Source organism: Miscanthus floridulus, unplaced genomic scaffold (assembly GCF_019320115.1).
Source record: "Miscanthus floridulus cultivar M001 unplaced genomic scaffold, ASM1932011v1 fs_871_2, whole genome shotgun sequence".
NCBI classification, from domain to species: domain Eukaryota; kingdom Viridiplantae; phylum Streptophyta; class Magnoliopsida; order Poales; family Poaceae; genus Miscanthus; species Miscanthus floridulus.
In genome coordinates, this window is record NW_027097378.1 from 52,862 (window position 1) to 120,000 (window position 67,139).

The 67,139-nt window shown below is 44.9% G+C and overlaps 1 protein-coding gene and 1 pseudogene across 1 annotated transcript; one reads left to right on the forward strand and one right to left on the reverse strand.

The window, feature by feature from the left end:
* The first annotated feature begins 965 nt into the window (after nucleotides 1–965).
* LOC136533369 (exocyst complex component SEC8-like) lies at nucleotides 966–23,860 on the forward strand. Its single transcript, XM_066525926.1, has 26 exons — nucleotides 966–1,246; nucleotides 1,329–1,541; nucleotides 1,764–1,937; nucleotides 2,997–3,101; nucleotides 3,935–4,044; nucleotides 4,321–4,491; nucleotides 10,582–10,714; nucleotides 10,809–10,915; nucleotides 11,586–11,881; nucleotides 11,968–12,131; nucleotides 12,460–12,573; nucleotides 13,584–13,653; nucleotides 13,882–13,994; nucleotides 14,075–14,124; nucleotides 16,577–16,677; nucleotides 18,782–18,894; nucleotides 18,989–19,096; nucleotides 20,579–20,770; nucleotides 21,283–21,368; nucleotides 22,334–22,526; nucleotides 22,603–22,680; nucleotides 22,765–22,866; nucleotides 22,967–23,041; nucleotides 23,189–23,284; nucleotides 23,358–23,407; nucleotides 23,495–23,860. The coding sequence occupies exons 1-26, from the start codon at nucleotides 1,184–1,186 to the stop codon at nucleotides 23,580–23,582; spliced, it is 3,165 nt and encodes a 1,054-aa protein (XP_066382023.1). The 5' UTR covers nucleotides 966–1,183; the 3' UTR covers nucleotides 23,583–23,860.
* A 610-nt stretch (nucleotides 23,861–24,470) lies between these two features.
* Nucleotides 24,471–29,568, reverse strand: LOC136533370 (sodium/hydrogen exchanger 1-like; annotated as a pseudogene).
* Between the last annotated feature and the right edge of the window lie 37,571 nt (nucleotides 29,569–67,139).

Sequence of the window (67,139 nt, forward strand, 5' to 3'; positions counted from 1 at the left end):
GAAATTGGTGTTTGCTATGACATGTGCTTAGCATGCGATGCTATCGATCATCCATCACTCTGATGGAAGCATGCACACGTTGTGTATCTTTGGCGACAGTGGTTTCAGCGATCATCAAGAACATGCCACTTATTGCTTTCTCATGGGCTACGTTAGGTATGAGAGAGAGGTGGGTGCATGCGCTATTGTTGGGTCATCTTTGCATACCGTGTGGTACCAACTAACGTGGCCCTGCTACGCAACAAGTTCTGTATGACGGTGAACAGTTAACAAAGTGTCTTGCAATATTTTTTTTCAGAAAATACAAAAATAGTTTTTATTCCAGCCCTTTTTCATCCTCCCTAATGCATTACTTTATCAGACCAATATTAGCCGGTTTAGGTTCATCATAAGTCATTTTTTTTTCTAAATTTGTTTATGACCATAAAAAAATATAGATTGACATTATTATTTCACTCCAAAAGGGCTCTTGACTCCTTTCCATTGGTGGATAATACATATTGTTGTGGCTATTGTCAGTTAAATTTATAAAAGTTTTACTTAGGACAAATGTAGATGGACTTATATTTGTGGTCAGAATTGGTATTACATACATAGTCATAACATGGAATATATAGTAAGAAAAAGCAGAAATGTACATCTAGTCTAGTTTAGCAAAAAAAAACTATGACTACCTCGCCACTCATTATTATTACATATTGTGTTTTAAATGATGGTGAGGTAAGGATATTTTCTATTGTTTCTTCACTTTCTTTTATAGCGTTCGATTTTATTTTTCCAAGAAATATAAAAATGAAAACAATTTAGGTCTCTCCTTTTTTTTTTTGAGAAAAATTTAGGTCTCTCCTGAATCCTGATCCTCTCCCACGGTCCCACCATCCTCCGAATGGGCCTACTACTACACATTTCTCACTCACTTCTCAGTTCTCGGCTACCGTGGGCCGGACACACACACACTGGGCCGAACGGCCCATCTGCTCCTCGTTGCTGACGCAGTGACGGACGCTGATGGAGTCTCTGCTTGTGGTTGTGGACCTGGGACCACCATCACCATACACACACCAGCTGTGCTGACGCGGTCGTTCAACCGTTCCCCACCGCCGGCCGGATCTCCTGCGAGGCGACGCCGCGACCGCGCGACGGCGACCTCGCTCCTCCGCTTCCGCCGGTGTCCTTCAGCACGATGAGCCGCAGCGGGCCTCGCCGCGGCATCTTCGATGGCCTCCCCATCCCGGCCGACAAATCGGTAAGTCCCCCACCGTCGTTCGCTCCTCGGAACTGTGATCGTCGGAAATGCTAATTCTCGTCGTCTCGGCGCGGGGGCACAGTACCTCAAGGAAGGCCTGTCGCGGATTGACGAGAGCTGGGCGGCCGCGCGGTTCGACTCGCTGCCGCACGTCGTGCACATCCTCACCTCCAAGGACCGCGAGGGCGAGATCCAGTTCCTCAAAGAGCAGAGCGACCTCATCGAGGACGTCGTCGATGAGGTCGTGCACGCCTACCACCACGGCTTCAACAAGGCCATCCAGAATTACTCCCAGGTTAGTCGCGGTCCGCCCACCACCCAGGGATCCCTTTTGTTTTGATTTATTTATTTCCCTGATGACGAGCCCTTCAGCCGTGTGCACCTGAAGTGAACATACCTTGTGGAGCTGTTGGTTTAATTTCCATTTTCCTCTTCATTCATGCGCCGTAGCTGAACATACCTTGTGAGCTGTTGGTTTAATTCCATTTTCGTCTTCATTCATGCGCCGTGGCGACAGATCCTGCGGTTGTTCAGTGAGTCTGCCGAGAGCATTACCGGACTCAAGGGGGAGATGGAGGAGGCCAAGAAGCTGCTTGGCAGGAAGAATAAGCACCTCGGCCAGCTGTGGTACCGCTCCCTCACACTGCACCATGTGCTCTGCCTTTTGGATCAGGTCGAGGATGTTGCCAAGGTCAGTTTGTAAGCTTCATCTCTTCCAATTATGTGCTCTTGCCGACAAGATCATGGGCATGTTTGGTTCTAGGCCCCAATTGGCCGTTGGCCGAGCCAAATTTTGGCTGGCCAAACTGTCTTGCTACAGAGCTCTGTGAATAAGCTAGTATCCAAGTGCTGACAGTAAGAAAGTATGAACCATTTTCAATCATTTATGGGAAGGAGAAGTCTAGGAGATTGTGCATGGTGCCATTATAATATTGTACGCATGCGAGTAAATTTCATGCTGAACAGCTAACCTTTCCACCTTGGACTACTTGCATTATCTAAGTAGGTGAATTTAGTAACCATGTTGTGAATATGTATCTGATACATATTCTCCAAGGGTTCTTGCAGAATCCAATGGTTTATGGATTATGGTTTGACTTCCCTTCTGTTAAATATATCCGCAGCAAAGTTTCTAAGTTGAGTGTGGTCTTTTGAAGCGCATAGTTGTTTTGATCACATCTTGAAAACATCCTAAAAACAGGCTTGAAGTCATATGAGCAAGTTTTTAATGAGACACACAAATTCTAGGGTCAAAGGCAATATGGATGACAATTGGGCGTTGAAAGTCACTTTTCAGCATGATGCATGCACTTCTTGACATAGGTCATGCCTTGCTTCAAGCCAATTCCAAGTCGACTTTTGAGCTTAGAAATGGGCCCGGCCTTGGCTCAGCCAAAGGTTGTGATGTTCGAGCTTGGCGCAAGAAAGCTAAAAAACTGCACATTTGTAAAATCTTATATAAAAGCATGACTGGAGCTTGAGCTCATCCTCATATAAGGCCTCATCTTTTTTTCCTTCTCGAATGCACATGCCTCATATTAATTATAATGCCTCATACAAAAGTTGGCCAATAGGCTCAGCTTGAAAAATTCGGAGGTAAACATCTGGTGAAAAAAATCTAGAACAAGTAGAATTAGCTTTAATCATACAATTTGTTCTTGAGCTATTTACACCATTCTATCTACTTTCAACCTTAATTGTGTCTTAAACTTTAGGTAGTTATTCTCTGCTAACATGGTGAGTATCACAGGTTCCTGTTCGAATTGAAAACTTAATGGCAGAGAAGCAGCTGTATGCTGCAGTGCAATTGCACGTCCAGTCAGTGCTGATACTAGAACGAGAAGGCCTTCAAGCGGTTAGTCGCTACACCAATCAAATTTATTTCATGCTTTACCTTTCTGAAAATTTGAGCGAGGGTTATCTTGTGTTTACCTTGCATGTACCTTTCAGTTAAGGTTTTCACATATTGTATGCTTCGCTTTAATCCAACAAAATGCTAAATTGCACTTGTGCTGTCGTTGCATTGTTAATAGCTATGGTTCAGTACATGAACTCAATAGGTTCCGGAGTATTTATGTTGAAATGTCAGTTTAATCATCATCTGCGTATGCAAAATTTGTACTTGGACATTCAACTCAGCAAATGTCCAGGATCCAAATTTGCTGTTAGGCTGTGTTTCTCATTTGTGACTGAGGAGCCCCTTTTGCAGTGCCCCTTCTGATGAATGGGTAAATGAATGTGCTGGGTACCTATCTAGTCTTAGTAGTTAGACCTGATGAAAATGATGAGTATTGCAAAATGCAAATATTGAAGTTAGTAAGAATTCTATCGATTTTCTCTGACAACTGGATAAAGGTTTGCCAAAATCTCACACGGATTGGTAGTTATTATTACCCATGGTTTAATTTGATGGACATATATTGATGACTTTGTTAAAACTTTTGATCAGCAGCATTTGTGGTTATTAAATAGATTTAAGCACTTGCGCATTTAGTTCCCAGAGTGATGACAGAACATATTTTATAGGTTTTGTTAGTTATTATGTCATTATTCTATGTCGTTTGGGTTGGCTGTCCATCCTTATATGGCATGTGGCTCAAGACAACTGTGTAGCCTATCATGAGCTAGCAAATATTCTTCTAATCTTCTTCCAACATAGTAATGTCACAAGCTAACAAAAATTTAAAGGTAGGTGCTCTTCAAGATGTTCGTTCTGATCTAACAAAGCTGCGAGGAGTACTATTTTACAAAATTTTGGAAGAGTTGCATGGCCATTTGTACAACAATGGCAAATATAGGTATGCTTTTATTTCTTCTGGCCTTCTTTGATGATCTCAGATTCTCAGTTGTTTCTGTAGCCACTTCCTTTTTATATTACATGCTTTCTACAGCATATCACATATTTACTTAAGTATAATGATGTTGGCACTGGTGACTGTGTTCTGCACTGAAAATCTCGTTTTGATGTGATTTCTTGGTAACTCCTTTGGTAGTGGTAATATGCGTCATGTAATTGACTGCTGTGATTCCATCGTTGATCAACAATTGTTCACTTTCCAAGATTTTCTTTGCAGCTCTGCGACTTTAAGTATGGTTGACAGTGAGGAAGTACCGACTTCTACAGCTGCTGGGCGCTTGGTAAATAGCATGCAACCTCTTTCAAGGAGAACTAGATCAATTAAAGGTGACAATCACATTGGTGGGCCAGTAGATGGGTTTCCAAAAGTTAGTTCCGTTGATGGAGGGTATGTTCAACTTCCTACTCTTTCTAGCATTTGATGCATATGCCTTTTGGTGACTTGATCCTGTGCCCAAGGGTCTGAATGCATTTCACTCTGGTGACTTCCAGGCAAAACATTTTAAAGGTGATAAATGACCAAAAAACTGCAATTTGTCATGAATATCAAATGTATAGATTAGACATACAGTATTGCAATTTTCTTAAGTTATTACTATAAAAAATTCATGGTAAAAGTTTTCTTTTGGAGATTTTATCAAATGCCCAAAAGTATATGGCAACTTTGTTAGCATGTAGAGGTATTGTTATGGTAGGCACCACATATGGGCGCAGGGAAAGGCGGCAAACTGGCTCAACCAGCCAGGCGCCGGTCTAGTTGAGTCATAGAAGATTTAGGAAAGAGTTAACTGATTATTATGGTCCTATTTGTTAGTTTCCTATTTGTTAGCACAAGTTGTTAGAGTCCTCAATGTATAAGTATTAAACTTGGAGAGGAATAAAGACTAGCCTGGGATTGTGTCATCCTTGACACCCTTGGGCGCCTGGCCCCATCTTCTCCCTCTTCCCGCATAAACCCTAGCCGCCCACCACGGCTTCAGCTCGTCGCAAGCTCCAGGGATCTCTCGCTCCTCATTCCCCTCCATACGATCTGAGAAGCAAGGGCCGGCGTCATACCAACCTGGTATCAGAGACCTTGCCGATCATGGAACCCACAACCAACGCCCCGACACCACTGATCCCATCCACCGCCGCTCCCGTTGCGACGACGGGCGTCTTGGTGAACCTCACCGGCGCTCCAGCCAACACGACCCCACCCTCCGGGCCACCCACGCTCGCCTCGATCGCGGAGATCCTCGCTAGCATGCAGCTTCAGATGTCCGCCATCAATACCCATCTGGCTGATCAAGGGGCTCGCTTGGCCGCCATTGATGGCCGCCCGCCTTTTCCACAATTCGGGTTGGCCGGCTATGGTGGCGTGCCGCACTCCCATCCCGTGATCACGGAGCTCACGCCGGGGGACTCGTCCGCCTCGGTCTCGCAGGCCCTGCAGATGACCGCCCCAGCGCCGCAGGAACAACGGCCGGTGCCATCGCAGCCCATGGGAGTGCCGATCCAGCAGATCAACTTCCCGCGCTCGCCCTCGCCGATTCCGGGGTTCCCATCGTCCGGGATGCCGGTCTACTCCGCGCCGACCTCGCACATGTCAACGACCGCACCCCATGCCAGGGCGCCGCATGCCGGTCCGGCCTACGAGGGCGCACCGCCGGAGTTCGAGGGTTTTGCTGTACCCAAATACCACAAGCTCACCTTCAACATCTTCGACGGCAAGGACGATCCTCTCGGCTGGCTCAACAAGTGTGAGCAGTTCTTCCGCGGGCAGATGACTCGGGAAGTTGACAAGGTATGGCTGGCCTCTTATCATCTGACCGGGGTCGCCTTGCAGTGGTACATCGTCCTGGAAGCGGACATGGGGCGGCCCACATGGCCGGATTTCCGTCGGCTGTGCCAGCAGCGGTTCGGTCCCGCCCTCGGCACGAACCACCTCGCCGACCTCGCGCGCCTGCCGTTCGGCGCCTCGGTGGACGCGTACATGGAGGCGTTCCAGGCCCGAGCCGCCCACGCCGGCGAACTCTCCACACTCCAGAAGGCACGCTTGTTCACCGGCGGGCTGCCGGATTATATACGCGTGGACGTCGAACTCCAGGACCCTCAGGACCTCCAGCACGCCATGCGGCTGGCCCGCGCGTACGAGCGGCGCAATGCACCCCAATGGCCCGCCCTGGCCGCTCCACGTCCGCCGCGCCGTACTGCGGCCGCTCCTGCCGCGCTGACCGCACCGCCAGGGCACGGATCCGCTTCGACACCGCCTACGACCCCGGCGCGCACCTTCAAGAAGCTGACGCCTGAGGAGATGGCGGAGCGGCGCAAGCTCGGCTTATGCTTCAACTGCGACGAGCCGTTCCAGCGCGGCCACAAGTGCGCGCGACTCTTCTACTTGGAGGCGCCCGACTACATCGTCGAGGAGCCCGAGGACTTGGGCGATACGCCGCCGGCCAACACGTTCGACCCCGACGCCCCCATGATTTCGCTGTCCGCCATCACGGGCATCCGGGTACCCGACACCATGAAGTTACGCGTGCACATCGGCGCACACGCGTTCACAGCCCTCCTGGACTCGGGATCAACACATAACTTCGTCAGCACGTCGGCGGCTCGGCGAGCGTCCATTCCGTTCCAGGACAGTGGCGGCGCCCACGTGATCGTGGCAAACGGCGACCGCGTCCAATGCCAAGGCATCGCTCGCAACGTCGGCATCCGCATCGACAACGAGGCCTTCGAGGTGGACTGCTACTCCATCCCCCTCGAGTGCTACGACATGGTCCTTGGGATCACTTGGCTGCGCTCCCTGGGACCCATTCTCTGGGACTTCGACACGCTCCGGCTGGCGATCACCATCCGCGGCCGCCGCGTGGTCTGGTCGGGCGTAGGAGGCACGGCTGTGCCCAGGACGCCCACGGACCACTTCCTGGCGAGTCACATCTACACCGACAAGGGGGCCGAGCCAACCCTCCTAGAGCGCCTCCTGGAGTCTTACGACGACGTGTTCGCACCGCCCACGGGTATGCCCCCGGCACGGGACTGCGACCACCATATCCACCTCAAGCCCGACACCGAGCCGGTCGCCGTGCGCCCATATCGCTACCCCCAGCTCCAGAAGGATGAGCTGGAGCGGCAGTGCGAAGACATGCTCCAGCAAGGAATCATCAGGCCCAGCACCTCACCGTTTTCAGCGCCGGTGCTGCTGGTCCGGAAGCAAGACACCTCCTGGCGCTTCTGCGTCGATTATAGGGCTCTCAATGCGGCAACCGTCAAGGACAAGTTTCCGATCCCCGTCGTTGAAGAGCTCCTGGACGAGTTGCACGGGGCCAAACTCTTCTCCAAATTGGACCTCCGTTCGGGCTATCATCAAGTCCGCGTCGTTGCTGAAGATGTGCACAAGACGGCATTCCGCACGCACCATGGGCATTTCGAGTTCCTCGTCATGCCTTTCGGCTTGTCCAACGCTCCTTCGACGTTCCAGGCGCTCATGAACCTCGTCCTCAAGCCGTTCCTCCGCCGCTGCGTCCTCGTCTTTTTTGACGACATCTTGATCTACAGCGCATCGTGGACGGAGCACCTGCAACATCTGCGCGCCGTCCTCGATGTCCTCCGGGCGCACCAGCTACACCTCAAGCGGACCAAGTGTTCCTTCGCCGCCCGGTCCGTCCAGTATCTGGGCCACGTCATCACAGCGGAAGGCGTCGCCATGGACACCTCAAAGGTGGAGGCCGTCCAGTCTTGGCCCCAGCCGCGAAACGCGCGTGGCCTCCGCGGCTTCCTCGGCTTGGCCGGCTACTACCGGCGCTTCATCCAAGACTATGGCATCATGGCTGCCCCCCTGACGCAGCTCCTCAGGAAAGAGGGATTCAAGTGGTCGGACGACGCCGAAGCGGCGTTTACGGCCCTCAAGCAGGCGCTCTCCGCCGCGCCGGTCCTACATCTCCCGGACTTCACCAAGCCGTTCATGGTGGACTGCGACGCGTCGGGTTCAGGGTTTGGTGCCGTCCTACATCAAGACGGCGCACCGATCGCATTCTTCAGCCGCCCGTTCGCCGCACGACACCTCAAGGTCGCGGCCTACGAGCGCGAGCTCATTGGCCTCGTCCGAGCGGTGCGCCATTGGCGCCCATACATTTGGGGCCGCGCCTTCGTCGTCAGGACCGACCACTACGCCCTCAAATATATGCTGGATCAACGCCTCTCCACCATCCCGCAACATCACTGGATTAGCAAGCTTTTTGGCTATGATTTCAGGGTGGAGTTTCGTGCCGGCAAGTCGAACGTCGTCGCCGACGCCCTGTCACGCCGAGAGGGCGAGTCCCCGCTTCTGGCGCCACTCGTCGACTCCGGAACAGCGACCCTCTCGGCGATCTCGGTCCCCAGCTTTCGGCTCTTCGACGACATTCGCCGCGAGCTGGAGGCCGACCCTGAGCTGCGCGCGCGCCGGGACGCGGTTGCCGCAGGCGCCCACGGCGCGGCCTGGACCGTGCGCGACGGCCTGCTTCTCCATGATGGCCGGGTGTTCGTTCCCGACGGTTCCGCGATACTTGAGGAGGTCCTCCACCTCGCCCACACCGGCGGCCACGAGGGGATTCAGAAAACACTACAGCGCCTGCGCACGGAGTTCTTCGTCGAGCATGACAGGCGGGTCGTGACTGACTTTGTCCGCTCCTGCGCGACTTGTCAGCGGAACAAAACCGAGACCCTCCACCCGGCCGGCCTCCTCCAGCCATTGCCGGTTCCGTCACGCGTCTGGGCGGACATCTCCATCGACTTCATCGAAGCCCTGCCCAAGGTACACGGCAAAAGTGTGTTGCTAACAGTGGTGGACAGGTTCTCCAAGTACGCGCATTTTATTCCTCTGGGTCACCCCTACACGGCCTCGTCCGTCGCCCGCGCCTTCTTCCAAGAGATCGTTCGCCTCCATGGATTTCCGGAGTCCATTGTTAGTGATCGCGACCCAGTGTTCACTGGGCACGTTTGGCGGGACCTCTTCCGCCATGCCGGTGTGAAACTCTGCATGAGCACCGCTTTCCATCCCCAATCGGATGGTCAGTCCGAGGTGGTGAACAAGACGATCGCCATGTACCTGAGATGCCTGACTGGAGATCGCCCCCGGGACTGGCTCGACTGGTTACCGTGGGCCGAATTCTGCTACAACACCTCCTACCACTCCGCACTCCAGACGTCGCCGTTCCAGGTGGTCTACGGCCGCGCCCCTCCCGATCTTCTACCCTATGTACCTGGTCAGGCACGCACGGAGGCAGTCGACGTCCTGCTGGCCAACCGCGACGAGTTCTTGACTGAGGTCCGCGCCCGTCTTCTTCAAGCCCAGGAACATGCTCGGCGTTTCTACGATGCCAACCACCGCGCTCTGGAGTTCGAGGTTGGGGACTGGGTGCTACTGCGCATGCTTCACCGACACACGCAGTCCCTGGTTCCTGGCGCCCGCGGCAAGCTTCGTCCCAAGTACGCCGGGCCCTTCGAGGTGCTTGAACGCATCGGCACGGTCGCCTACCGCCTGCGTCTACCAGACGGCGCCCGCATCCACGACGTCTTCCATGTCGGCGTCCTCAAGCCGTTCCGGGGTCCTCCGCCGACATCTGTCCCGGCCTTGCCTCCGATTCACCATGGACGTCCTCTCCAACAACCTGAGCGGGTGCTGCGCTCCGAGCTTCGCCGCGGGGTGTGGCATGTCCTCGTCGAGTGGTCCGGTATGCCAGCTTCGGAGGCCACCTGGGAGCCTGTTCCGGCGTTCCGGGAAGCCCACCCCTCATTCCAGCTCGCGGACGAGCTGTTTCCCGAGGGGGGGAGAGATGTTATGGTAGGCACCACATATGGGCGCAGGGAAAGGCGGCAAACTGGCTCAACCAGCCAGGCGCCGGTCTAGTTGAGTCATAGAAGATTTAGGAAAGAGTTAACTGATTATTATGGTCCTATTTGTTAGTTTCCTATTTGTTAGCACAAGTTGTTAGAGTCCTCAATGTATAAGTATTAAACTTGGAGAGGAATAAAGACTAGCCTGGGATTGTGTCATCCTTGACACCCTTGGGCGCCTGGCCCCATCTTCTCCCTCTTCCCGCATAAACCCTAGCCGCCCACCACGGCTTCAGCTCGTCGCAAGCTCCAGGGATCTCTCGCTCCTCATTCCCCTCCATACGATCTGAGAAGCAAGGGCCGGCGTCATACCAGGTATCTATGACGAATATGTGCCTGATGTGAAGTTGTGAACATTATATGCTTCATAGTAATACTTATTCCGGGTGATTGATCATCAAAACACTTCAGCTTACATCTAGTTAATCTCAGCACAATATCATGCCTATAAACAGATGCATATAGTTATTGTAGACATAAGCTATTGCGTGATCTTTGCTTCCATGAATTATGTTAAGAATTTGTGGCATTTATACCACACTACTGTAATTCAGTAATTACGGTCCTTTCTTGAATGAATGGAATACATTAGCAACTTGTGTCTCTGCTTTTTTTTCAGCTCTTCATTTGATGGCCCAGATGATAATAGCTTAGACATGAGTGAAAGTGATGGACTCACTCGGAAGGATTCAAAAAGTTTTTCTCGTGAAATCCCAATTTTTCTTTCCTGTGCTACACCAGATGAGTTTCTTGTATGTCTTTGTTTCTAAATCCATGGTGGTGTAATGATTTCCTTTCAAGTTTCCTCACTTATATTTATTTGTTTTGATTTGAATGCTTCTTTAGGAATCAATGATAAAGGCAGATGCCCCCCTTAATGTGAAGTACCTGAGAACATTGGTACAATGCTTATCCATGCTTGGAAAGGTTGCAGCTGCAGGAGCTGTGATATGGTATTTCTCATCCTATCTGTTTTTCATTTTTCTTACAGAAGAACAAGCTCTGTGTTTATCTGTTATGGGTTTAGATTGATTGGAGAGGGAAAGGGAGAGGAAGAGGGCAGCGGCAGCTAGGAAGGGCTGCAGTACTGTGCACAGAACTGTTGGTGCGACAGTGTCTGTGATGAACAGTAATGCTGGAGGGAGTGGGAAAAATCCCTTCTATCGTCCTCTATTTATAGAGACTCAACTTGGCACTCAAGCCACCCTATAGATGGGATTTTATAAACATAATCCTCTACTTCCTAACTTATCAAACCACTTGCCTAACAAATAGTTCTGGGCCTTAACATTGTCATGAGCGGTTATAATAGAAATTTCTTCCAGAGAACTAGATCATCCTTATTTATTACTTAATACATGGAAATATGTACAAAGATCATCCTTACTTATTACTTAGTACCGCTGTACCAGAACAAGCTCCCTTCCCTCCCTTCTAGATACAACTAGAACTACCTGATACGTTAGTATTTTAACCCATGACAAGAACATGTTGTTTACTCATGTTACAAAGATTTCTTTAGAACTCCATTTTGTGGTTTATAGGAAGATAATCTTGCATGTGCTATTTTGATTTTCACTTTAACTTTTGGGCTGTTTTTAATTAGTAGCATTTTCATGACAGCCAACGAGTACGCCCTACAATCCATGATGTTATCACTTCAAAGATTAAAGCATATTCTGAAGAGGCTTCAAAATCCAGTGTCGACAAAGCTGCAAAAACGTCTGATGTGTTGCATTCAAATGGACCCATTCCCTGGTTCCAAATGCTCAAACAGAAAACAAAGAGTGGTGCATCTGTAATGGTAGCACAACTAGTTGTCAGTCCCATTTCGCCAGCTATGGCACCCACAGGAGATGCTCAGCGTGCAGCTACTCAACTTCTTAACTCAATATTTGAATGTCTTGTAGAGATACTTGGTAGGTGCTAAGTATCAGTTAGTTTGGTTTCATACAAACCTGTATGTTATTGATTTGCAAACATTAAAATTTATTTTACTTGTCAGAGAACCATATTATTGTTGGAGAGCTTCTTGAACAAAAATCGACTGAGGTTGACAACGTAAACACACCTCATATTGCAAATGGGGATGCAAGCTGGAATCCAGACTCTGAATCTTCCCAAGCTACTGGTGGTTTTAGTGTTGCATTCTCTCTATCAGTCGTGCAGGTATCCTTTTATACTATCTCCCTATCATTTTTACTGTGATCTGCTTTTTTTAATATCCAATCCATACATTTTGTATTCTCTTAATGAAATGACAACACGCAGCTCTCCTGCATCGTCCGAGAAAAAAAAGCACATGCATCCATTCATGTTTTGGAATTTGGTATCATGCTTTTTTATTTGGAAAGGTTTGCTGTAATGAGCCTGTTAATCAGAAGTGTGGGTTATAATCATGTTCTGCCTTGTGCGATGAAATGTATAGTCCCGCCATTGTAGTGTTCTCTTTGAATTCTTATGCCTTCCTTTCTAATCTGTGTTTCCTTTTGGTTAGAGTGAGTGCCAGCAACTTCTGTGTGAAATTTTGCGGGCAACTCCAGAAGCTGCTACTGCTGATGCAGCTGTCCAGACAGCTAGGCTTGCAAATAAGGATCCAGTGAAGGAAAAGAGGAAAGTATTCACCTATGAGTGGCCTTCTACATGGATCACTATAGTTTACTTGCATATTCACAATATTGTAATCGAGTAAATTGTTATGTAATGTCCTTAGCAATGAATGGTGATTTGTTTACTTATTATAATGTGCGGTTTGCATGCAGCTGTCCTTTTTCATACTGAAGTGCTATTTTTTTAAGTTTAAATTGCATACGAATCTCATGCATATAGGGTTCAATATTGATAGTATTTTTGCAGGCTCATATGTTGGTTCATAAGCAAAGACACATATGTTCTTTTCTTTTTCGAAAACTAGACACATATGTTCTTGGTTATATGATCTGTAATGCTTGAAACTGGGGAGCACTTCATATCGTTATTGGTTGCTTTGAATGACTTCAAATTTTCACTTATCCGGCATCTTTTCATTGCTCCTGCTAAATTTTCTATTAGGGTGGAACTTTTTTTTTCCTCAAACACTCTAGGTGTAGAACTTAGAAGCCTGACTACATTTACTAATTTAAAGAGTAAGAGGACTGAACTTGTGAAGAAACAATTAGCTGATTACATTTATTTCTTCTCATCAAAAACTTGCTTCTGTTTGCTTCACTTTTGTTTGTTTGAGGTGAGTGTGGAGAAAATAGATTATGAGAAAAAAAAACTCACTTTAGTGTTGAATACAATTGTCATTTCATAGGACTATTTGTATCCACAATGCTTGACTCTAGCATGTGGCACAAGCCATCTTGTTGCAGGTTACAATACTGTCGCTTGCTCAGTGAGAGCTTGTGTGGCTATTCATTTACTTCATGCCTAGTGCTTTATTTTGGAGAATATCCAACTTTGAATCAAATCTATCGGTTCTTCTAGATTGATGGCTTAGATAATTTCAATTTGCCTGTTGTTAAGAAAATAATTTTAAACACGTAAACTATTATTTTCTTTAGTAATACAAATATATCTCTAGCTTTTGTGTTTCCTTCTCTTTTTTAACATCACTGTATTACGAAACATTCTTCCTGCAGGGATGGATCAGAAGGCCTTTCTTTCGCTTTCCGCATTACTGATGCAGCAACCCCAGTGCCAAATGAAGGTATGTACTGATGACCACCTTATTATGCATCATTTGGACAAAATCTTGTTTCTCGTCAAGCTTTTGTTGGATGTCTGTTGGTAATATGTTGTGACTAGTACTATTTTTTTTTCTGCTTGCTTTTGTTTTTCATTTGGACATGAGTCACGCATCTTGGCTGATTATTGTTTTTACTTGGTTTTGTGTACTGTATTTATGCCATGTATGTTCAATTTTAATCTACCACAGGTCAAGGATGGCGCAGAAATTCCAATGTGCCTCAAGAAGGGTATGGAACATCAAGTGTCATAGCTGACCAAGGAATTTTCCTAGCCGCGTCTGTTTACCGTCCTGTCTTTGAGGTGACCTGTCTTGTAGTTGTCTGTTTTATGTGTCTCACACTATCATTATTATGTTGTTCATGAGGGTTTTTTTTTTGCAGTTTATGAATAAAATAGGGCTGATGTTGCCTCAGAAGTACTCGCAACTTGGGTATTGTGCCAGATCTCCTAACTTTAATTTACATTGACTTTGAAATCTAAAATTACTTTTGCCTTTCATAAATCTACAACTAGTTGTGATAAATCCATGCTGCCTTGTTCGAGGGTTTGTGTTATTGTTATTCTATCGGTGTGCCTCTGGCTTAATTTTTCAATTTGAATGAGAGCCTTCTAGCTATATTGAAATTTGTAAGGAATGACAAGGTACAAGAGAGTAGTAAGATTGGTCAAAACCTAAGAGAGTTGTCTTTGGAGGATCAAGAGCTTGGATTTAAAGCTGCCATTGGCTAAGGTCTAGAAAAGCTGTTTCTGGACTTCTTCAATAAGCATAAGGTTCATTTGTGCAGCTAATTTGGAGCCACCTTCGAATATTTTGTAGGGCATTGTACCAAGCACAATCACAGGAGGCTTTTTGTTTGTTTTATTTACCTACATAGCAATCGGAACATTGGTATGTCATCTCAGTATTCAACTATGGCTCATTACCACAAATCTCCTCCCCCACCGGCGACCTCCGCCCGACGTGCCTTCCTCCCCCACCGCAGCCCAACGTCTGTGTCGCCCGCACGCATCCCTGCCTTAGGTGGATCTGCGTGCATACCGCTGTCGACAGGCTGGCGCCGCCTAGGGTACCGCCTACCCCCCTAGGCAAGGCGGTACCCCTCCGCCCAGTGCAGAGGCGAGCGAGGAAGAGTGCCTTGTTGAACACTGTTCTTAAAGTCCATATAGCATATAGAATGTGCAGAACACACCTGTTCTTTTTTTGTTAACCAAAACTAGAGGAGCTTATTACTTGTAAAGAAGAAGAAAGTTTGGTGGAACTTATTTCCTTGGAAGCTTATTTATTAATTAATGTTTTTCGAATCTGGGAATAATTTGGTCACAAGTGCTGGGCATGGTTTTTAAGTCATAAAGTTGAATCAAGTTGCTAGTGGACCGGCTAGTTGTGATTATGACTGGCTTGTCTGCCATACCGTGTTACTGCTGCTAAGCTGCACATAACAGAGAACGACAGAACAAATTTAGAGGAGGATCTGTGATTTTACTTGGATTTGATCTTGAGGACATCAGGGCAGCAACCATGGGCAAACCGGGTGATGGGCTCTACAGCCACTGACATCAGTGAAGCAGGGACGGCAGTGGGCGGATGCAGCGTCCAGGGGTTCTTATTCTTTACCTCATGTTGCATGGTGTGCTTGTGGGCTGTGGTGGGAGTACTAAGGTGTAATGTGAACATTATGGCTGATTGGCCTGCTGGTGGCTGACCGCCTGACCTGCAGGCCATTGACAGCAAGGTGAACTAGCAGCATATGTGCATCACATAGGTTAGCTCAGATTTGATATATAACGTTAGCTCAGATTAGCTCAAGATTTGTTAGAAGCTCTTTTGACAAGAACATCTTAGTTAGCTCATGTTTTCTAGTGGTGACACTGATCGTAAGAGGAGGCTGCTATTTTGTCTTTGGTTTAGGTTTATGCAGAAAATAAACATGCAAGTCTCTTCTCCTTGTACCCTGCTTTCGCCTCTTCCCTGACTGACTCTGTATGTCTATTCCTCCTAGAACCAGTGCCCTCCTTCACCTGGTGCCATTCTACTTGAATCATTGCCATCTAACCTCATTCCTACAGATGTTTTGATGTACTAACATACATACATCACATCTAGGGTTAACTCTCCAAGAGCCCGTGTCTTTTTGTATGATGAATAGTCATATGATTAGTCACAACTAATCACCTGGCCTGCTGGCCATGCAACTAGGCCCTCAAGACAAGTCATATTCTCCAGTCGGTGCTTAGTTACTGTCTGGGTAGCTGATAAACAATTCATTGACTTGATAACATTTGTGGCAGCTAGTGTATTTGCATCTGACCTTGTTCATGGTCGTCTGTTGCTTATAGTAGTAGATTGACCTGTGTAATATTTGATGGTTCAAGACCTATTTAGAACATATGCAAAATACCAGGTAGCCATCATGCCATCAGTTACTGCTACTTAAACAATAAGAAGAATAACGCTAAAACCGTTTAGTCCTCAAATAAGTTGGGTAGGCTAGAGATGAAACTCAATAAGAATTACCAACAAAGATGATATAAGTGAAAAAAGGTACTAATCTGCCATATCTGCCATTGAACCGTTGAATAAAATTTGTTCTTCAGATAATATCAGCACTCCTTACTTCCAAGTAGTAGGATATAACTTTATGAGGCACTGTTGCCCGTGTATCTGTGGCAGTAAGTTACGACAGTCGTAATGTAACTAATTCTCAATAGGGATTGACTTTGTTCCAAAACAAAGTCATTTTTTCTACATAATAGCAAATATGCATGATTTGGAGGAATGAAGCATGTTAAGCCCTACATCTTTTTCCTGAAAATTGATTCTCTCTGTTGGAAGATTTATAACTAGACCATGTTTATTTACTATTGCTTTTTAACATGTGCAGGAGTGATGGCTTATTGGCTTTTGTGAATAACTTTTTGAAGGAGCACTTCTTGCCAGCAATATTTGTAGATTACCGAAAATGTGTTCAGCAGGCCATATCCAGTAAGTCAACACGGGAACTTTGTGCCTGTGGCCTGTGCACAGAACTTCAATTTTCTGGGTTCCTAGGGCGCAAACAGTCCTAATACTGTGAAACTGATCCAAGAAGTCGAAAGTTGATTTTTTCCCTATAGTTAGGTGTGAATAGTTGTATTGTGAAATCTTTTTCCTCCGGCCTGGTGCAGTGGTGAGAGCTGTCTCACTGAGTCACCAGGTCGTGGGTTCGAAGCAGCCTCTCCGCAGATTTTGCGGGGGAAAGGCTTGTCTCGGTTTATCCCTTCCCCAGACCCCACTCATGTGGGAGCCTCCGGCACTGGGTCTACCCCACATAGTGCCTATGGTATGTGTGACTGGTCAAGATAGCTAGGGTTCATGGACTGGGGTAACTGTTAACCAAATGATCCAAGCATTAATACCACATTGGTTTTGGCCCAGACTCATGTTTGCTCATGCATCCTATGTAGTGCCCTTGGCATCTATTATTAACTTTGTCTAATGTTCTAGTTCTGGAACCAATACAATGCTGAGCTTGTTGTAGCCATAATAACCTGGTACCTTAACTAATATATGTGCCTCAAAGTATGGGATGGGTTGACCCATTTTGAAACCTTGAATCATCAATTGGTTACTGGATATTAAGAAGTCCAAAAGCAATTTGTTGCCCACGGATATATAAAAAGGGCGTACCCAGTGCAGAGAGCTCCCGCTCTATGCGGGGTCTAGGGAAGGGTGTTAGTGGCAAGCCTTACCCTCGCCTGTGCAATGTGAAGAGACCGCGACTCGAACCCGGGACCTTCCGGTCACAGGCGGTAAGACTCTACCGCTTGCCCACAGATATATCTATAGATTTTTTTGGCGTTCGTAATACTTGATATGTTAGTCAATTTATTTTAATAAACATATCGATGCATGTAATAATATGGTATTAGTTTTAAGGAAAGTGATAAAAAGGGCGTACCCAGAGCTCCCGCTCTGTGCGCGGGGTCTGGGGAAGGGTGTCAGTGGCAAGCCTTACCCTCGCCTGTGCAATGTGAGGAGACCGTGACTTGAACCCGGGACCTTCCGGTCACAGACGGTAAGACTCTACCGGTTGCACCAGGCCCGCCCTTCTTTTAAGGAAAGTGATACGTAATTAAAACAACAAAAAAGGGCAAAGTACCAGGATTGGAAGAGAGATTGAGAGGAATCAAGAATCCAAAATCTTTTCAAATTAGCGTGCCATTTATTTGTTATTACAAGGTTAGTCTGGCTCTGCCACTGAACTTATCAGTCCTTACATGTGCATTTTTTTAAAAAAAAACACATGTTTCTTAAAACTACACGAATGTGACTTCTTTTCCTATCCTTTTTGGAGCCCTCGTCGGAAATTGCTTACTCTTCCAAATAACATGTTTCTTAAAGGCAAGTTTTATAGGACGGCGATTAGACCTGCTATGTTGTATGGTGCAGAATGTTGGCCTACGAAAAGACGACATGTTCAACAGCTAAGTGTCGTGGAAATGCGTATGTTGCGTTGGATTTGCGGTCATACAAGAAGGGATCGAGTTCGGAACGATGATATACGTGAGAGATTAGGGGTAGCGCCAATTGAAGAAAAGCTTGTCCAACACCGGTTGAGATGGTTTGGACATGTGCAACGGAGACCTCCAGATGCACCGGTGCGTAGTGGAATCCTAAGTCAGGATAGTTACGTGAAGAGAGGCAGAGGAAGACCGAAGTTGACTTGGGTAGAGGCAATAAAAGGAGACTTGAAAGGATGGAATATACCCAAAGACTTAGCCTTAGATAGGAGTGCTTGGAAGACAGCTATTCACGTGCCTGAACCTTGATTGCTTCTGATGGGTTTCAACTCTAGCCTACCCCAACTTGTTTGGGACTTAAAGGCTTTGTTGTTGTTGTTGTTGTTGTTGTGTTATGTGCATACAATTGTTGCTGAACCATTAAACAGTGAATGTGCTGTTACTGTATTGTTCTGACCCTACCCATCTGTGAAGAAATGGACAATTGAGTTCAAAGACTTTGTTAACATTTAGTAATGACTGCAAAAATATTATTGCATGCTTTCTCACATATTTGTACAACATTATTACCTTGCATCTTTTGATAGGCCCAGCAGCATTTAGACCACGTGTACATGCAACCTCAGCGTATAGTTCATCGGTGGAACTTGGACGCCCTGTGCTTCAAGGGCTTCTTGCCGTTGATATAATAGCCAAAGAGGTAGTTTCCCTGCCCACCCGCCCAAAAAAATCTTGTCTTTTCCTTCTAATTTTGATTATATTTATTTGTTGCAATTCCTTATTTTTCTTCCTAGGTTCTTGGATGGGTTCAATTGATGCCAAACTATGCGACTGAGCTTGTGGAGTATGTACGCACATTTTTAGAACGTGCTCATGAGAGATGTCGTGCATCATATATGGAGGTATTGAATGCACTTAAATGAATTTTATTGCATCCATGATCAGAGAATTAAATATATATATTTTAGAAAGATATGTAATTGGGATCAAGATCATAGGAGATAGGTAGAGACATATGGCCTTGAGACCTTGTGGCCAGGCACATTGATGTTGGATGAAGCAAAAAGCAGTGAACTGTAGAACATAAATTTCTAGTGACAGATGGTCAATAGGCACATGGGTAAGGAGAGAGAAATATAAGGGGATGGCAACAGATACATAGGGAAATATATAAAAAGACGCCAAACTTTCAAGATATGTAATATACTAGCAGGGAGACCTAAAAATGCAGAAGGCCAAAATTAACAAAACTGAACGCAGTGTTTTCTAGACACCACATGCTAGATAGTCGATCACCCCAAAATCTAGCATCGTTTAGACTGTTTAAAACTTTTATACTGTAGCGGTATATAAATAGATACTTAAATAGCTTTATATTTTCTGTAGTTGCATTCTATGCTTTTCAAGAAAAATCTAAGCCACAGCTTCTAGAGGTAGAATGTTAACTTTACTCTTCCATTCTGTCCACAAATTAATTTGTTAAATGATATTCATCAACCAATATTATTGAATAACGTATCAGATATCGCCCTACTGCTGATCATTCCTCATTTTGCTTGCCATTGCCTAGATGACCATTTGGATGAGCGCATATATACAACATCTACACTGCTTTTTATATAATGTGTAATTGTGATGTTTATGTCATGCATAATTGTGATGTTTACGCTGCTTTTTGACGATCATTGACTGCTTAAACTATCTAGCGTTTTATTCATGATTTTAGGTCCTAAACTACATAACAACTTGTTTGGTATCGTCCAGCATTTACTGTTCATGACATTTTGACTACTTAATACATACACCCATTAACTACCCCAGCAAGGCCAGCAGCCACAAATACTTTCTCCAAACGTGAAAATCATATGATTTGTCTTGAAAAATACTTTCATAGTCTCATAAATTTGTTGGCTTCTATAAATGTATTATAGTAGAAAATAATCTTCGATATTCTGGTGTTGTCCCTTTTAGCGACATAGATATATTTACCCAAATGTAAATGTGAGATACATTTAGGGATGTAGATATATTTGCCAAATGTAAATGTGAGATATATTATGCAATCGGACCGCCATGCACCTTTTTAAAACAATGACACGCAGCTCTCCTGCCCGTTCAAGGAAAACAAAGTGATACATTATGCTAACTGAGCTAGCAGACTCTGCCTTGAGTCTGCATATTTCAACTCTGCCAGTTCCGCTTCTGATGTTTCTGATAGTTCTATTTCTGGCATTATCTTTTTATTTCAATTTTGAGAAAAAAAATCTGAAAGTGGTTTGAGGCACAGATAGACTCCAATTGTTATCATCCCTACACATTAGTACACTGTTTTCTTGTGTCTCTTGCAGAGCTCTTGATTATTGTATTGTATGTGAAAATTGCAGGCTGTCCTAGAAAAGCAAAGTTATATTCTCCTTTCAAGGAATGATGTTGAGAGTTTAATTCGCTTGGAACCAGCAAACATTTCTTTGCAAAATTCTACTAGTGAACATGATAACAATGTAACAGATGCAGAGGCAGTCGAAGTAGAGATTGAACTAAGTGATCTCTTATTAGATATGTGCCCAATAAAACAGGTACCTTTTATTATTTACAAATTTGTTGAATACTTTTATTTGTGTTGATAAGTTCTACTCCTATTTTTTTTTTTTTGAGTTTTTATGATATTCCATTTGAATCAATGATCAACCATGTTGGCATTCTTCAAGATATATTTTACATTCTTTTCTGCTGGACTATTTAATAATTGGTTCAGCTGTTTCTTTAGTCACAGTTTCTTCATTGTGTCTGCAAAACTTAATAATGTAAATGTAAAGATCTGGTTTATATGTGTTTCAACCCAATATAGAATCAATATAAGCCTGTTTTGTTTTAGTTTGGCTGAAGTGGCATACTATCTTCATTTTTTTATCACTAGGACTTTAAAGAAATCGATACAATTACCCAAATAGAAAATTAAGGTCAATGTACAGACTGGAAAATGGGATGCAGTTTAATGCCTTACAGTGACAATCTGATGTTAGTTATCAATTTGTAAGATACTCTGTGTTGCTGCTTGTAACTTCTGTTCGTGTACTTGTCTATGCAGGAAAACTTGATCCATGACGACCAGAAACTGATATTGTTGGCTTCTCTTAGTGACTCATTGGAATATTTGGCTGATTCAGTTGAAAGGTAATCCTATTATTTACAGTATTTTTAAAGCATCACCTATTGTATTAACCGTTAAAGGCAGTCATGTCTATTTGGTTCATTCTATAGATCTTAGAGGGCAGTGCAGTTAGGGGCGGGGGAGTGAGGTTGAGGGAGCTGGCGATAGAGAGAGTGGGGAGGCAGCAGAGCAAAACTGCATAGGCTTTCCCAAATTCGGTGTTTCTTCTTTCTTTTTGAAACAATGCTGTTTCTTCTTTCTAGTTTCCCCTTTTCTTCCCTCCTGCCTGCTGTATTTTGCTGTTTTTCTTGGTGTTGTGGTGGAGGGTGGTCTGAAGCCTGAGGAGGTTCAGAATGTGCGCTTCAATGCCTGGGATCAAACCTATACCATTCTACTTGCATCGAACAATTGTAATAACTGTTGGGTTTTACTCTGCACTGGTTATTGTAGTTAATTAGTGATAATTCTGCTCTTTCTGTTAACCAGTTGGTTAAAGTTGTATCCAGCTGGCTAAACATTTGGGGTCATGTAACTACAATCATAATGGGGATGTCATGTGAATGATTGACAAATATCCTTTCTTACATCCTCTTCTAGCTTACTGTACCACCCTTGTCCCTTCCAAAATTCTTCAGTAAAATAATGTCAGATTTTGTGAGGTCTTGATAGGTGGATTGCCACGCCTTGCCTCACTTTAATAACACTGAATGCTGATTTATTTACATTAACACTGACACCCATTTTAGTTGATAAACTCTGGTTGCGGAATAATTTGGTTGTTGAGTAAATACCAGCTGAAAGGCACAAATGTTGCACGGGCCAACTTGGAGAAAGGTGCACGCTACAGATCTCGTGCAAAAAAACTATTAAAATCAAATTTGGCTTAAGCGAAATCAATTATTGCCCGTGGCTATCCATTTTGTACTACTATCATATTATTTGTTGCATGAATTTATAATAATTTTGGTTATCGTTCGAGGAATTTCAGGCTTGGGGAATCATTCATAAGTCCACCAACCACTTCAGTGAGCATAAATCATAGCCATGGTCGACATGCCCGCTCATCTAGTGCAATTCCAAAAGGTCTCGCATCTCTGGCTAATGAGTACAGAAGGCTAGCTATTGATTGTGTCAGAGTATTGAGATTGGAAATGCAACTAGAGGCGATATACCACATGCAGGTAGTAGCATCTTTTGGCATCACTCTGTTAGATGTATTATGTGCCAAAAAAAATTCAATCAACACAATTCGTACAGGAAATGACCAAAAGAGAATACGTCGAAGATCAAGATGCTGAAGATCCCGATGACTTTATTATCTCCCTTACAACTCAGGTATGCAACCAATAAAGGTTTGTTTTTATTTTAGCTGCAAACGTATCTGAGTTAATGGTAAGCTTGTTCTTCCAATGTAAACAGATTGCACGACGGGATGAAGAAATGGCCCCTTATATCACGGAATCAAAAAGGAATTACGTATTTGGTGGGATTTCCAGTGTTGCTGCTAATGCATCAATAAAGGTTTGTTTTTGTTTTAGCTGCAGTCTTGTGTTCTTTGTTGTATGCCTACACTGTAAATTGAGATGCCCTACTTACATTTCTTATTTGTATGTTCATCCAGGCACTAGCTCAAATGAAGTCAATCAACTTGTTAGGAGTCCAGCAAATATGCAGGAATTCGATAGCTCTGGAACAGGTGAGGTTTTTATATGACAGCATTATATAAACATTATATCTTCTGTATTATGCTATAGCTGTCTGCATCTGCTGTTCGTCACAGCTTTATGACAGTAAAAGGCAGACCCTATATATCTAGTCACTCATGCAAATGAAATCTCTGCAGGCTCTTGCAGCCATACCTTCAATAGATAGTGAAGCAGTCCAACAGAGATTGGATCGCGTTCGAATGTTCTATGAGTTATTAAATTTGCCTTTTGAGGTACATGTTACTTAGATTATGGTAACATAATCCTAGTCTTTCGATGTTTTTTACACTACTGCTATGTTTGCAGTCTTTGCTTGGATTCATCGCAGAACATGAATATTTGTTTTCTGCTAAAGAGTAAGCCTGCCAAATATGTTTCACTTAACCACATCATTGTTTATAGTTGAAGTGTATTCATTTGGGTTGAAAATGTTCATTCCGCAGATACCTGAGTGTTCTAAAGGTCAATGTGCCGGGTAGAGAAATACCTGTGGATGCTGAACGACGCATCTCACAGATTTTGGGTCACTAGATCTAACTCGGACACAATGGTGCTATTTTAGATTGGTCATGCCTTGTGTGGGCTTTGGCTAGCAAACGGCGGTCTTGTGTAGCTTTAGCTGGTTTTTGCTACTTTAGTTATTTTGTTCATTTGTATTTCTAGTGTGGGATGATATATTCTTTTGTATGTCTTACCAGTTATCATTGATTGTAAATGTGTAGTGTTCTGAATAAAATTTCCGTTCTTGATTATTGTAAATGTGTTATCTTTCTGGATGCAATATTAATAACATGATCAAATTCAGTATCCTTCTGTATAGTGCACGGACGAGCTGCCAGTCATCGACTTTTCAGTCTCTTGTAAAATTGGGAAATTAGTTGGGCATGGTTCAATCTAAAAGTACGACGGCATGAAAATGGAGAAAGTTACGCATCAAGAGTCAACAACTGTAACTTGCAGAAGTACTAGTTGAAGAAATTTTGTGCTCGGCACTAAGGTTCAAGGGTGACATGGTCACATGGATTTGTGTTGGCGGACTGTGGTTAGGGTTCTTCGTTCTTGTTTCCTTGTCTGGTTTCACTTTTGGGATTTTATCTGTGCTCTCTTTTGGCTTTAGGGTTTCTACTAGTTTCTCCTGTGCCAACATTTAGCGTTTGCAAACTTTTATTTTTTAGCTTTGGCTAACAATATCTGTACAAAATACATAGCTTAAACGAAGAAACTTACATATTATTGGAAACTACTTTTTTAAGGCATGCCACTGCCACTTTACACACGCTGGAAATTAGCTGGGGTGTTGGTCGGGCTGGTCTTGCGATCTGTACGCTTTTCTTTTTATTTTCTATCATCTAATAAACTTGTGGCAAGCTCTTTTCTTTTTATCCTTTTGAAAAGAAAAAAAAAACACACTTGCAAGAATTGTAGAACTCAGAACCGTAATGGGCCATAGGTCAGCTTCCATTTCAAAAACACTCATTTTACACACCAAGCCCATTTCAAAACCAGAGAAGAAGTACAAGGAGGTGGCCACCTGCCCATCTCCTAGCCACCCGAGACCATGCTTGGATCAGGTCGACGTCGACACCACGGCAACGCAGTGTTTGCCAGAATTTCGGCCATCCAGACAAAACGAGTAGTTGTACAGGCCTGCTAGCTTACATACAATAAGAAGATACAATACAAATGGGTGTTTTTATCTACAAAATTTTACAGCCTTGTCATACACAAACTCAATACCCCCAGTTACCAGGGTTACTCTTCTTCATAACCAATTGACCCCTCCTCGCCATTGCTAACGCGTCATCAGAAGTTGTCGACAAACAAAAACATCATCATCTGACCATTATCAGCCAAAACTCCACTCACCAAGACCACGTCTTCTTCGTCTCTTGGTGTCAAACGCTTTGTTTCCTTTGGCAGTGTTCACCGTCCGGCATGGACGCTCTGCTCAGTGGGCGATCCGGGGGAGAAGGGCACGAACCCGCGGCCGCCAAACATGGGCCGCATCAGCGCGTCATCGAACTTGCGCCAGTAGTAGTGCACCGTGTGGGTCGTCTCGCTGAGGAGCATCCGGAGGCTGGACGGCCTGACAATCCGTGCAGCCGGCCGTCTCGAGGTCGGAGCCCTGCATGCTCGTCAGGAGAGGGGAGTGCAGGGACTTGGGTGACGACGGCTCGGAGGGGACGGTGTTGCTCGAGGCAGGGAGCAGCAGCCGGATCAATGGCTTCGTCATCATCCCAAAAACCTGATGATCGTTGCAAAATGTCAGAAACATTCAGATTGTCAAGTTGGTAAAAAATGATCTGGTGACTGTAGTATATGTATAACTCTACATGGCATGTATAGTAATCCTAAAAGGTTCTGTTCAGCTATTTTGAAAGCCATGCTAATGTGGACAAAGTCAATGAAAGTAGGGTAGGGTGATCCCTTCAGACAGGATGAGGGACCGGATTGAGTTCTCGGAACAATACATGGTCCTGTCAGTAATCTATTTAGAAAGGATAAGGTCCTGTTTGCCACTACAAACTTCTACATTTAATCCCATGACACCTGACGTGACTAGTGTAATGTGACAATCGACTTGGAGCCTTTTGGGTTAGGGCAATGGTGACTGGTGGGCATCCATTATTTGGGCGAGAATGCAGATTCGTCAGGGCATGCTACATGATAAGCTGACACATTGCATCAGAGGAATATCGGAACAGGATGACTCACCATAGTGCTAAATAGAACGACAGTGATTGTGCTGGTGATCATTATCGCATTGCCGTGCAGCTGAGTGTGTCCAGATCTTGTGAACTGCAGTTGCAAGAGGAAGAGTTAAACTTAGAGAAGAAACTGGGAGATCCTTCTTGAGGGAGCAGGTGCAAAGTTAGACAAGGCAAAGAACACAAACCTTGTTGTAAGCAAGAGCAATGGACACGGCGCCTCTCATCAGTCCGGCCCACCATATTACAATCTATCGAAGGATTCAGTTAGCCAAATTAGATGATCCTTAAAAAAAAGATGAAAGATGATGTAATTATGCAGCAATTACTCACTTGTTGTCTCAATGTTATTCTTTCCAATGGAGACTTCTTTGTCAAGTTGGACAAAAACGACAATGGGAAAACAAATGCAGCTCTCCCCACCAGAACCAATCCTAGCAAAATCGAGCTTATGCCAATGGATTTGCCCGGGCTGAAAATGGGAACAAAGAAATTTCAGTCTTTGCAAACAGAAAGTTATATATTAAAGTTAGGTATCGAACTACATGTGAAAAGTCCGTGTATATGACCTGTCACTGGCAAATTCCCACTTCTCGATATCGAGGGCATCCATTCCCAACATATAGGAAGAGAAAAGTCTCAGCAATAAAGGACAAAGTTGCAAAGGCATGCCTAAGTGGATGAAAAGGTCAAAAGAAATTCAGTCAGCATTCATTTATTAAATAAAAGAGGAACATTACTAGTGAAAATAACAAGGAATAATTACTTGGTTGTAACTCTTGAGCTCTCTGTCACATTATGCCAAGTGTAATGCGACATCACAATACCGCAGAAGAATACAGTAAGAATACCACTCAGATCTAGCAACTGCAAATGCCATATAAATAAAGTAAGTTAACAAAATAAGACAACAAATGTGAATTTCCATGCCACATCTGATCAGAGGTGCACCTCGGCCAGCATATATGAGAGGTAAGCCATGAGCATCATAAGCGCAACCTCACGGTCAGTGGAATGCCTGAAATCAGCACAGCAAGCAGCCAAGTTAATACTTAGAAAACATATCGTTGATGTTTTCAAAATGTATAAAATCGTTGACTAGTAAGCGTTTCTTAAGTTTGACTCACCTTCCTATATATAACTTCTTAATTATGTAGGCACTGAGCAATCCAGTCTGCCAAAGGTATAAAGAACATTAATTTTGACTGTTGACTGATCCAATCAAGATAGTTATACAGTATATAAATGAGAGTATCAGACTTACAAACACTCCAAGTAAGGTGCTCGACAAGAATAAATAACAGAAATTTCCCAAGAACTTCAGCACAACGGCTACATCGATGTGGTTAAGATCGAAGTTCTGGAGTGCATTGAAGAGCACAACAGACGTGGCATCGTTCACAACTCCTTCACCGAACACAAGACTGTACAAAAGGGGCGTCTCATCCTGATGGAGGACCTGTTTTGACAAAATGATGACAAGTACAATAATTTACTATGTGAGGACCACGTTCCTCTCAAGAGTCAAGATACTATTTCAATTTCATTAAGAAAAAGATACTATTTCAAAATGAAGGGATCATGAGATTGTTCCAACAACAAACCTGCAGTGTGCAGACAGAATCTGTTGCAGAAAAGATAGCTCCAATAGCTGCAATTATGACAGATCAGAAAGGGATGAGGCTCCACATGGTGACACCATTATTTATAGGGAGTGCATCATGTGGAAGTCACAATGATGGCTTACCGAGAAAATCCCCGACATCCAACGTTCCAATGTTCATTCTGCTGAATATCGCTATTGCACCTGAAATATAGTATTGGGTGGCAGACATCAGATATGTCCAAAAGGTGGAAGTGCATAGTGGAACAGCACAACACAAAAGCCTACCACTTAATGACCAACTTTTTTTACAGGTTTTACAAATCAACTCAGTACAAAAATCACAAGGGAAGAATTAAGGATAATGCTTGGAAACAACATACCAAGAGAGATTGTGAAGAAGGATATCATTGTCCCAACAGCACCAAATAATGTGATTGTCATGAAATTCCGGAAGAACTGTTTCTTCTTCACCTGGAACCTGGTGAGAAAATATTGTGACAATCTTGAGTATACGTATAAGAACTGGAAAGCTGAGGTAAGCTGTAAAAGAACTATCAAACTAGAAGGGATTGGCACTATGGACTCAAAAGACCCTTCAGTTTCTGCTTAAGGAGTCACACAATTCACAGCATCCCTTCAACCTCAGTCCTACATCAGTAACTTTCAGAGCAAGGTTTAAATGCCGCAGCCTCCAGCAAGTTCATACTACCATGGCTTTGGGTTGTTTCAGAAACTGATCAGATAAGGACTCCTAAGCAACAGGACCACTCCTTCGTGGTCCCTCATGTTGTCAGATGATTAGCACTGAATACTGACCCATAAAATGGTATCAACCAAGAGGTCCTATTGCACAGTCATAGATATTCTACCGTTTCACGGTTTCAGTAGTAAAAAAACTTTTTTTTTCAATGTCTCGCTAGCATCAAGCAAGGGTCAAGAATTCCAATCAGCAGCTGCAGCTGGCAAGTAAGCTACGTATTCCAGAGCGACGACAGAACAGAGAGCCATGTTTACCTACCAATACAGAAAGGGGAATAAAAAATTGCTTACGACATGCAAGTATATGAACCAGACATTCGTAAGATGGACGGCTAGGCCCAGAAGAAAAAACAAGATCGAAACCTGCTACCAGCCTGCAACACTCCACTCAATCATGTCTACTGTGGGCACACACAGAGAGAGATTCCCAGGAAACCTTAATAACCTCATAAATATACAAGTAACTGCTTCCACAAACAAAACCAGAATTCAGCAAGCATGTGCCAGGAAGCAATGGCCGTCGTCCTTTGGCTTACCCGGCATTGAAGATGATGGGAGGGAGGAGATAGATGAAGAAGAGGTCCTCGCTGAAGACGAGGATGTGCGAGCTCTTCCCCTTGGTGGTCAGCAGAATCACGACGCCGGTGCACAGCCCCTGTCGCCGCCAAGCCGGCCGGACAAGCAAAAGCAGACATTATAATGAGCATCGGCGGCATTCGAGCAGGAGCTGAAGCAGCATCGATGGAGAAGGGAAGGAAGCGTGCGTGCTTACGATGATGAGTGCGGTGATGGACTCGTTGACCCAGCGGTTCTCCTCCAGGAGGTGGCCGAGGACGATGCAGGCGCAGAGCAGCGCGATGAACAGGTTGATGGACACCACCGACGCGTGGTCGGAGGTCGAGCTCAGCACGCCCAGCCGCACCAGCTCCGACACCACGCCGAGCCCCATGCCGCCCGCCCTCCTCCAATCCGGTTCCGGGCCCCGGCAGGCAGAGGGTCGGCCGGAAGAAGAATCCAATCCCCCTCGCTCCCCCCGCGCGCGGCCGCGGAGAAGACGCGAAGTTTAGCCGAGCCCGGCCGGCCTTAACTTACCGCAAGGGAATGGCTAATTTTGGCCGCCCAAACAACCCAGGAAAAGTCCCACGGCCGGAGATAGACGACGCTGGCCGCGACCGGAGAATCTGAACGGAAGAGAGCTCGACAGCGCGCGCGGAGGAGAAAAAGGAAAAGGAAAAAACAAAAACAAAAATCGACGCTTTTCTTTCTCCGCCTCGTGCGCCGCCGCGAAGAAGAATCCCGAGGAAGCCGCGGAAAGTTCGGCGAGGGAAGATTCAACAGAGACGACGGAGCGGCGGCCGCGGCGGAACGAACCGTCGCGCGAATGGCGGCAGGCGGCTTGGAAATCTGGAGGCCTCGGATGGTTTCGCGCGAAGCTCTTTCGGATTTCGGTTGGCCTGCCTGCGAGTATTTAAAGAGAACGGGGTGCTGGCGGGGTGGGCACGTGGCTGGCGGGGATTGGCCCGTTCCGGTGCGCGGTGTTCTAAGGGTTAGCAGCGGGTGATCTGCTGTCCGACAACCCAGTGCGGCTGTGGCAATCTGGATGGCCCAGGTGGATCCGCTGCGGCCACCCGTCCTTGCAGCTTGGAACCAGGTGGAGTTTAGCTCTCAAGTTTGGTTTTTTGATCTTTTTATGCAGAGTTTTGAGACGATTCAAAACATGTCATGTTTGTTTTTTTGCAGGATACATACAGCTTGTATAAGATGGTGTTCCATGTCGTAGTTGTGTTTGTGACCTTTTTTCGCTATCTTTCTTTTCGGCATGTGAAACCTGACCATTTTCTATTTTTGCATGTGAACGTCGGCATGTGCTAGCTAACTTCACTCTTTTCCTTTTTGATATTTGAGAAAGGTGCTGACAACTTCCCTGTACCATATTTTTATTTGTTATTACTAAATTCCTTTTGAATTATACAAATGGGTTTGGAAATTGTGATGGATGGCTATAAGTTCATGTCTAGATGGTGTGTTGATCATTTGATTTCTATCATTTAAACGAGCTCGTGTTCTTGAAATAAAAAGCAAAGCATGTCTCTAATGCGATTATTTACATCTCAAATACATGATATTAGATCAATGGCATGAACAAAAAACTTTAGAGTAATTATAGTTTTTATATATTTTCCACCCAATTCTTCTTCTTTTTGTAAAACAAAGTACAAAAGCAGATGCTCACATACATGCCTTCTTATATATTTTCTTTTTCTTGCGCACACGAATACACGATAAGTTGTACTCCGTACATGTATCATGAAATGGATGTCAACTTGTGTAGGAATAGTAACAAAATGTTTTTCCCTTTTTAAGAGAATAGAATAGAAAATACAAATGAAGGGAACAAGAACAAATGCACATGGTAAATGCATGCAACAATCAATGGTTTGAACAGGTCCGAAAAAAATAATTCGATTTGGATCCTAGTACTACTGGCCGGCTAGCAACAGATCCTTAATCTGACCTTAAAACGATGGAAGAGTCGCCTTTCGAACAAATTGTATGTATGTTCGCTGGTTGGTTTTTGGATTGATAAGTCTGGCTGGTGCTGGTTTGTTGTGAGGGAAAAACACTGTTGACTGGCTGATAAGCCCTGGCTGAAACCAACAAGCGAATATGTTGTATGTATAAGTTCCATGCATGTTCTCTGCATTGGAAACTCTGATCCGTCGTCTCTCTGCATTGCATGCATTCAGTTGGCTCCCGGAGTTATTTTTTTGACGATTGCAAAATATATATAAAGCAAAATATAAACTCGTGATATGGTCCAATATAAACTTGTCTGTCAGTGCATTGCATCATGTTGTTGATTGATAGGATCCCCTTTTTGACGTCCCCATGTCCCCCCGTGTGGCGACATGGGATGTCAAAAGGAAAGGGACGGAGTTTTTCTCGCTTTTGGCGTAGCAGGCCTCCCTTTGGGAGGCCCGCGCGACGGGCTATTAGCTCAGTGGTAGAGCGCGCCCTTGATAATTGCGTCGTTGTGCCTGGGCTGATAAGAGAAGAGCCAGTGTCCAAACATGAACTCATCACAAGAAAGCTCGTTTTGGTTAGTTGGTTTGGTTCTTTTGGTCACTACTACTCCATAAATACGTCTGGAGCAAGGAAGTTTCTACTTTCCTTTATTTCGTAGACCATTATATTTAACCTCTTTTAAGCTGCTATAAATTCTCTATAGAAGTTAATTGTCTAACTGAAAATGTTTCCCTATGACTTGCTAGGATAAACTATATACCTATATAGTGACTGTGCGTGAAATAGGAAATCAGCATAAAATCACTTCTCAGTAAAAAAAAAAGCTTTTTTAACAGAGCTTCGTCTAAATTTAGCCTGAAAGATGTTCTGAGAATTCTACCAAACATACTTCAAATTTAGTAGCTCGCTAAGCTATAGAACAAGCAATTCCAGTAGTGTGGCACTCTCCTGCACGCTGGTTGCTGGAGCATAACATGTGGCCTGCACGTGGTACTGTTACCTGGAATCAAAAGGCTGTACCCGACACGCCTTGTTGTTCAATTGCATTGCTGATCTCCTCCTGCGCTAATCCATCCCGATTCACTTTGCTCTCTTATCTGAAATCCAATCGGGAGCCTTGCTTGCTCTCCTGACAAGCTGTAGCATGTACGGAGTACGGATGTAGCCCAGCACAAGCACGTACGTACGTTCGTACTACTACACATATGACGTATGAACGCGTACCAGGATACTGTCACGTACTACCAGCTGGTTCTAGCTAGAATTTTGTCCTGACCTGTGCTGTGACCTGGGCACATGCATATGCATGGAAGGTTTTTACCTGGCCGGCTTTTGGCCAAGTTCGGTGCTCCCACCTTAGTCCTTACTCCTTATTATTACTCCTCCTACAGTAGCAGTTAAGTATATACTCCATAATTATATTATATATATACTACCTCTAGAAATAAATCAATTTCTAAAGTCACCTAAATCAAACTAGCTGAGTACATGCCTTCGCGTCGTGCCGGCCCAAGTACACGACAGTTCCAGAAATATCTTACTTGCTTCATTATCCTCTCGTGACATAAAAAGAAATTATTTTGTATGTAACCCATTCAAGAATTAGAATTAGAGAATTGGTAGGATAGCAAAAAAATAGATAATTATACATATTGTAGTGCTGTAGACGTGTCTACGAGTGTTTTCGTACCAATGCAAGATTCTAGCTAGTATACATGAGCAAAATAAGCCCGGCCCACTACAGAAAACTCGCATTCTTCTGTATGTGCGAAAACACACAGAAAAATACGAATACCGTCAGAAAAATATTTTTCTGATGGTGTATTCTCAGAAAAATACACACGGAAATATAATGACAGAAAAATTCAATTGTTCTGTGTCTGAAAGGATCTAACAATGCCTAGAGGGGGGGTGAATAGGCGTATCTAAAAATTTACTGCAAATGCTAAGTTCAAATCTGTCAGCCACTGTCGGAAGTCCCGACGTTTGGGTCGGAACTCCCGACGTTGTCAGAAGTTCCGGCGCAAACGTCAGCAGTTCCGACGCCTACGTGAACTACAAAAGCAGTGCCAAATTTAACTTTGCGGATAAATAAACTTACAACCTCACTTCCTAGTGGTTTGGTGAAGATGTTGGGTCACTCCCTTGACGCCGTAAAGCCTCCAAACCGTAGATCGAGTCCAAACCCTAAAATGGAGATTTTGGAGACAAGGAGGCAAACACATACAAGTAATCTCAAGCAATCACAACAACAACAAGCACGCGGGACACAAGAATTTATCCCGAGGTTCGGCAACCCCACAAAGGAGCTCCTACGTCCTCGTTGTTGAGGTGACCACTAAGGTCGGAGTCTTTTCCACCTCCTTGCCTCTCTCAAAGCGACCACAAAGGACACTTGAGCTTTCCACTAAGAAATCGAAGGGTGACACAAACTTCCCAAGGCTCTTCCACAAGATGGAAGCTCTAGGGCAACGCCTAGCCGGCTAGGGGCAAGGCCCCAAGAGTAATAGACGCAAAATCAACCGGCTTGACGAAGAAATCAAGTGCTCAAGCTTTCCAAAGTGATGCTCTCACTTAATCCACTCTCCTTTTACTCAAAAACTAAGGGAATCGAAGATTGGAGCAAAGGGGGGAGGAGAGGGGTGCTTTGGTTGCTTGGGAGCTGTTCAGCACGAAGTGAGTCAACTGTGAAATGAGTCCGTAACGGTTAGAAGTGAAGAGAGGAGTATTTATACTCCAAGTGAAAATCCAACCGTTCAGATCTACGTCGGGAGTCCCGACGCAGATCCCGGGACTTCCGACGTAAGCATAAAATACTGTTCCAAAAGGGTCAGAAGTCCACGGGTGAAAGTCAGTGTCGGAACTCCCGGCAAACGTCGGGACTTCCGACGGTCGGAACTCCCGACGATCGTCGGGACTTCCGACGTGCACAGTTAATCAAAACAGCCAGCACTGCTGAGGCCGGGACTCCCGGCTTGGGTCAGGTCAGTGTCGGAACTCCCGGCGAACGTCGGGACTTCCGACTGTCGGAACTCCCGACGAGCGTCGGGACTTCCGACGAGCACAGACAGCGAGCAGTCAGAAGCACAGGTGCCGGGACTCCTGGCTTAGGTCGGGACTTCCGACTGTCGGGAGTTCCGACCAACGTCGGGACTTCCGACACCGAAAGTCACAGAAAATTATTCTATGTGCTCGTGAAGTGCTAAAGTGACTCTCTTTGATTTTATTTAAATGCTTGAGCACCCTATCTTCCTCAGACCAACTAAACTTGCATCCCTCTTTATAGTGCGGCGGATCCTAAACTCAAAAACAAAATTAAAACCTTTGGAGATCGTTTTGAATTCGTCCGCCTTTACAACTTCAAGAATTGAGGGATACCATTTCATCTTTATCAACTCTTTGAATCTTTCATGGGACTAATAGCTGCAACATATCTCATTAAGATCACATTAGTCCCTAATTTGGATGTCATCAATACACCAAAACCCACATAGGGGGCAAATGCACTTTCAATCTCCCCCTTTTTGGTAATTGATGACAACCAACTTAGGCTTTTATAGGAATGAAAGAATTTAAAGCTTTTTGAACCCCAAAATTTATGGAGAGCTCCCCCTTGATGTATGCATGAATTTGAATTTCGATTGGAATCATGTATACATGCTTTGCATACACCAAGACAAAAGCTCCCCCTAAATTTTGTAATCCGTGGGGTGCAACAAGTGTGTGTGAACAAGTATATAGACGTGAAAAGAGATGCAATATGACATGTTATTTCACACAACAAGTAAATATGATGGCCAAGATTTCAAAGTAGAAACTTGAAGCAATACATGGCCATACAAAAACATCCATCATGACAAGTAGAGATAAGCACAAGCAAATAAGATAGATTAAAACATTACTTATCCTACAATCATCCATCACACACATATAAATAGATAGTTGTCCATCACACGGTTGCCACCACACGACAAAGTTCATACACGCTAAAGGTTTTAAAGTTCCAAAACATAAAGACCAACTAACTTATTACAATAAATCAAAGCCTAACACTCCCCCTTTGTCAACAAGTGCCAAAAGGGGTAGGCCGCATGAGAAACCAACTAGTCATCATCGGAGACATCATCATCGCCTTGGTCACTTTCCTCACCATCGTCGTCTTCTTCATCATCTTCTTCCTCTTGATATTCCTCATCGTCTTCAGTTGCTTTCCCTTTGCCATGTGGGCGAGAAGAAGCATCATCGGCGTACGCCGCACAAGCCTCATCATATAAAGCCAACGGATCACGAGGAGGCACAAATGGCGGCGGAGGAGAAGATACAATTCCTGCATGCTGTTCCAATCGATATAGCCTCTCTTGCATGTCGTGCTCACGCTGAGCACTAGCACAACACTGTCCAAACATGTAGGTCATTAGAAACTTGAACTTGCTGGGCTTCTTGCCGGAGGAGGACGAAGAGAGGGGCTCGTCACCGGATGACCGAGCAGCAGCAGCAGCAGCAGCAGCAGCAGTGGCAGCACCACGGCGAGAGCGAGAACCCGAAGGACCTTTCCCTTTACCTTTGACTGCCTCAGCTTTTTCTTTTAGTTCTCTAGCAGCAACGATGGAGGTCTTGTTGGATATCTTGAGTAGCTTATGCTCAGAGTCAGAGGGAAACCGGATGCCGGATACATGCTCAATGATATGCATGATGTACGGAGCATAGGGAAGATGCTTTACCGGATCCTCGGTAGCATCATGAATCTTGTTCCAAATGTATCTGCTGATGGAAAATTTCTCAAACTCATCTCCAAATCTCTGAAGCACCTTCTGTGAATCATCACGAAGGAAGGTGGAGTCACCTACCTTCGGATACAATATCTGTCTCAGGATGTTGTTCAGAACATAATAATATGGCTTCAGAAATGTGGTCTGTCCATCAGCTCTGTGGCCCTCAAGATACATGTGTTGATATTCCTCTAAAGCAAGATCCTCATACTCAGTCAACTCAGTGGCAGTCCGGTCGCTGTGACCCAAACCTAGAAGACGAGAGAAATTGACGAAGTCTACCTTATAGTGCTTGCCTTCAGTGGTCCAATGAATAATGTCCACAGCACCGGTCTGGTCTCGCTCATGATGATAGACGGTCAGAACCGCCGACGGCCACCGGGACCTCCGACGCCCAAAATGACCATCCCATTCATGAGGCTTCAAAGCACAACACACATCCAAACAAGGGAGATAGAGGAGTAGAGAGGAAGAAAGAATAGAGGCAAAACAAGAGGTACATTGGAGTTAGGGTTCGACGCCACGGTAGTACCTTTGATCGAGAACGGAGGAGACGCAAAAGAACGAAATCGCAGGCGAGGAACCAATCCACAAGCGCAAACACCTCCACCAAGGGAATCTTCTCCACACCAACTTCAAGTCCACAGCCGATCCGAGGAAACACAAGGGCACAGGGCGGTGGAGAGGGGTAGGGGCGGGTGGAGAGCGGGGCGGACGGGGCGGGTGGAGAGCGGAGCGGGACAGGGGGCGGACGGGACTACCGGCAGGAGGACCGGCAGGGCAGAGCGGGGAGAAGCGAGGGCGATGGTGCGATGGCGGCGGAGCGAGGAGTGATGGCGGCGGTGAAAGAGGGCGACGGGGTGAATGAGAGGATAAGTGACCGGGCCGAGTAAAAAGGAAACGGGCAACCAACAGGCGTGGTCAAAAACGCAGATCTGCTCGGCGTCGGAACTCCCGGCTTACATCGGGACTTCCGGAGGTCGGGACTTCCGGCGTTAGCCGGGACTTCCGGCCGTCGGGACTTCCGGCGTATGTCGGGACTTCCGACGCAGGAGAAACAGAAAAACCCTCAGCCTGCACTCACGCTGCTATGTGGGGCAAAAATATGATGGACACACACATTTTCATAAGGGACTAGATTTCATTCAACTATCACAAAGCAATAGTCACTTATGAAAATTACAAAAATAGATTTTGAAAATGACACACAATGTTTTTCTAAGTCTTTTCGCCTAATTAGATGAAACAAAATGTGTGTGCAAGGAATCAAGCCACGTTACGAGAATCAATGATATTTAGTTCACTCCTCAAAGCACAAAATCTTGACTCATCTAGAGGCTTGGTGAAGATATCGGCTAATTGTTTTTCGGTGCTCACATGATGAATGGCGATATCTCCTTTGGCTTCGTGGTCTCTCAAAAAATGATGACGGATGTCTATGTGCTTTGTTCGAGAGTGGTTTACAGGGTTGTTTGCCAACTTAATGGCACTCTCATTGTCACACAAAAGTGGAATCTTGGTTAACTCACATCCAAAGTCCTTTAGTGTTTGCTTCATCCAAAGTAGTTGGGCACAGCAAGCGCCGGCCGCCACATACTCGGCTTCGGCGGTGGACAAAGCAACGGAATTTTGCTTCTTAGAGCTCCAAGACACCAAGGAACGACCAATAAATTGGCAAGTTCCGGTAGTACTCTTTCGGGTTACTTTGCAACCGGCATAATCCGAATCGGAATAGCCAAGTAACTCAAAAGTGGAGCCCTTAGGATACCACAAGCCAAGATTAGGAGTGTGCACTAAATACCGAAAAATTCTCTTAACGGCCATCAAATGACATTCTTTCGGATTAGCTTGAAATCTTGCACACATGCACACGCTAAGCATAATATCGGGCCTAGATGCACAAAGGTAAAGGAGTGATCCAATCATGGAGCGATATACCTTTTGATCGACGTCCTTTCCTCCTTGATCAAGATCAAGATGTCCATTGGTTGGCATGGGTGTCTTGATGGGCTTGGCCTTGTCCAAGTTAAACTTGTTCAACATGTCATTTGTGTACTTGGTTTGACTTATGAACGTGCCATCTTTGAGTTGCTTGATTTGAAATCCAAGAAAGAACTTCAACTCTCCCATCATGGACATCTCGAACCTATTTGTCATAATCCTACTAAATTCCTCACAAAAAGCCACATTAGTACTACCAAATATTATGTCATCGACATATATTTGGCAAACAAAGATATCATTATTGACTTTGCGAGTAAACAAAGTAGCATCGGCCTTTCCTATCTCAAAACCTTGTTTGAGTAGGAAATCCTTTAAACAATCATACCAAGCTCTAGGGGCTTGTTTGAGCCCATAGAGCGCCTTGTCGAGCTTGTAGACGTGGTTTGGATACTTGGGGTCTTCAAAGCCCGGTGGTTGCTCTACATACACCAACTCGGATAGGGGGCCATTGAGAAATGCACTCTTCACGTCCATTTGATATAGCTTGAAATCGTGATGGGCGGCATAGGCAAGTAGAATATGAATTGATTCTAGCCTAGCCACCGGTGCATAGGTCTCCCCAAAATCCAAGCCTTCAATTTGAGTGAATCCTTGAGCCACCAACCTTGCCTTGTTCCTTGTTACCACGCCATGCTCATCTTGCTTGTTGCGGAAAACCCACTTGGTTCCAATCACATTTTGCTTGGGTCTTTCCACCAAGGACCAGACTTCATTCCGAGTGAAGTTATTCAACTCCTCTTGCATGGCTATCATCCAATCCGGATCATCAAGTGCCTCTTCCACCCTACGAGGTTCCAAAGGAGAAACAAACGAGTAATATTCACAAAAACTTGCTAAACGGGAACGTGTAGTTACCCCTCGTCGAATGCTCCCCAATATGTTATCAACGGGATGATCCCGTTGAATGGATTGATGCACTCTAGGATGCGGCACTTGAGTTGATCTTTGGATAGGGCCATCATCATCATCATCATCATGGTCATGATCGATTGGAAGATCACAATCATGAGCTTGTGGAGGGTTGACCTCACTACTTTCTTCATTGTTGACACCATCTTCATGAGAATGACCTTGTGCTTCTTTTGATCTCCCATCTTGACTATCTCTTGTTGCGGAAGCTTCACCATGTTCATTTGATGAAACATGATGAATGGTTGGATCAAGATCATCATGCACAACATGGTCTTCATCTTCGTCTTCAACGGGCTTTACTTCACCAATAGCAAGCTTCTTGATTGCTTCATGTGGGGCTTCCTCATTACCTACATTCTCAACATTGACTTGCTCTTTTTGAGAGCCGTCGGTTTCATCAAAAGTCACGTCTACCGCTATTTCAATCAAACCGGTGGTTTTATTGAAAACACGATATCCATGTTCGTTAGTACCATAACCAAGCATGAAACCTTCATCAACCTTTGGTGCAAACTTAGAACTTTTGGATTTCTTGTTAAGTATGAAACACTTGGATCCAAAAACTCTAAAGTAGTGCACCTTAGGCTTTTTACCGGTTAGAAGTTCGTAGGCGGTCTTTTCTCTTATCTTGTGAAGATATAAGCGGTTGATGGCATGACATGCCGTGTTGACCGCTTCCGCCCAATAATTAGTTGGGGTCTTGTACTCATCCAACATTGCTCTTGCGGCTTCTATGAGCGTTCGGTTCTTCCTCTCCACAACACCATTTTGTTGTGGAGTGTATGGAACCGAAAACTCATGCTTGACTCCTTCTACATCAAGAAACTCTTCAATGTTGGTGTTCTTGAACTCCGTCCCGTTGTCACTTCTAACTCTCTTGATTTTGACATCAAACTCATTTTGGGCTCTTTTAGCAAACTTCTTGAAGATTCCTTGAACTTCACTCTTTTCACGCAAAAAGAATACCCAAGTGAAACGAGAATAATCATCAACAATTACAAAACCATATTTGTTACCACCAATGCTTGTATAAGCGACGGGTCCAAATATGTCCATGTGAAGCAATTCCAATGGCCTTTCGGTTGTCACAACATTCTTGGCGGGATGTTTAGCTCCAACTTGTTTTCCCGCTTGGCATGCGCTACAAATCCTATCTTTCTCAAAAGAAACATTTGTTAGTCCAAGGATGTGTTCGCCTTTTTGAAGTTTGGCCAAGTTCCTCATCCCAACATGGGCAAGTCGGCGATGCCATAACCAACCCATGCTAGATTTTGCCATTAAACAAGTCTCGGGATTTACTCTATTTGATGTGAAATCAACTAGATAGAGTTTCCCCTTTAAATGACCCGTAAATGCAATAGAGGAATCCTCCCTTCTATAGACTTCCACACCCTTATCCGTAAAGAGACAATTGTAACCCATCTCACAAAGTTGTGAAACGGACAACAAATTGTATCTCAACGAATTCACAAGTAAGACATTGGAAATGGAATTATCATTTGATATTGCAATTTTACCCAAACCGAGTACTTCACCTTTTCCATTGTCACCAAACACAATATTTCCACTTTGATCATGACTCGGTTGAAATGATGTAAACATGTCCTTCTCTCCGGTCATATGATTGGTGCATCCACTATCCAACACCCAACTTGTTCCACCGGAGGAATATTCCTACAAAAACAAATTATGCTTTTGTTTTAGGTACCCAAAAAGATTTGGGTCCTAAGGGGTTAGTCACATAAAACTTGGGCACCCAAACACTCCTCATAATTTCCTTTCTCTTTTGGGCACCAACATACTTAACCATAATCTTGCCATCCTTGCCCCAACAACACATATAGTCACTAGCATAGCACCGTGGAAGTGGTGCTTGTGGCTTGAGGACATCGGATTGCTTTGTCTTGATTGTCTTGGTATTTGTAGGTTGAATCTTTGGAATGTATACCTTGTTGTTGGCCTTGCATATAAGCTCATCAAGAGCAACACCCTTGTTGAACTTCACACAAGGCACACCATTTATCATATTCCTTCCATTGGCCTTTCCATCATACCTATTGTAGCTAATGCCTTCCTTGATTGATGGGTGCCTTGATGACTTGTATATAGTCTTGTTTGATTGCACTTGACACTTACACCCATTTTTCAATATCATCTCCAACCTATGAATCTCCTTGTTTTTCTTCTCTAACTCAACAAGGTTAGTTGCATATGCACTTACATTAATTTTATAGCATCTTCTACAACCATCACTAGTGGAGACATTAGAGACTTCGGTTGCCTTAGGAGAAGTTGAAGTGCTAGCCCAAAGAGTACTATAGTTTAGCTCAAGATTTTGATATTTTTCTTTCAAGCTTGTGAGGCTTTCTTGAGCTATACTCTTTTCATTCTTAAGGCTAGCTATTTGATCATTGACCGAGGAATGTTCCTTAGTCAATTTCCCAATTGAGTCATTGGCTAAAGACAATTCAACGGTTAACTTCTCAACCTTCATCTTTTCCTCGGCGATAGATGCTTCAAGTGCAAGGTTTTTCTCTCTCTCTTGAGTAATTATATCTCCTTGCAACTCTAAGCATCTATCCCTCTTCTCTAATTTCTTCATTAGCATTTTTATTTTAGTGAATGCCTTTTTACCAAATTTCTTTATCATGGTTGCTTCAATTTCTTCTATGTTATCATCACAACTATCATACTCATCACTAGAGGAAACGGGTGTAGTATGTACCTTCTCCCCTTTTGCCATGAGACAAGTTGGAGTGTAGTAGTCGTTGTCGATGAGGTTGGAGAAGAGCCTCGGTGATGAAGATAGGTTGGCGAAGAGCTTTGGTGGTGAAGTTGAGTAGGGGAGGATCATGGTCGGTGAAGAAGAGTGGTGGATGGCGATGTTTGCGGCTCCCTTCTTCTTCTTCTCACCATCACTTGAGTTACTATCACTTGACTCCCATTCTTCCCCAATGTGAGCTTCACCTCTCTTCTTGCTTTTGTTCTTCTTATCTTCATCCTTGTCATGCTTGTGCTTCTTTTTCTCATTAGGACAATCGGCTATGAAGTGACCAACTTGACCACATCCATAGCAAAATCTCTTTTTGAACCTTCTCTTACCATCACCATAGGTCTTGCGATTGCTTTTCTTCTTCATAAACTTTCTAAGATTTCTAATCACAAATGCAACCTCCGCATCGGAATCTTCTTCTCCACTTGAGGAATCATCCTTCACTTTCTTCTTCTTTTCTTGACTTGAAACTTGACCTTCATGTTGTTGAGTTGCTTTAAGGGCGGCACTTTTGTTGAATCCCATTGCATTAGGATTTTGATTGTGAGCATTGATTGCATCTTCATCTAGACACTCATGATGCTTGAGCTTTGAAAGAACTTCTTGAGGTGTCATCTCATCATAACCGGGCCTTTCCATGATCACGGATGCTAGCATGTTGTTCTTGGCTCTATAGGTTCTCAACATCTTTCTAGCAACTTTGTTGTCATCCCATTCGTTGCTACCAAGAGCTCTTATGCGGTTGACCAATGCCATGAGCCTATCAAACATGGATTGTGTTGTTTCATTTTGCAAGAATACAAATCTTTCCAATTCACCATGAAGTAACTCTATGTTGCCTTTTCTCACACTTTTATCTCCTTCAAATGATACTTTCAAAGTATCCCAAATTTGCTTTGCACTTTCCATTCCATTTACTTTTCTAAACTCATCCGGAGCTAGGCTTGACACAAGCAATGCTACGGCTTGTGCATTTTGATGGAGGTTGTGCACTTCTTCCGGAGTTATCTCTCTATCTTCATCGGTAGGAATCATCACACCAACATCCACAACTTCCCAAAGTCTTGCGGCTATTAGATGCATCTTCATCTTGTAAGACCAATCGGTGTATCTTGTTCCATCAAAGTGAGGTGGCTTGCCAATATTGACAGACGGAGTATGTAGTGTTGAACCTTTCATGATTTGTCCATAGTCAAAACTCATGTGTGAATATATTCCTTTTCCATGAGCATGCTCACCGGCTCCAACATCACTAGCGGCATCTTTGTTTGCTTCATTCTTGTCACTAACATCATTCTTGCCACTTATTGCATCATCAACCTTCTTGCTTAATTCTTCCTTCAACTTGCTCATCTCATCTTGCATCTTTTTCATTTCATCTTGAAAGAGCTTGACTTGAGTACTCATCAACTCTTCAGCTATTTTCTTGGCCATTTCGACGGCAACGGCTTGCATCTTGTCGGTCTCCGACATTGTTTCTTCTCACGTGGTGAAACGCAAAGAGAAGACCTCGCTCTGATACCAATTGAAAGGATCTAACAATGCCTAGAGGGGGGGTGAATAGGCGTATCTAAAAATTTACTGCAAATGCTAAGTTCAAATCTGTCAGCCACTGTCGGAAGTCCCGACGTTTGGGTCGGAACTCCCGACGTTGTCAGAAGTTCCGGCGCAAACGTCAGCAGTTCCGACGCCTACGTGAACTACAAAAGCAGTGCCAAATTTAACTTTGCGGATAAATAAACTTACAACCTCACTTCCTAGTGGTTTGGTGAAGATGTTGGGTCACTCCCTTGACGCCGTAAAGCCTCCAAACCGTAGATCGAGTCCAAACCCTAAAATGGAGATTTTGGAGACAAGGAGGCAAACACATACAAGTAATCTCAAGCAATCACAACAACAACAAGCACGCGGGACACAAGAATTTATCCCGAGGTTCGGCAACCCCACAAAGGAGCTCCTACGTCCTCGTTGTTGAGGTGACCACTAAGGTCGGAGTCTTTTCCACCTCCTTGCCTCTCTCAAAGCGACCACAAAGGACACTTGAGCTTTCCACTAAGAAATCGAAGGGTGACACAAACTTCCCAAGGCTCTTCCACAAGATGGAAGCTCTAGGGCAACGCCTAGCCGGCTAGGGGCAAGGCCCCAAGAGTAATAGACGCAAAATCAACCGGCTTGACGAAGAAATCAAGTGCTCAAGCTTTCCAAAGTGATGCTCTCACTTAATCCACTCTCCTTTTACTCAAAAACTAAGGGAATCGAAGATTGGAGCAAAGGGGGGAGGAGAGGGGTGCTTTGGTTGCTTGGGAGCTGTTCAGCACGAAGTGAGTCAACTGTGAAATGAGTCCGTAACGGTTAGAAGTGAAGAGAGGAGTATTTATACTCCAAGTGAAAATCCAACCGTTCAGATCTACGTCGGGAGTCCCGACGCAGATCCCGGGACTTCCGACGTAAGCATAAAATACTGTTCCAAAAGGGTCAGAAGTCCACGGGTGAAAGTCAGTGTCGGAACTCCCGGCAAACGTCGGGACTTCCGACGGTCGGAACTCCCGACGATCGTCGGGACTTCCGACGTGCACAGTTAATCAAAACAGCCAGCACTGCTGAGGCCGGGACTCCCGGCTTGGGTCAGGTCAGTGTCGGAACTCCCGGCGAACGTCGGGACTTCCGACTGTCGGAACTCCCGACGAGCGTCGGGACTTCCGACGAGCACAGACAGCGAGCAGTCAGAAGCACAGGTGCCGGGACTCCTGGCTTAGGTCGGGACTTCCGACTGTCGGGAGTTCCGACCAACGTCGGGACTTCCGACACCGAAAGTCACAGAAAATTATTCTATGTGCTCGTGAAGTGCTAAAGTGACTCTCTTTGATTTTATTTAAATGCTTGAGCACCCTATCTTCCTCAGACCAACTAAACTTGCATCCCTCTTTATAGTGCGGCGGATCCTAAACTCAAAAACAAAATTAAAACCTTTGGAGATCGTTTTGAACTCGTCCGCCTTTACAACTTCAAGAATTGAGGGATACCATTTCATCTTTATCAACTCTTTGAATCTTTCATGGGACTAATAGCTGCAACATATCTCATTAAGATCACATTAGTCCCTAATTTGGATGTCATCAATACACCAAAACCCACATAGGGGGCAAATGCACTTTCAGTGTCAGAAACAATTTTTCTATGGGTGTTACACGCACAGAAAAATTACGTTAACCCAGATTAAATTTAAATGTTGTGTGTGTTAATCCTCACAGAAAATGATTTTTCTGTCGATGTTGTCCCGATAGAGTCGTAGAGGTACACTCACAAGAAATTTTTTATTTTTCTGTCGGTCTCAGTTAACGCACAGAAAAATAATAGACCACCGACAGAAAAAACACTTAACCATGCAGCAAATTGGATACAATAATTATATAGAAACAGAACAATAGCAACAACATATTAAATATGGACTGTCCATACTGTAATTTCATCACAACATAATAGATAGCATACATATAAAGATTCAAATGTTCAGCACATTCATTAATGGCATCCGGGCTACATATAGATGATGTCCAAATGGTCCGGCATCAATACATTCAAAAGCATTACCATCTCATCTCAGCAGTTCCAGTCACAGTCAAGATGAGTAAAGTACCAGCATGCATCATTGAGTCATATTATAGCTAAAACTAAAGCTAACAGATTAGAGCCACCTACTAGTTAATGTGCAAAAGCAAAACTCTACAAAAGAAGAAACCACCATCACATCCATGTTTTGCAACTAAACACAACCATCACATTATCGATGCATGATCGTCATTGTTGTCGGGACCTTGATTGTTGTCAACGTTTGCAGCATGAAGATCCCCATTGGTGTGGCCAACATCATTACCATTGCTGGCAGATTCTGAGGCAGCATGAGAAGACCCAGTTGCCTGAATGTGAACAAAGTTACAGTAAGTGAAATTGTCTCCCAATAATATAACACTTATAGCAAAGTCTCTAAATTGGACAACGTTACAACAGTAAGTGGAATTGGACAAGGTTTAAAGTATTCAAACTGCTGGTTTTCAAGGTGTGAAATATTACAAACCAACATAAGGCCACTTCCTCACTGCAATAGCCATGCAAATTCACTGTAGTAGCTATACAACAATCAACATGAGTCCACTTCCTCACTGCTGCACTATGTGTTGACATTCTGAATAGTACCCCACAAAATACTAATCAGTTTCTACTTCCTTTCCATATTAAAATCTCTAAGTGATGGATCTGATAGCTACAAAACATGTTGATAGTGGAATGAAGATATACTCACAATTGCTTGCGTAGCAGATAAGTGTCGTAACGCTTCTTCTGGTACAACCCTTCCCATCTCCTGGTAAAGTTCTACAAGTGTATTGCAAGCATAGATATTTCAGATTCAAATCATTAGATAATTCACATATAATATTTGTAAACAGAACAATGTGTTCTTGGTTAAAATGTACTTGAAACAAAGGTGATAGTCAATAACACCTCGCATCAAATTCAAACTAACTAATAGTAGTTTCTACATGACATGAAGAAATTCGACACAAAAGATTATGCCAACAAGCCTACAAGAGTAAGTAATCATGGAGCAAAAATGACATGATAGGAAGGCATATAGTCAGGCACACGATCTATGCAGCTAGTTTTCTTTGTGGTTCCTCTAATATCTCACTTTTTCTAAGTTTTTTTTTCTGCAGTACAGAACCAAAAATCAGCAATTCTTGCATACTCTAGCCAGCTCAGTACCTTTCATCTTGTCAATATCCTGTGCTGCAAGCATGGCTGCATATGTGAATTACACATGAGTCATCACAGACTGCTTTAACCTTCATACTACCTGCCAAAAAGATTGTGAGCCCACAAATGTAAATTAATAATAACATCAATTAAGTTAGATAGATATTGCACTATAATCAAGTTAAACGAACTAGAGGGAACTATAATCAGGAAAGAACTAACTTTATGATAAGACTCAGTTCATTCTATCAAAGAACAGAGGTTAACTCTTAGGTCACAAGCCAGTTTGATTTAAATTGAAGGCCATCTACTGAGAAATAGCAAGGATTATCAGCTGACCAATGAGTTCATCATTTCCTAGGTTAAAGAAATTATTTCACACAGAGCCTGCACCTCCAACAAGCTTCGTGCCGTGGCCAGGCGAGCCTAGTCATGGCCGCGCACCTCCCCACGCCGCTTCATCTCCACTGCCGCGCGCCCGCAGTGTGGTCCTGTGCGAGCCCAAGCTCGGCCACCGCCGCTGCTGTCGCCGGCCATTCGCGTGCGCGCGAGCCTGCATGGTCCCACGCTGGACCTACGGCTCCACGGCGTTTTCCCCTCCCAAGCGCTGCTCCACCTTTGTGGCCGCCCGCCGTAGCCTCACCATCGCGTCGTCACCATCGACCGAGCCACCGCGTCGCCGTGAGCCGTCCTTCCCATCGCCGGAGATCCACGTCGTGCCGCGACCTGCACGACGCCGCCACCACCGAGTGCACAGCCTGCACTTCGGCGGTCGTCACCGGCGAGCGCAACCACGATGCCTCCCTGCACATGCTATGTCTGCATAGAGCCTCCTCGTCGTCAACTACCTCACGGTCGAATTCGGTCGCCGGCCGGTTCCTCTGCCCTGCACTACTCTATTTCAAGGTAGCAAGTGGACTCAAGCGCTAATAGAACGTTTTACCATGTTCACTTTGTAAAAATGCTAGACTCATAGATTTACAAATAGGGGCTTAGTTGATTTAGGGAAAGTTTGAGGGTCTTTATGCAAGTTGCCACCGCGCCTAGGTTCGTCCACGCGTGGGTCAGCCATTTCTAGTTTGGGCTATGGCCTGCATGCCGCCTGGGCCGCTGCGCCCGTTACCGCCGTTGCTAGGCCGCGCCTGACCAACAGGCCGCTCGCGCCCCGTCCGGTGTTGGGCCGCACCCGCCGCGCCTGGGCCACTCTCGCCAGCGCGCGTGCGCCCCGCCCGCCTGGGCTGCGCGTCCGTGTGGGCCACCGGCCTCCACAGGACCGCGTGCACGCGTTTCGCGTTGGGCCAAAGTCGTGGACGCCGGCCCTTTTTTATTTCTAGAGCAATTTCTAATTTAGCTTATAAGGTAAATTGTAAATTCAACATAAAATTGTGTAGGTGTCCAAAAATGGTGAAACCAATTTCATTGAGTTCCTAAAATCATGATTTATCTATTAGTGTAATTGGTTCATATAGTTGAAAATGTTTCCAGGGTTGCTCTAATTATTTTAAAATGTTTAATATTGTTAAAATGTGAACTTGTGGGAACTTTTGTGAGAAAATGGTGATAGTGTTGGCTCTCAAAAATTTACAGTAAATTACTAATATTATTAGCTGCTCACTGTAATTTTTGGCTCCTGAATAATTAGTTTGCTAGATAGAAAATAATACCATATTTTGAATAAATATTAAATAGATGGAGGGGGATAAAGAAACAACTTGAGTTTGTATAACTAAAACGCTTGTTTGGAAATGATATCTTTCTCGATGATGTTCATATGTAGATTAGTACGTTAGTCATTAGAGCTAGCTTATTAGTTTGTAGTATGTACTTTGTTTTAAGAGTTGTTGTTGCCTCGTTAATTAACTGTTGCATCATCTCTGCATCGCATTGCATACCATAATAGGAATGATGATGGATCGTGGAGCCATCTGGAGTATTGGAAAAGATGGTGTCTCGATGATCGTGTCACCAAGATAGAATGCTAACTTTTGGTTATATTTTACCCAGGCAAGCCCCGGTGCATAACCCCTACTTTTCTGCACTTTAAATTATATTTGTGCATTAAGTTTTAAGGAGTTAAATGAAATCCACTTGCATATATATATATATATATATATATATATATATCTTTATCCTATGAGTCTTACTAGTATCATAGGATCGTGTAGATTACTATGCTACAGGACTCCGATAGAAGTCGAGTGATTGCCTGTGACTCGTGAAAGATAAGAAATATATTACTGTATTATTATCACTCATGATAAAATGGTGGAAAGGAAAAATAGAGACCGGGCAGGGATATGGTTTGAGTATTGGTGGGTGTAAGAGGTTATGTCCTGCGGCCAACGGGGCATAGTGTGGTTACACTATTTTTCCTGTCTGTGTCGGTTAAGGATCGTCCGTTGCATTGGACACTAGACAAGTCACATGTTTATTATCCCGAGCACATACTTGGGTATGGGCACAAGGAAGACCTGTTACTCTCTTGTCACGGGTTTCGGCTTTTTCCGGACCGACTGCCAGGGTGGTTTTTTGGTGGAGGTCCTTGCAACGCACTGAGTCTGGGACTCAAGGGTGGGGGCTTGGAGTCCTAGTTTAGACGAGGACCTAGACCCCGTGATAGGAGGTAGTGGGTTGGTCCTGCTTGTACCTAGGGTACAAGCGGGGCGTATATTTTCGAGGTACCTAGCTGAGCTCATTGATTAGCGAATCGCCGCCGTGTCGGTACGACTTGTCTAAACTCTAGAACCATAGTAAGAACTGGAAGATGAAAGATGGTAAAAGAAAATCTAATTGCTTACCACCTGCTTGAAAGTATCACATGTGCTTACATAGAATGGTTAGTTAATGAACTAATGATGACTGCTAATAAAATCGAATATAAGGACGCACATTTAGTAAAGCTCCTGTAGATGCAATAAACCCACCAGCCAGATAGCCTTGCATATCCTTGGAGTCTTTTCTTTTCTCCTATCGGGTAAGTCTTACTGAGTATATTTGAGTACTCATGGTTTTATTTTCCCCCTGTTGCAGGTGACAGGCGGATGCTAGAGCTGACCCTTGTGTGTGGATTCCTCCTGGTGGGCTCAGAGAGGATTCCTTTACGCTGCGATCATAGTCTTTATTTATAACTCTCACTAAATGTTTTTATAAATGGAAGTTTTATAATTTGTTGTCATAGTTTAGATATTACTGCTTCATCATTTCATGAATAGATATTTATTTCAGCTGTAATTCTGATCACATGTTTATATTCTGCTGTTAATTTAAATTGTTCACAACTCTGATAACATGATCATATTCTGCTTTGGTAAATAATAAATATTATACTCTGATGTTACATGGAAAGTGATGTAAGAAATGGCAATAATGATGTAAGCTTTATTCTCTCATTTGTGATCCTGATGGAAAAATATGGATTTTTAGGTTCTTTCCTGGGGTGTGCTCGACAGGACCGTGTAATTTGATGTCCTCCCTTGGATACTTAGTGTCTAATAGAAGACGAGTACTCTTGGGAGACATTAGATTAGGCGGTTCTACCACAGCGGGAGGCGACGGACCTAGGGCGGCAGGCGGCGGCCATGGAGCTAGGGTGGCTAGAGGCAGCCTACGGGAGCCGGATGTGGAGATGGGGCGACGGGCCTGGAGTTGCGAGACCTAGGAGCGACGGGAGTGCGGGCGTGGTCTCTGGCGGGTGCGGGCGGCGCGTTTGGGATAGGGATGGGTGGCCGCGTCTGGAGATTGGTTTAGGGGGTTTTGTGTTTTTTTCATAGTCTTTTCTATTCCACACCGCGCCAATACCAAAAGTCGGGCGCTAATGCCGAAAATAGGGCGCCAAAGCGAAATCCACACGCGAGACTTATTTTTTCTATGCGTACATAATTTTAATCTATGTATAATATAAAAATTGACAGAATAATTGTAATTTTTCTGTGCATGTATATAGTTTTCTGTGAGTTTTGAAAAGACAGACAGAATAATAGAAATTTTTCTGTGTGTATTGACACGCACAGAAAAATCACGCGATTTTTCTGTGGGTTTTCGAATATTTCTGTTGGGATTTTTGAAACCCAAAAAATTCATCACCCATAGAAGTATTCGAGTTTCTAGTAGTGGACCCGGCCCGCGGGCCCTATCTATGGCAGAACCACCTGAAATAACACGCCTTCGGAGGCGCTCGTCTTCCACCAGACACTAAGCACCCCGAAAGCAAGCTGCACGGATTCCGTTGAGCACGCCCCAAGGGAGAACTCGAATAATCCACATTTTTTCTCTAGGATCCAATAATGAGAATGAGTTTACAATACTTAGTCCATTTCATACAACCAGAGTTCTTAGAAATACCTTATTATAGTACCAAGTTCAGAGTGCGGAATTTAAATAGCGGAATTACAATAAACATCTAACGGTAGAATATAAGGATCCGTTTGTGCCCACTAAAAGAATCCTCCACACAACAGCTACTCTTCAAACTACACCTACAACAGGGGTAAATAAACCCTGAGTAGACGATATACTCATAAGACTTATCTGACTAGTGAGAATAATTTCCCCGACTCCAAAGAATATGATAAGCTTTATGGGTTGCTGGGTTTACTTTTCACAAAAAGCATTACTAGTAGTGGATCCTTATATATGTTTCTTATTAGTAGTCATGATTAGTTCATTATCTAGCTATTCTATGTAAGCACATGTTCTACTTTCAAGCAAGAGTTGAGCAAACAGATCTATTTCACCATTTTTTATCTTCCAGTTCTTACTATGGTGCTAGACTGTAGACAAGCCGTACCGGATTACCCAACGATTCACGAATTAATGTACCTAGCTGGGTACCCCAAAACACATGCCCCGCTTATATCCCAGGCACAAGCAGAACCAACCCACCACTCTCGTGTTAAGGGGTCTAGGTCTCCATCCAAACTTAGACTCCAAGCCCCCACACATGAGTCCCGGACTCAGTGCGGTGCTCAAACCTCCACCATCCCCGCCTCCAATCAGTCGGTCCAGAAAGAGCTGGAACCCATAACAAGAGAGCAACGAGCCTTTTCTGCTCCCATAAATAAGTATATGCTCAGGATAATAAGTTTGTGACTTGCCTAGAACGCAATGCAACGGCCGGTCCTTAACCGACACGGACAGGGAAAACAGTGTAACAACACAACCTTTTACACCCACCAATATCCATACCATATCTCTGCTCGGTCTCCATTTTTTCTTTCACCATTTTATCATGAGAGTGATAATGATAATCACCTATGGTGAGTAACGATAGGTTACTCATGCTACCAAAAAACATAAGCATACCAGCTACTCTACCTAAGCTAGTAGAACTCATAGGTAGATATATCTATGCATGTAGTTTTAATATAACTCCTGTAACGTAAATACACATCATATATATATTTCCAATGATTATTCAAAATAAGGGTTATGCACCGGGGCTTGCCTTGGGTAGGCACGGTGTCAGCTCAGCTCAGTCAGTGGTGGCTCCGTGACCTCCTCCTGCACGAGGATCTCCTCCTCGTACTCTTCAATCACCTCCTCGTACTCCTGCTCGCCCACGGTTACGAACTCCACCAACTCGTTCTCTACATGCATGCAATGATGATGCAACACTCAATATTAAGATAACAACAGTTCTTAAAGTAAGAATACATCTACTAAGCCACTAAACTAACTGTAATGACTAAGATACCAAGCTAATCATCATTCCCATCAAACCCGTAGGGTTTCACCTACAAGTGCTACTTAGCAACTAAAATATATCCTTACTCTTATTAACGATTTCCTATATACTACAACAAGGAGTACTTAGCTATCATATTTCTCAACCTATTCTAAGGCTACAAAAATTACAGTGAGCACATAATAATACAATGAATCTACTGTAAAAATTTCATGGTCAAAGCTATTACCAATTTACCACAAAAATTCCTACAAATACTAATCTAAATAATACTAAACACTCATGAATGATTTAATAGCCGCTGGTATCAACAAATATATATATATATATATGAACTAAATATACTAACAGATAGAGCACAATTTTAGGAACCTAACAAAATTGGTTTCATAATTTTTAGACACCTATGTGAATTGATATTAATTTTAAAAGTTCGGCTCAGAAATTAAAATATAAAGCTATTTCTAATTCCTTAAGAAAAAGGAAAAATGAATTCCACCCGTGGCTCACCACCGCGCGGCCCACGCGGACGCGGCCCAACGTGAGGCGGCCCACAACGGGAGGCCCGTGCACGAGACACATATGCAAAAATGCCCCTAAACTCTAGGCAAACTAACCCGCAGTCCATATTACTATTCCTAGAGACAGCACTTATGCAAAAGAACCCTCGGACCTTTCTCCTCTTTACAACGATGGGGCCCTCGGCCACCCGCACGCTCGCGAGCGTGGTGGCGATGGCATTGGATGGCCACGCCGGCTAGTAGGGACACGAGATGGCTCCACTAATGGGCCGACCCTCGTCTACAACCCTAGCGCCTACACTAGCCTAGGGTACTGGAGCGGCGGAACTCGCGGAAGTGGTGACCACGGCATACGGCCATGCGCGACAGCGGCGCAACCATGCCGGCCACCCTAAGCCACCATGGGGTGAACTAGCTAGCGCTATAGCATCACTATCTTACCCTGGTTGAGGCTACGGTGGTGGTTTGGCCGGAGGTTCCCCGAACAGGGCTGGCCATGTGCGGGCAGTGGGATGCGGCGGCGCTCTGAGATGGCGCGGCCATGTCAGTGGCTACGGCGAGGCGGTAGAGGTGCACGTGAGGTGCGCAGGGTGAAGTGGAGGTGGAGGCGGAGTTCGTGGTGTAGATGGATTGACGAGGGGTGGAGCGGTGGGTGGCTGCCCTCGACCATGACCGGTCCCAGCCTTATTGGCACGGCGAAGGGAAAACTCCAAATTGGAGCAGGTTGTGATGCAATTCAAGGCAGGGTGGGGATGGTTGGCACGCGGACATCAATGCGCATACACGGGCACGTGGAATTGAAGGCAAGTGCATGCGCCCTGGCTCACCGTGGCCACGAGTGCCGGCAGAAACAGAGGTGGGCAGGGAGAAACGAGTGGACGGGAGGCGGTGAGGATGTGATCGGTAGCTGGTGAGTGCACCTTGGCGCGATGCAGCTGGCGCAATCAGTACGGCCCACGGCCAGCGCTAGCCGATGGTACGCGCTCAAGGTCGGCGTGGCCCGCGCACCACAGTGCCATAAATGGCATGGCGACTGCGGTCTGGCCCTACGTGCACAGTGCCTAGGCAGACCAGAGGAGCAGCGCAGTGCAGCGGCAGGCGAGAGCAAGATGGTGACACGACGGCAGCGGTAGCGTCGCAACGTGCGGTGGGGCAGCGCGTGGGGTAGGTGGCTGCGGCACTCGGTTGTGCGAGTAGCAGCAACGCATGGCAACGGTAGCAGGCGGTGGGGCAGTGCGATGGGACGAGTCAGCTTCCATGGCTCCACGCGGCGGCAGGCTGAGGAGGCTAGTGATGCGGCTAGAGCAGCAGCACGGCAGCGGGACGGGACGTCCGCGTGGCATGGCAGCAACAGCGGCCAGGACACTGGGCCCGCGTGGGAGCAGCAACGCGCAGCTAGGCCGATCGGCCCACGGTGGACCGCCGAGCGCGCCAACGCACGCACGCGCAGAACGCCCGACGCGGCGGTGGCGACCACTGACGCGCGGTGACCGCGACCACGCAAGGGAAACAAACCGGAACGTGCTGTGCACAGATTTTAAAGCTTCTACCGCGACCAACCCGTTACTCCTAAATATAAATGGTCTTCACTACACTCAAGATAGTATATGAGGCTACTTAATCAAGCTATAGCACTACATCGCTCTTTAACCCAATTCCTTAGAATAGTTTGCTAAACATAGCAATGTCTAACTGTCAATAAACTTTGAAATTTTTCTAAGTTTTGAGTTGAACTCTATTTCAAATTGCATTTCTAAGCTATTGGAAATCTTATCTAGTAATATCATTTTTTCGACCGCGGGTATTTCATTGTCATCTACAAAGTTTGTACTTCAAACTTTATTTAAGTATCACATACATGTTATATAGCATTTTTGCTTAATAAAAGTTGGTTTTAAACCCTAAGTGATATAACATGACTATTGAATTAACTTTCATTTCGCATTTCCGTTATCGTTTTGAGTTACGAAAATTGATCTACACTCTTTATTACATGCATTAACACATAAACATGATGCTCACCATACGTTTTAGTAAATGATTTACAGTGTAACACCGAGGGTGTTACACGGCCCGAGCCCGATGGGTTTTAGCCCGCCCATGAACCTTACTGGACAGGGCCCGGCCCAAAATACTTTTTTTTTTGCTATTTTACACTACAAAATTCACGGGCGACCCGCCCAAGCCTAGGCCCGGCCCAAAAAATTAGGCCCTGCCTGTCCGGTGGGACGGACATGACTTTTTCGGCCCGAAATAACTGGGATTTTTTTTGGCCCGGCCCGACCCGCAAAATACTCAGGTCTACTAGCTAGTCTAGACACCATATATGGCTCTCACATTCTTGCCAGCAGGCATCCTAGCATGGTGCAAATTTATTTGTTTTCGTGTTGTACCATACTCCAGTCGTACTTTAGATCGTGCCATTTGACCCGTCCTCAGCCACTACAGTCTTACTAGTTCCAACTCTACTGTGAGGGTGAAGGATGGAAGAGTCGATGCCATGCATTGTGTTTAGTCACGCTAAATTCCAATGCATATATTCTGCGCTTATTGGAAAATCCAAAATCTCTCTCTGTCTCTCGATCCATTTCAGTTCCCGGCGTTTTTGACCGCGGAAAACTTGCTTCCAATTTCCGTGTCGCCTTTCGCCTTCCCCGCGCGCCCGTGACCTATGATATCGATGCGTGTACGTCCATGGTTCCGGTGAGATTTGAGGACTTAATTACTTGGACCAAAACAAAACCTGTCACGGCAACAACCTAATAATAACAACAACTCACAAGAAAGTTCTGTTGGGTCATCATCGCTTTAATTTATTTTTTTTCTGGAGCATGAGATTACTAGGTCGGTCTTAGCCTACTCATTTATATTATAAAGTGTAGGAGTATAAATTAATTAATCAGCGAAGGCATTGCTTGATCTCGTAGCTAGAAGAATCGTCGCTTCGCTGTGTGCTGTGCTCTACCGATCGACGAGTCAGCATGCATGTGGCACACGCGTGTATCTGGAATCTAAAAGCTGTTGGGCTAGACTGGATCTAGCTAATAATAATACGTACTCCTACGTGCTACGTACGTGCTGTGTGTTTTTGTTATATACATATACTCTCTCGTATATGAAGTTTTTTTCTTTTTTTTAAAGCCTCTTTATCTGGGTACAGCTGTAGTATCCGTTCATACACAAACACACACGTCCACACTACCCACACACACCCCACACACTACGCGTACACAACTAGATCTACAACTACACGCAAATTGAAAGACCGCGTCCTTCTTGAGATCACCGGGACCATCCATGGCTCCGTAGGCGATGAACGACGGGCACATCGCAATCCCTATATAGCTCCCCGCGGTAGAGGCTGTAGATTATTTTTGGGAATAAATTACGGTGAGAGACATGAGTCAATTCAGGGAATCAAACTCACGCCGGCAGCGAGCACACAGAGCCACCCGAGCCTAGTTCGGTTCTCCGTATACGAAGTTTTACTATGGCCAGAGTGTAAAGTTTTGAGGTGTCACATCGGGTGTTATATGGGGGTGTCGCATGAGGTGTTCGGATACTAATAAAAAATAAATTACAGAATCGGTCAGTAAACCACGAGACGAATTTATTAAGCCTAATTAATCCGTCATTAGCACATGTGTGTATTGTAGCACTTTATTGTCAGATCATGAACTGATTAGGCTTAAAAGATTTGTCACGCAAAGTAGTTACAATCTGTGTAATTAGTTATTTTTTAGTCTATATTTAATACTTTATTTATGCGTCTTTTGGGATGGAGGAGTATGTACGAGGTAGCGGTGCTTGGTGACACGACGATGAGGTGGCTACCTAGACCTAGCTTGCTTGTTCTAGAATGACGTGGAAGCATACACTCGTACTGCTACTACACCTGGCCTATCTTGTCGTGAACTGGGCGGTAGCTCTCGCATGTCTGCTAGCACTAGCAGTTCCTTTCGCTCGGATCGGCTGCGCGGCGACGTGCAGCGGACACCCGGCCCTCCATCAGTGGACGAGGTGCCCAGCCCAGCCGTGAGCCAAAGCCAACCCCTTGTTTAATGTTTTTTTAAAGATTAAGAAAAAAAAAGGCAACCCCTTGTAGCTGCTGGAAAACTCATCGGAATTCAGAGGCAAGCCACATGTATGCTTGCAGTCTTCGGCTCCAGATTGGTGGAGGCATGTAATATAATAAAAAAAATGTAACGCCGGTAAACTTGTGTTGCATGCAGTCACTAAACTTTAGTCTTGGTAACCTCCTGGCAGTAGCAGAAGCTAGAGAGAAGACTGAGGCAGGAGTGCTTATCAGAGAGAGAGAGAGAGAGAGAGGCGTGTCGTTCATTCTTGTCCAGCCGTTCGACGCATACTAGGCCGTACCGCAGAAGCTTATCACTTATCACGACTGCCTGCATGCCGCGCGCTGGCAACGAACGGAGTGAAGCCTCTCAGTCAATGGGATTTCTGGGAAGTAGCCACTCAGGGACGACGCCGCTTATCATCGGTTGGCATTGCATTCCTTGGCTGGGATTGGAGCCCGAATGGCGGCCAGCTGCCTGCAGCCAGCCCCAGCCAAACGGGCAATCAGGGACCACGCGCGCGGAAGAAACAAACCCATCACCTCGGCGGGAGGGACCTATCCCTATCCGACTCGGATCGGATCGGGTCGCCCACCGGGCGTGCCAGCTCGATCGGCGGACATGCATGCACCGTACGTACCCCTCGCGCGCGCGTCGCCAACTCCAACTCCTCCTCCTCCTCCGGGCAGCGGCAGGCGCGCGTCTGGCGTCCAGCGCCAGCTGGGAGGGATCATCAACGTACGGCGACTGCGAGGAGGAATCAGCGGACGGACGGAACGGAGCGTGCGGCTGACGGGGCCTGCTGCCGACCTGTCCGTGTCTCCGACCACGACCGCCACGTCGTCGTCTCACATGCAGGATGGATCGGAGCAGCAACCTCCTGCTCCTGCTCCTGTGTGGCACTGGCAGTCTGGCACATCAGCACATGGCTTAATTCGGAATCCATATACTTGGCCACAACCTCTCTTCCGAATTGAAAGTACTGTAGGACTCGGCTTCGACGACGTCTCTTCTTATGATCAAGGTTCATGACCCATGCATGGCATGGCTTCTCCATTCTTCATTAATTAATCGTACGTCCTAGCTTTTTCGTTCCATCTATCTTCATGCATGCAACCTCCTTTAATTTGCGCTTAACATTTTTATATACAGTTGACTGAACTTCACTCATTCCGGCCCCAAACTCTCGCCGACCCCCTTTCATGCATGGCATTGGAAGGCTATTCTCTAATTGATGCTCATTTTTCTAACTCTCAGCTCTTAGTGTAAATATAATGTACAAGTGATTCTTCTCGTCAACTTCTCACCAGAATCCAGTTGCATACTTTGCATTTTAAATGTTTGGTAGAGATCCACAAAATCTGCTCCAAATAAGCTGGGAGTGGAGCTCTACCAAACTGGCCCATAGCCTAACTAATAGCAGTTCGCTTTCACGTTTGACCATTTAGTAACGACGGCCCTCTCTCAATACTTGGTTTTAATTACATGAACATATGTTTGAAGATTTGGTACATATATATTATTGCACTAGCTCGTAACATTAGTGTGCACTCCATCCGTTCTAAATTATAAGTGTTTTTTGTTTTCCTAGATACATTCATTTTAATTTACTACGTATTTAATATAGTGTATATCTAAGCGCATAGAAAAACTATGTATCTATTAAAGTCAAAATATCCTATAATTTGGAAACGATGATGTTGTTTTTTTGAGGAATTTAGAAGAGTACTGCTTATTTTGGAAGAGGAGGAGCATTTATTTATCAACGTTCACCCAGCCGCATCGGATCAAGCTGCCGGGCAAGGTAGCGTACGTGGCATATGGTTTTGCAGCCTGTTCGTTTCGGCTGAATTGGCTTATAAGCCATGGCTGAAACCTGAAAGTACTGCTGGTTAGTTTGATATGAGAGAAAAATACTGTTTAAACTATAGATTATAAGCCAGATACGAGCAATCCAACCGAAAAGAACAGGCTGTTGGTTATTTCCTGCAACACCCTAGCTACCAGGACGGAACGTGTGGCTACGCTTGGCTCAGGCAGCAGCAGGTACCGGTCATGTAGGTTAGCGAAGGGCGACATCAGATGAATCGTTCTCGTGGACGTACGATGCAGTACTAGCCCCAAGTTTGTTTGGCCCTGTTTCGGCTGCTGTAACACAGCAGCTGAACGTTGATGTATACAGCTGATTTTTCAGAAACATACGTGGATGGGAATATCATCATTCGGATACACACAAATGTTGAATAATTCGGATATATGTGGTCTATCCATTTGCCACACCCTTAATAATCTAATGTTTATATACTTGATTCGGAGTATGAATTAATAAAGGGGGTAACATAACATAGTTGATTGTTTGGATCTCATCAGCTAGCAAGCTTCGGATATAAGATACGGATCGAATACATGATAAACGGATATGGGTAGCGTCAGTTACAGACATATCTGCTGTATCTGACAATTTCCTTGTACGATTCCGAATAACGAGATAAAATATAGGATTGAATGTAGGATTGATTACAGATATCCACTACTACAGAAATGAGATCTAGTTCCGGTTGAGAACTAGCTCTAATCCGGGGCTAAAGGTGTTGTTCTTTAGTCTCGGTTTGCCACAACCGGGACTAAAGATCCTCCTAGCTTTAAAAAAATGCCGAGGCTAATGCTAAATTGAAACATCGTTCTAAAGTCTGTTCTCTAGTAGTGATCCGTCTATATCTGATCCGTTTTCATCCCTATTCCAATAGAAGTGAGGACGGTAGTTAGGTGTTGCTCGAATCCACTAGATAAAATGCGGGAGCATTGGTGGTTCTGTCTATAATGTGATTCTTTTTTTTTTTGCTATTGGTTAGACACGTGGGTAAAGATACATGGAAGCACAAAAATGTCTATATTTCGTTCTATTAGCTACTTTTAGATAGGTTGAGATGGTGACCTAATCCAGTAGTTGGGTCCGTTAATTTGGATATATTGAGATCGAAAGGATCATCTAGGGTTAAGTCTAACGGGTTCGCTATACTGTGAATGCGATATCAAGAGTAGATGGACAGAGAGGAATAGAAGAAGAATGTGTCAAACTTAACACCGCAGAGGGAGATGGTCCAGAAGTCACCATCTCATTCGTCGATGAAGTCTGCGCACGGGCAGCGACGTTCGGGGAAGAGGTCAATGAAGTCGTCGACGTCGATGGAGCGGGGCGGTGCGGCTGGTGGCTTCCCGTCAGTGGCCGCGCCTCTCTCTGATCGGGATTAAGGTTTAGGTTTCGGTGGGGAGCTCGGCTCAGACAAACCTCGTACTTAGAGCCGCCGGCCCTCACCTCTATTTATAGCGCAGTGTGACAGGGGGCCTCCAGCCATAGTGAACTGGGCGCCCTCGATCAAGGCGCGGATCAAAGGCTCAACTGGGCCGTTGGGCCCAGTTTGAGATTAGAGATCAATCTAACAATCTCTCCCTCGATCTCCTACCATCTTTCAATTTCATATCATTTACTTTTATTCATTCCATTACAGATTAGCGCATAAAAGCATGTTTTATCGTCACGGTCAATTGTCGATAGATTTAACAACTATAACACACCACTCTGTTCAGAAATAGATACTTAACTTTAGTCATTCTTTTGTCCAGGGATTATAGGCTTTCCCTTAAATCCATGCCGGCTACAGGTTCTCTAAACACGTTGGGTGGTAAGCCTTTTGTAAACGGATCCGCGAGCATCTTTTCGGTACTTATATGCTCAAGACTTATGATATGATCCTGGACTTTATCTTTCACAACATAATACTTTATGTCAACGTGTTTGGCAGCACCACTTGACTTATAATTGTGAGCATACTGTATTGCCGGATTATTATCGCGGTATAACTTAAGTGGTCTATAGATGTCGTCAACCACCTTCAAACCGGGTATGAACTTCTTTAGCCAGTTCACCTGTCCCGTTGTCTCATAACACGCTACAAACTCGACATACATTATGGACGATGTAGTGACGGTTTACTTTGAGCTTTTCCATAAAATAGCCCCCCCTGCAAAAGTGAATATATATCTAGACGTAGATTTTCTATCATCTTCCGCATAATCAGAATCTGAATATTCCACTATATGGAGTGAATCTGATCTTCTATACGTCAGTATGAGGCTTTTCATTCCTTGCAAATAACGCAAGACTTTCTTTACTAATTTCTAGTGTTCTATTCTATGATTGCTCTAGAATCTACTAAGTAACCCGGTAACAAATGCCAAATCAGGACGCGTACATACTTGAGCATATTGCAAGCTTCCGACAGCTAAAGCATATGGAACCGTTTTTATTTGATCGATCTCATACTGATTCCTGGGGCATTGAAAATCTTTATTTCTGTCGTCCTTGACTATAGGAACAGGTGAGGGACTATATTTGTGCATATTGAATTTCTTTAAGATCTTTTCTATGTATACCTTTTGTGACAGTCCTAATACCCATTTATTTCTATCTCGGTGAATCTCGATCCCTAGAACGAACGAAACTTCACCAAGATCTTATATATCAAATTTTGAGGACAAAAATTTCTTTGTCTCTAGTAGTAGACTGACATCACTACTAGCAAGTAAGATATTATCCACATACAGGACAAGGAAGATAAACTTCCCATTCTTAAACTTTGCATAGACACAATTGTCCTCTACATTCTTTTTAAACCCAAAATTTCTTATTGTCTGATCAAACTTCAAATACCACTGTCTTGAAGCTTGTTTTAATCCATAAATGGATTTCTTTAGGCAACATCCCATTCGTTCTTTTCCTTCTATGACAAAACCTTTTGATTGTGCCATGTAAATATTTTTCTCTAAATCCCCGTTGAAAAATGTCATTTTTACATTCATCTGATGTAATTCTAAATCGTAATGTGCCCCTAATGTCATTATGATTCTGAAGGAATCCTTATATGAGACTGAAGAAAAGGTCTCATTGTAATCAATCCCTTCTATTTGCGTAAAGCCTTTTGCCATAAGTCACGCTTTATATCTCTCTATATTCCCTTGAGAGTCAAGTTTTATTTTGTAGACCCATTTACAGCCTACTGTTTTGGCTCCTTTAAGAATTATTTTCAAGCCCCAAACTTTATTGGCATTCATAGATTTTATTTCGTCTTCCATGGCCTCAAGGTACTTTGATGAATGATCACTTCTCATTGCTTCTTCAAATGAGGTAGGATCATACTCCATTTGAAATTCCTCAGTGTTGTATACTTCATAGTCAGCAGGAATAGCTAATTTTCTAACTCTTTAAGACCATCTAGGGGCTTCCACATTTAGCACATCTTCTGTTTGAGACTGTTGTTGCTCCTCCTCATGTGTGGCAATAGGTTCTATAGGATCCTGAAGAACAGGTTCCTCATCGCTATTCATTGTTGCCATAGACGGAATAACAACAGGTGCTGGTACCATAGTATCTTACACTGTCGGTGTAGCGCCAATAGGTAGTGAGAAAAATGACTCATGAATCATTGGAGTGGGCGCATACACCCGCTTCTCTTCAAGGTCAATTTCTTAAGCTACCATACTCCCCCTCATCATTTCATCATCTAGGAAGACAGCGTGTCTCATTTCCACAAACTTTGTATGTCTGTCTGAACAGTAGAAACGAAAACATTTTGACTTTTCTGGGTAGCTAATAAAATGGCAACTTACTATTTTGGGATCTAGCTTTCTAATGTTTGGGTTAAATACTTTAGTCTCAGTAGGACTCTCCCACACACGTAAGTGGTTTAGTGAGGGTACTCTTCCTGTCCACAACTCATACGGTGTTTTGGGCACCGACTTACTTGGTACTCTATTGAGAATATGAATTGTGGTTTTTAACGCCTCCATCCACAGGCTCAACGGTAAGGTGGAGTAACTTATCATACTACGCACCATATCCATCAGGGTACGATTGTGTCTTTCAGCTACTCTATTCTGCTGAGGTTCGCCTGGTGTAGAATACTGGGCTACTATGCCATTCTCCTGTAAGAACCTTGCAAAAAGTCCAAAAACTTGGTCATATGGGGTATGCCGACCGTAGTATTCCCCCCCCCCACGGTCGGACCTGACTATCTTAATCTTTAAATTGTGTTGGTTTTCAACTTCTGCCTTAAATATCTTAAATTTATCCAATGCTTCTTTTCTTTCTTTAATTGGATAAATATAGCCATAATGGGAGTAATCATCTGTGAATGTTATAAATGAATCATAACCATCCATACTCTTTATAGGAAACAGACCACATATGTCTGTGTGAATAATCTATAAAATTTATACGCTTTATTTGGCATCTTTCTTAATTTTCTTTACATACTTTCATTTTATGCATTCTCTGCATTGTTCTAAATCTGAGAACTCTAATGGAGGAAGAATATCGTTCTTAACTAGTCTTTCTATTCTCCTCCTCGAAATATGGCCTAAACGACAGTACCATAATTTCGACGACGCATCGTGAGCTCTCTTTCGTTTTTTGTTTACATCCGTAGACGAGGATACATTCTCAATGTAGTACGCAACGTTCCCATCATTGCATATAATATTCACATCATCACGTAGTGATAACAAATAAAACTCATTTTGTAAGATAGCAAGACCAACACATGTATTATTAAATGTTATCTTACATTTGTCATTTTTAAATGGCAATCATATCCATCATTGTCCAAGCATAAAACACTAATCAAGTTTCTCTGCAAAGATAGAACATAAAGTACATCTCTAAGTAAAAGTGTGAAGCCATCAGCAAGCTCTAGAGAAAGATCGTCAACGACTTCAACATCTGCTCGAACTCTATTTACAACTTTAACGTGTCTTTCTCTTCTTTGTGTAGTCCTCGTCGAATGGAATCCATGTAAGGATTTAGCAACATGAACAGTTGCACCTGAGTCAATCCACCAAGTAGATTTTGAATATTGTACATATAGAGATTTATTTATGAACGTAATAATGTTCTCACCTTTCTTTTCCATGATCATCTTTAAGTAATTGGGACAATCTTTCTTATAATGTCCCGTCTTTTTACAATAGAGACACTGGTCTTTCTCTACTGTGAACTTGTTCTACTGAGGCTGATGCAGCATGGGACCCTTTCACATTAACTTTGAGGAGGAGTTAGCATTATTATTCTTTTTCTTGTTGTCTTTCACATAATTGATACTGCCACCATTGGCAGCTTTCATTCTCTCCTCCTCTTGCACACACATAGCCATGAGCCTCTCTAAGTCCCACTTCTCGGGCCGTATGTTGTAGTTGACAACAAAAATATCAAATTCCTTTGGCAAGAAAGCAAAAATTAGATGTATAAGGAACTCTTTCTTGAGAGCCAGATCCATTGGTTTTAGCTTGGATGCCAAATTGCTCATCCTTAGTATGTGCTCTCTTATGCCACCATTTTCAGAGTACCTCTCTGTCACCAGCTACTTTTATCAGTTGGGTAGCATATGTCTTTGAAGAGTCGGTGAACTGACTCTTGATTCTATCGAGGTACTCGGTGACTGTGTCACACTCTGGGATTGAGCTCATAATTGCAGGCTCAATCGTGTTCTTTATCACAGTTAAATGTTTCTTGTTGGTAGTGACCCACTTCCTTTGCTCAAGGTCATAGGATATCTTTTAGGATTCAAAATCCCTCTCTCTAGTTGCCCAAGCGGTATCAGTCTTGTTTGTCTCCCTCACCGGTGCCACAGGCTCAACGGGACACGGTGAGGTGACTACCCAGTCCACCTCAGCCAAGATAAAGGCCAGGTCAATCTTTTTCTTCCACTCCGTATAGTTGTCACCTTTGAGAGTGGGATCTCTTTGATATAACCCATCAAATTGTATCCTACTGACACACAATTCATATAGAGTGAGAACATAAATAATAACAACAATTGCATGCCTTGATTCCAATGTTGATCAAAATTAAAACATACAAGTGTTTATGCATTAAATCTATATCATCGTTGGGCAGAAATAAAAATAATGCATAAAATCATTAAAATTACGATATTGTTATTAACAACATTGGTCAGAAAATAACAACATCATAATCATGTCAAAATCTCTTTTTCTCCAATTAAATATCATATTAGTTCAAAATAACTGGAGAATAAACTATTTCTTTAGCAGCGGAAACTTAAACATAATTTATGAATTTTACCCACAAGAAAAATTCACATTTCTACTATTTTCTTTGAGCCATTTTTCATTTTCTAGAAATAAACATTTACTGGAAAACAAAAAACAAGGAAAGAACTGGGCTCAATCAATACTGTTTCTCGGCCCAAAACGGCAAAAACCGCTCGGCCCAGCTCCCTTGCACTCGCGCCGGCCTTGGCCGGCCTCCGGTCTGGCTACTCTCCGTCGTCCATCTTAATACAACGGCCACGTGCGCGTTTCGCTCGAACAAAACCGCCCGCGCGCGGCGTCCTCCCCCGAACCCTAACTCATTATTCTCTCTCGCGCGCGCAGCAGCTCTCAGCGCAACGAGCAGCAGCGGTGACCGAGCGAGCAATGCGTCGTTGCCGGCCCTCTCGCTGGCACGCGCGCTCCCCACGCGGGTGAGCGCGCCGCCGTCGAGCGGACTAGCGGCGGCGCCTTTGGCCGGAGCTCACGCAAGCCTAAGGAGCGGCGACGGCTCGGCTTCTCCCCGCTCGCCGATGAGGCGGCGGTGGAGCTCCTTCCCGCACGCCAGTAGGAGACAACCCACGCGACAAGAGTGGTGACGCGCAGCAGAAGAGTCCGGTAGGTCCTCCTCTCCTTCGTCCAATCTGTTTCTTGGGTGAGGGTTTTCTAGGGTTAGGGTAGAGATTGTTCTTCTTCCCCGAGATGATTTCACGGGTTTGTGTTCGGCTTTGAGATCCTTTCCAAAAACCGACAGCCTTTCTCTTCTCTATACTTCACCCGATTAGGGTTAGGGTTACTCTTGCTACCGGCGGCCGTCGGTCTAGCTCCGGCGAGCCGCCTCCCAAGCCCTTTCCCCTTCCCCTTCTCTGTCTTTAGATCTTGCTGTGTTCTTCTTGGTTCTTTGCCGATTGGGGATTAGGGTTAGGGTTAGGATTAACCCGATTCATTTTTTGTTCATCCGATCTAGATCTAAAAGCCCTAGAAGACCTGGCTCCGATACCATTGTTGAGATCGAAAGGATCATCTAGGGTTAAGTCTAGCGGGTTCTCTATGCTGTGAATGCAATATCGAGAGTAGAGGGACGGAGAGGAATAGAAGAAGAACGTGTCGAACCTGACACCGCAGAGGGAGATTGTCCAGAAGCCACCATCTCGTTCGTCGATAAAGTCTGCGCACGGGCAGCGACGTTCGGGGAAGAGGTCAATGAAGTCGTCAACGTCGATGGAGCGGGGCGGCGCGGCGCGGCTGGTGGCTTCCCGTCACTAGCTGCGCCCCTCTCTGATCGGGATTAGGATTTAGGTTTCGGTAGGGAGCTCAGCTCAGGCGAACCTCATACTCAGAGCCGCCGGCCCCCACCTCTATTTATAGCGCAATGTGACAGGGGGGCCTCCAGCATAGTGGACTGGGCGTCCCCGATCAGGACGCAGATCAAAGGCCTAACTGGACCGTTGGGTCCAGTTTGGGATGAGAGATCAATTTAACAGGATCCACTTGAGGTAATTTGTGGCAGCTAACTAGAATGGCCGAGAAATTAAAATGCATGGTTTTAGCACAAGTCGTGGTTCTCTGGAAACCAGTGGACGAAGCGAGAGCGCGCTGATTTGGCTTTGCCTGCCCAACACGAAAGGCAAGAAGGCTGTCTGCAAAAGCTAGCAAGGCCGTGCCCCCTTTTCCTTCTGCTTGCCATCGTCTCTCAACGTTCAAAACGGCCACGGCTAGTCATCGCGCGAGTGACCGTGGAAGCCAGCCAGCAGACAACCGGCAAACCCAGTAGCTAGAAAGCTGCCTGTGTGGTGTGGGCATTTCTCGGAAAACACCGGCTGAAGATTCGTATATTCCTCGCTGGAGTAGCTCTCGATCTGTCTCGTGGATCGAGCTGCTGGGAGACGATTCCCGGGAGACCGGAGTACATAGCACTCACGAAGACTGATGACAAATCGATCGCTCGAACATGCTTCCACCGCGCTCGGCGGCAGCAGCAGGCCAGGCGTGCTGTCGTAGCGTCGTGTGACAAATAAATAAAAGCGTATGGCCGGGCGACAGCTCGAGTGATCGCTTCACCGCCACCGGCCGGCCGACCAGGGAGACACAGAATGATGGGCGTGCCGCTGCATCTGCAAATGAAATGGCATGCAGCAGATGTACAGAGGATCGCCGGCCAGCCTGACCTGATGACGAGACGAGATCCCTCTGCTCCATCTGTGGCATACGCAGGCCGGCCACCTTTACCTTCGCTAGCTTTCTGTCTCCTCGGTCGGTGGCTCGATCGGTTCCCATGGCATTTGGGCTTCCCTACGTCGATCGATCTGTCCACCCTGCCTTTTCAGCCTGCGCTACGCGTGGCCACCCGCTGCCCTGGCCGCACGCACTGGCGATGCAGGTGGAACCGTGGAGGAGGATGCAAATGCAAGCAATAAGCGGCCGACAAGGTGCGTCTCGGCTCTCGTCACACGCGCGCCCTCTCGGATGTTCGATTGGTGGGCAGCAGGTTAGAGACATGGAACGAAACTGGTGGTCCTTCTTCTATTCGTGCGACGATGCTGAGTGTGTGGCCGACCGACGAGGCGACGATGATAGTGATGCGGGCGCCGCCGACGCACGAAGAAGCCTCCACGCACAGCGACGTACGAACTGAGACCTAGCGGTGCAAGTGGAACCTTCGCCGGCGTCGGCGAGGCCAGAGCCCAGAGGCGACCCGGCTTTTTTTATTTCTCGTGTGTTCGTTTGCTTATTGCATGCTGTCCGAAACTCGTGTCATCCTGCAGGTGTGCGCTCTGATTGATATGTATATGCACTTCTTTTGGGTTTTCCCACCGTGTATAGCCAGCGGCGAACGAAGCTACATTGATTAAACTAGAGTGTGATGCACACAAGTCTTGTGACTGGGTACACA

Coding starts and splice junctions, on each gene's coding strand:
- LOC136533369 (XM_066525926.1), top strand. CDS start 1,184: ATGAGCCGCAGCGGGCCTCGCCGCGGCATCTTCGATGGCCTCCCCATC. Junction 1,542..1,763: donor CCATCCAGAATTACTCCCAG/GTTAGTCGCGGT, acceptor CCGTGGCGACAG/ATCCTGCGGTTGTTCAGTGA. Junction 10,715..10,808: donor CTACACCAGATGAGTTTCTT/GTATGTCTTTGT, acceptor ATGCTTCTTTAG/GAATCAATGATAAAGGCAGA.